At 36.1% G+C, this 57,531-nt stretch overlaps 3 protein-coding genes across 5 annotated transcripts; 1 reads left to right on the top strand and 2 right to left on the bottom strand.

Annotated features, from left to right (window-relative positions):
- Positions 1-15,153: 15,153 nt before the first annotated feature.
- On the bottom strand, positions 15,154-23,110 carry LOC122299505 (inorganic pyrophosphatase TTM1-like). Its single transcript, XM_043109856.1, has 12 exons — positions 22,799-23,110; positions 21,503-21,842; positions 20,749-20,863; positions 20,301-20,496; positions 20,068-20,181; positions 19,782-19,955; positions 18,702-18,896; positions 18,386-18,508; positions 18,207-18,319; positions 17,916-18,033; positions 17,284-17,556; positions 15,154-15,530 (listed from the first exon to the last, which is right to left on the bottom strand). The coding sequence occupies exons 2-12, from the start codon at positions 21,840-21,842 to the stop codon at positions 15,312-15,314; spliced, it is 1,980 nt and encodes a 659-aa protein (XP_042965790.1). The 5' UTR covers positions 22,799-23,110; the 3' UTR covers positions 15,154-15,311.
- Positions 23,111-30,796: 7,686 nt separating this feature from the next.
- Positions 30,797-41,956, bottom strand: LOC122298675. Of its 3 annotated transcripts, none has more exons than XM_043108536.1 (8): positions 41,800-41,956; positions 37,513-40,462; positions 36,803-37,336; positions 35,926-36,663; positions 34,576-35,331; positions 33,633-34,361; positions 32,634-33,504; positions 30,797-31,266 (listed from the first exon to the last, which is right to left on the bottom strand). In XM_043108536.1, exons 2-7 carry the CDS (start codon positions 40,303-40,305, stop codon positions 32,659-32,661), a joined length of 6,396 nt encoding a protein of 2,131 aa, XP_042964470.1. In that variant the 5' UTR covers positions 40,306-40,462; positions 41,800-41,956; the 3' UTR covers positions 30,797-31,266; positions 32,634-32,658. The 3 variants fall into 3 exon arrangements, with proteins under 3 accessions (XP_042964470.1, XP_042964468.1, XP_042964469.1); XM_043108534.1 differs by lacking the exon at positions 30,797-31,266 and adding an exon at positions 32,150-32,372; XM_043108535.1 differs by lacking the exon at positions 30,797-31,266 and adding an exon at positions 32,150-32,372 and having other exon boundaries at positions 37,513-40,496; positions 41,800-41,908.
- A 10,675-nt stretch (positions 41,957-52,631) lies between these two features.
- Positions 52,632-54,265, top strand: LOC122298922. The gene is made up of 3 exons (XM_043108766.1): positions 52,632-52,758; positions 53,225-53,748; positions 53,864-54,265. The coding sequence occupies exons 1-3, from the start codon at positions 52,632-52,634 to the stop codon at positions 54,263-54,265; spliced, it is 1,053 nt and encodes a 350-aa protein (XP_042964700.1).
- The last annotated feature ends 3,266 nt before the right edge of the window (positions 54,266-57,531 follow it).

Below are 57,531 nucleotides of genomic sequence, written 5' to 3'. Positions count from 1 at the left end.
TTATATTTGAACAAAATTTATTGGACATTCCTCTTGCTGGTGGCTCCTTCACTTGGTCAAACAACCAAGAACACCCCTCTTGGACAAGGATCAATAGATTTCTAATATCACCAAAATGGAAAGCACACTATCTGGATCTTATTTAAAAGTCCCTAGTTAGAAAAGACTCCCCAAGTTGTATTCTGATCACTTTCCTATCCTCCTTGATTGTGGAGGTTTTCATGGAGACCCAAAATATTTCAAGTTTGAGAATATGTGGTTGAAGTCAGAAGGATTTCTTGACAGTGTTTGATAATGGTGGTCTTCTTACTTATAATTTCATGGAAACCCAAGTTATATCATGGCTTGAAAATTGAAATCCTTGAGAAAAGATATGAAGATCTGGAATGAGCAAGTGTTTGGTGATGTGTAGGGCAAAAAAAAATACCCTCTTCGAGGAACTCAAGGGACTAAAGGACATGGAATGGGAGAGGGGGCTCTCTGAAGCAAAAAGGATTTGTAAAATTCAAGTGACTACGGACATTGAAAGGGTTTTTCTTATTGGAAGAAATATCTTGGAGATAAAACTCAAGAATATTATGGTTGAACGAAGGGGATAGATGCACTAAGTAGGGGTGGGCAACGGGGCCCCGCACCCCGCTACCCCGCCCCCGCACGACGGGGCGGGGTACACCGCCCCGCATGGGCCGGGGCGGGGGCCCCCGCCCCGCATCTAGTCCCCCTAGCGGGGGCGGGGGGCGGGGAGAGCCCAACCCCGCCCCGCCCTCACCTATATATATATATTATATATATATAAACATAAATATTTATATTTACAAAAACATAAATATATGTTTATATATATAAATATATATTTATATTTTACAAATTGTGTATATATAAATATATATATTATAATTTGTTAGACTTGTTCACAAATTATGCATTAGCAAATTTAAAAACTATATAGTTTAAAAACTACTACACTACAACTTACACAAAATATGCATTAGTAAATTTAAAAATGACATAATTTTTAAATTATAGTCATATTTACAAAATTTAAATTTACAATTTAGATCTAAACATATATTTTTTATCACTTTTAGATCTAAAAATAATTTTTTAAAATAATAAAATATAATTAATATTTGAAGTAAAAATAAAGCGGGGCGGATACCCAGCCCCGGGGATGTGGGGGCGGGTGGCGGGGAGGAAAACCCCACCCCCGCATGGTGCGGGGCGGGGTGCGGGGAGGGGCTACCCCGCACCGTATGGTGCGGGTAGCACCCCTAGCACTAAGTTCTTCTGCCAGGTGGCTAACTCACATAGGAGAAACAATGCTATAGAGATGTAAGTGATTGATGAGGTGGCTTTCTCCAACCAAACTGAGATCACAGATCACATAGTCATTTATTATGAGAATGTGCTCTTGAAATAATTTTGTTGGAGACTGAGATCAAATGGGTTTACTCTTGACATTCTCGATGGTAGGAAATGGAACAGCTTGAAAGGCCATTTGAGAAGTTAGAGGTTAAGCAAGTAGTAAAATGCTTGGTAGGTGACAAAGCTTCAGGTTTGGATGGTTTCTCTCATGGCTTTTTTTTAAACATGTTGGGAAGTGCTTAAAGACAACATGATCGGGTTTATCATGAATTTTATGAAAATTGAAGGTTTGAAAAAAGCATAAATGCAACTTTTAGCGCACTCATATTGAAAAGGCCTAATGTTGTAGAGGTAAAAGATTATCGTCCCATTAGCTTGGTGAGTGGGATGCACAAAATTCTCTCCAAAGTATTGGCAAGTCGATTGAGCAAGGTGTTGGAAAGGCTAATATTAAAGCCTTAAAATGCCTTTGTCAAAGGCAGGCAAATCCATAAGTTTTAAGTTACAAACTAAATATATTCCAAAATAACAACAAAATAAGTCATAAACTCAATACTTCTCAATACAAGTCTTAAGTTTTAAGTTACAAACTAAATAAGTTCTTAATCTAACCATTAAAATAAAATCACTCATCCTCATCAAAAAGACAATAAGGATCAGGATTCGACATATTAATCAAAATACTTTCATTAACTTCACCACCGTCATCAACATTAACACCAACATTATCATCGTCTTCCTCATTTAGTAAAGTTAATGGCTCCTCAATACATGTCCAATCCAAATCTTCTCGATAAAGAAGCTCAGATTCTTCACCTACCCATTCTTTCATCAAGTCAATGTTTTTAAAATTGATTGGATCTAAAGCATCTCATCCCTTTTTTATGCTCCTGTCAAAATAAAATCAAATATAAGTGAAAATGTTATATATTTTTCCCAAGTAAAAAACGTTAGTATTAAAAAAAATTCTCTCTTGTAGCTTCAAGTTATAACAAACAAATACTAAGTCATTCAAACGTTTATACATTAATCTATTTCTTTTTTTCGAATGAATAAAATCAAATGTGCTCCAATTTCTCTCACATCCAATTGCACTACAGCATTGACTTAGTACTCGAACAACAAACCTTTGAAGCATTGGAACCTCGTAACCAAATTGGGTCCACTATGCAACTATAACAATAATGCAATTATAAATTATTAATTAAATGTAAATAAAATAAAATAAGATAAAATTTAAAGTATAAAGTCACACTATTTAACAAATGATATTGATAAATGATAATACCTGGATTAATCTTATCACGCTGGTGGATTGCTAAAAAATGTCCAAACTCACCTACTACATTCTTATACAAGTCAAGTTCTGTAATGATCTTGTCTTAATCATCAAGATCAAGTTCCATCTTCATAACATAACTGTTGAAGCCTCTTATAAAATCATTTTTATTTTTAAAACTGGGGCTATAGTAAATTCTAGGGTTAAGAAGACAACCCGCCGCATATAATGGACTGTGAAGCTATTTATCCCATTTAAGATCAATGATCCTGGTGAATGGACTGAATACACTAACTTTGTTATTGCATCTTGCTTTTATGTTCTCTTTGGCTCTTTCCATTGCATCATATAAGTATCTCATTGCAAGCTTCTCGTCCCTGTCAACAAATCGTAAAACACGAACCAAAAGCTTACTAACTTTAACAATAAATTGACATTGAGCCCAAAACTCTTTATCTTTTAAAACAATCCTAGCCACCTCCTTCCTTATGTTGCTCTTAGAATGACTTGATACAATCCATTTATCAAACGTAAAGATTTGTCTGAGTTCTTTTTTAAACAAGAGCAAGCATTCGATACTTCAAAAATTTGTCGCAAACCTTCTAATTGCAGGACAACATAAATCATGACCTTTGGTGAAGTCTTGTCTCATCAATGCCCAAACCCAACCATGGTTATAGATGAACTTTATTATCTTTTTTACTTTTTTATAGTATCATTAATAAGGAAAAAATGATTTGAATAAGAAAAATTCTCCAATATCAAATCTATGCAATAAGTTGCACAAGGGGACCAGTAGAAAGAGTCATACTTCTGCTGTAACTTTTTTCCTGCAGTTTTATAATTTGCATCATTGTTCATTATGAACTGCACAAGATTCTCAGCTCTAATTTCTTGAACAACCTCATCAAAGATATTAAACAATATTTCAGTATCTTTTCTTAGGCCAGATAAATCAACAGACTTCAAGAACATTGTACCTTCAGATAATAAACTAGAAAGTTGATTATTGATTGTTGCTTCTAATTTGTCCAACCATCTGCCATTAGTGAACAACCGTTCTCATTTCAAACCTTCTTAATTTGTTACAAATAATCTTAAATCTCATTCATAGGCATCTTTAACAAATTTCCTCTCAACTCATATAAAGAATGGCCCTTGAATCCTAGCCCGATGGTAATCATGGCATCGGTATCTGGTTGATAAAACTTGGATTGAGCCGCATTGAAAGGAAGATTAGCATCATACCACCAGCGTGCTACAACTATCTTTGCTTGTACAGTCATCTCATTCAAACATATAGAACTCTTAATTGAAGGTTGGGCCCCAAGAGTTGTTCTTGGAGCAAAAAATCTACTCAATCCCCCCACTGACTTTTCAATTCCAGTTTCTTTCAACTTCCCCGTACCTTTTGAAGGCTGAGATTTTCCTTCCATACTATTACTATCATCAATATCATCAGATGTTAAATATATATCGCCTCCAATCTCTAAGCTTATTTTTCTTTTCTTTTTTTTTTCTTTTTTTTTTTCCAATCAAGCAACTCCTTCATTTGCCATTTTATATCTTCAGAGACACTTTTACATGCTTCTACATTGCCTGGAATTCCAGCTAGATAATACTTCAACCGAGTGATCTCGTCACCTCTAATTACTTTATTACAATATAAACATCCAATATTATTTCTTGCCCTTGGCACTACACGTGCATGGGCCCATGCTGGATCTTCTGATATTACAGGAGTAAGTGTTGTAGATGTAGCACCGGTTGATTGACAGCTAGACATTTTTATACTCCTATATAATAATTTATAATTCAACACTTATTGAAATTCAAGTGTTCAACACTTAATAGATGCACATAAACCTATATATTGGTGATGAGTAGAATCTCTTTTCTGGGTTTTCTATTGGGAGCTCTACTCCAATAAACTATTGGCAATTAAGAAAGTGACAAAAACATACTCCAATAAATTGATTAGTGATCTTGACATTATGTTTCTTAATTTCAAGTTGTTTTGATCCCTTTGTTAGGTTCAAAATAGGTGAAACCAATAGATGCATGCATGCAGAATTAATTGTAGAGTCATCCCCATTATATATACCAAAGTATCAAAAGACAAAAAGTGAAAAACATAAATATTCCAAAGAAAAAGTTTCCCACGTATTGGCTTCTTGCAGGATAGAGTTTTAGCAAAACATGATCATTAACTACTTCACAATATATATAATAAGATTTTCGATCCACTTTAAACAAACTACTTCACAATATATATGTACAGAAAATTTCTTGCTTCATCAAATTATAATTCATTTTGCTTGTCTTTTATGAGGCATTCTAGCTACTATATATATATAGATATATCTACATGCACTATGTGTGGAATGGAATCATCAATAATTTGCTTCTTTTCTTATATATCACGCTGTGGATAGTTTGCATTGGCTATCTTTAATTGTTTTAAAATTCTGTACACTATTTTTAGGCTTAGATTAGAATCCCGTAAAGCCTAGACAGGCAGGCTTTTAATTTGTTTCTTTGTTTTATTAGTATTTTGTACTTTGTATTGTGTTGTTTTTTCCTTATGATCATAGCATCCAGTATCTCATAATTATTTTTCTTTGCGTAATTTATTAGTGGGAGCTATATATAATAAAACAAATAGAAATTCATGAAAAAAATTTAAAAATTAATAGTAAATAATCTGGTGAATATAAAAGGAAATATTAAATTATTTGAACAATATTGCTAATAATATGATATATTAGAGAAAAATTCAAAAATTACCTTCAGAAGCCTGGTGGAGGGAGAGGTCTCGAGCTTGGACTTGATACTTGGATGATGGATTGCTTTGTAGTGCATACTGTGTAGGCCGAAAAGAAAAAGGAAGATGGAAAGTGAAAAAAGAATGCCTAGCAAGATCTAGAGTACCAAAGAGGAAGAAAAGAAAAAAAAGAAAAGAAAAAAGAAGATGAATTGATGAAAAGTGAAAACTGAGTGCATGGCGAGATCTAGACCAAAGAAGAAGAAAAGAAAAAAGAAGAAGATGAAATGATGAATTGATATTTGATGAAAAGTGAAAACACTGTAGACTCCAAAGTGCACGGCGAGATCAAGTCTTTCAAACCAAAGAAGAATAAAAGGAAAAAAAAATCCCTAAGGGCCTTAAGACTAAATGCCATAAATGCCCATGCACTTTTACTTAAATTACAAAAATGACATAAGCCATATATCTGTTCAGATTCCAAAATTGTATTTTTAGTACTAGGCAAAACATACATTTTGGCCAAAATTTGGAATATAAGCCGAAACAGGCCCGTACACCTGGTATTTGGGGCGGTACGAAACACATGTATTACCTGTACCAGACCAGTAACCGGTACGATACGGTATCAAAAACTTTGGTATAACTTCTATTTTGGGATACAAAATATTGCAGCTGCCCATGAAATATCTTAGCCTCCTGGTGGGTGCTAGGGTCAAGTCTAAATTTATTTGGAATGTTTTTCTAGAAAAAAATATAGATGAAATTAACTAGTTGGAAGATGATGTATTTATCCAAATGTAGTATGGTCACTCTAATCAAAAGCACTCTCTCCAATTTGCCAACTCACTTCATCTCATTATTTTCGCTCCCCGCCAATGTGGCTCATCACATGGAGAAACTCTAAAATGACTTCTTATGAGATGAGGTAAATGATAAGTTTAAATTTCTCTTGGTGAAATGGGCCACTGTATGTTCTCCCATCTAAAAAGGGGAATTGGGTATTCAAAACTTGACATCTTTCAACAAAGTCTTGCTTTGTAAATGGTTATGGACATACTACTATGAACAGGGGCCTTGTGGAAAATTGTCATTGAATTGAAACATGGACAACCATGGAGATGGTGTTCTAATGAGGTGAGTAGGTCTTATGGAGTGGGCTTGTGGAAGTATATAAGAAGAGGATGTGATACATATGTAAGAAATATCTGTTTTACTGTGGGTAATGGATCCAAGGTCAACTTTTGGTATGATGTATGGTGCGGCAATAGTGCACTCAAGGACGTTTATCCATAAGTTTATGTTCTAACACAAATGAAAGAAGCCTCGATTGCAGACCTACTAATAAACTCCAATGGAATGTTACATTCTTTAGAGAAGTACAAGATTGAGAACTTGATGTTTATTCGGCGTTCTTTAACATTATGTATTTCACCCGTTTGTCGGGGGAAGTGGAAGACAAAATTTGTTAGTGCCCCTCTGAGAAAGAGATATTCATCGTCCGCTCTTTCTGACCAAGCCATGTTCATGCACAACACAAATTCAATTCCATAGAAGAGCATTTGGAAGACCAAGGCACCTCTAAATACAACATTTTTTGTATGAGAGGTTTCTTTGGGGAAGATCCTCACTCTAGATAACTTGAGGAAACGTCGAATCATAGTTACGGATTGATATTACATGTGCAAAAAGAGCAGAGTCCATTGACCATCTACTATTTCATTGTGAGACTGCTATGACTTTGTGGAATGAAGTCTTCACTCAGTTGGGACTAGCTTCGAAAGGCATTCGGGGCAACTCTCAAATTGCATTCATATGGAAGATAGTCCTAATATGTCTATGGTGGTGTATTTAGTAAAAGAAGAATGAAAAAGGCTTTGAAGATCATAAGTGGACAATGGATAGGTTTGGAAACTTTTTTTTTTTTTTAATAGTTTATTCCATTGGTTGATTTTAAATTATTTTCATGAATTCCTTATATCACTAAACTAATATGCTTAGTTGTTGCTCTTGTATATGTCTCGTATACTTGGGCTCTTATTTACATTTTTAATCAATAAAACTTTTTTATCGATAATTTTTTTTTTGAATCATAATTGGGGCACATCTCACTTATAGAATACAGTATTGTTTTGAAGACTATGAGTAAAATGCTAAGACCCTAGCTCGCATGACTGAAGACAAAAACATATGCATGGTAGAGAGAAGAGAAGCAGTGACCAAGGTAGAACGAGATATAAGGGAACATCTTACTCTTAAGAAAAAAGTTCAAAAATAAAATTATGAAATTAGATCTTGCTAGCATGAATGCAATGCAACAAGATTATTTCCGAAGTTTTCAGAATGAAATTTATGAGATTTAAAAAAAGTCTACAGGTACATCTACATCTGAGAATCTATCCACACCTTTTGGAGGTGTGTAACTTTTCGTCCAGCCTATGCCAACGTCGTAATGAAAATTAATAGATGTTTAACTTACACTTTGCCTAATTCTAATGGCTACCCAGCCACATGTGATGGAAATACATGTGGTTGGGCAACAATTCTGTAACTAAATGTGGTTTAGGCACTTTTTTGGGCATTGTTTTTATTTTTAGTGATGGGCTGATTTTTGGTGATTTTGTTGATTTTGTGATGGCTGAAATGTTATTAACAAAATGTAACATTTTGCGATTGCCCATAGTTGAGTCTGATTTTGTACTAAAAATGTAAAACCAGATGTGCTGGTTTTGTGATTGCCCATTCTTTAGTCTCTATCCATTATCTTTGTTTTTAATTTTTTGTGATGGGCATTGTTTTAATTACCTAATGTGGATTGTAATACTATTGTGAATTGTGGAATTATAACACTGCTGCTGCATTCGAGTGAATCTGCTAAATAGGAAAGCTTGGACTTGTTTCTATTACAAGAAATAGGGGTGTAAAAGAACCGATGACACCAGTTGCCACTGATGGGAACCGACTGGCTGCATTAGAAACTGGTCGAAACCGGTTGGGGTGTAGTGGAAAATGGAAGAAACCATTGTTTAGTGGTTCGGTCTCGGTTTGAAGATGGACCAGACCGTTGAATCGGCTGATGATACAAATAAATTTTTTTTTTTAATATACTTTCTCCAAACAACACCGATCCACTTAAATTTAAGTGAAATGGTGTCGTTTTAACTTAAGTAGAATGGCGTCGTTTTCAACCTATAGTAAACAACACATAATTGAAACGACGCCATTTGGTATCATTCCAAATGTATGAAAAAAAATAATGTGAAACGAAGCCGTTTGATTTAAAACCAAACGACGTCGTTTTAAGATGGGTCGTCTTCTACCCCTATCTTCTTCTTTCCCGCATCAGTTTCTTTATCCTCTCTCTGTCCTCTACAGCACTCCTCTCTCTACTCTCTCAAGCAAAGCTCACCACTAGGGGAATTGAACAACGGCCAAGTATTGACAGAGAATCGATACGGCCGGTTTTCCTCCTTCCCATCAATCGGTTATGGTTGGTGGCTCCTTCCTCTTAAACAACGTCAGTCGACGTTGATTTTTCCTAAAAACAACACCAAAGGCGTCGGTTTTCACCTGTCAAGAGAGGTAGTGAAAGCAATTTTTTTTTTTTTTGTCAATATAAGTTCAACTTTTTTTAAAAAAAAAAATCAAGTGTTTTGTCAGTTAATTGTTTTTTTAGGGTATTTTGTGGAATTAGAACATTGCAGAGAATTGTGGAATTGGATTTGTTTCTTACATGGAGTTTTTTTGGGTCTACTAGAAGAAATTTAAGCACTTTTTCCTTTACAAATATCCCTTACTATACTAGTTCAAAATAACTGGATTTTATCAACCAAGGAAATGAAATTTAATGATTGAATGAATTGTAGAATGCAATAAAAATAAATTAAAAAAATTATATTAAATTAATAATATTTTTTTATTAGTTTAACTGATATTTTTGAGGGAAATAACTAAATTAAATTTTAAATTTTGCATGTCAATTGAGTTTTGTTTAGTTGTTAAACCAAACTAAAACTTAACTTATTTTAAATTAATTATTGATGAAATCCATTACGTTTTTAATTTTTGATAAAAACGTTAAACACATCTTAATCTTAAAAAATTAAACTCATTTCAATATGATCCATAAAATATTACTATGCGATATGAACCCGCGAGAATGAAATCTTTTGAACCCAAAATCAATTTGAAAACTTACCCAAGAAAACCAAAATCAAGCCAATGGAAAATCGAGATTCGTTGAAAAACTCGTTAAAAAAATCTAGATTATATGAAAATCTAGACCCATTGAAAAACTTGTCTAAAGAACCTAAATTATAAAGAAGAACTCCACAAAAGTTGTGATTTGTTTTTGATAAGTTCAAGAGTTCATTCAAGAACAAGAGGAAATAAACTCAACTTACAATAAATAAAATTCATCAAATTTCATAAATATCTTGAAATGAGGCTACAAAGAGTATTGAAACCAAACTCCAATTAAAACCATAATTCAAAATAAAGCCCATTTTTCCAAAAATAGACCTAGCCGAATTTCTTCCCAATGAAAACACTATGGCCAACGCCCCATCTTGGTGCATAAACATAAAACCTTAACTCCTTAAAAGTAACTTTCCAAATAAGCTATTGGCCAAAAATACAAGGCATTCCAAAACCATAGTTCATAAAAAATAAGACATATATGGGCCAAGCATCTTCAAGCCTAATTATTCTAAACTAATAAAATAAATTTTTTAAATAAATTAAACAAATTGAAAGCCTTCAATAACAATAGGCCGAAACAATAACTCTACATCATGTCTTCCATAGCTTTTATCACGTAGGCTATAACTGGATCGCCTTCTCTCAAGCCCATCTTGAGTGTTGGGCTCTTGCTAATTTTATCCTAAGTGAATTACACACATCCTTGCATAGCTTCCTTGACCTTCCTAACTCTTGATCTTATAATTATCTCATCTAGAACTTGCAAAAAATCTTTAAAATTATGTCCATCTTGGTGCCATCTCAAAATGATTCGATCTCGAATTTCTACCTACATTAAAGGGAAAAAGATCAGTAACATTAAAAATAGCAGACACGTGATATTTACCTGGAAGATCCACTTGATATGAATTATCATTAATTTACTCAAGAATTTAAAAAAGTCCATCCAAACTACTTCTATCATCAATAAATAAAGGTATTAAATCAAAATGAATAAGTGGATTAAAGCCATAATTAATTTCACAAGGTGAAAAATTAGTAATAGAATGAACATTTCAATTATATGTAACCTCAATGAATGGAAAATAATACTCCTACAAATGTTCAAGCAACACGTTTTAAGTTTTCTTTACACCAAAATGTTCCAACAAACCATATCCATATACAAGCCTCTCATACATAAGACTGGTAGACTCACAAAATCTATTCTCTCTAAACAAATACTAATATAGTCTATAGCACTTACCAAGCGATGCTTTCTCATGTACTCCATACATACTAACAAAGTCATCATCATTAGCATGTAAGTTATTATCATATTCAAATTTCAATAACTTTGCATTTAAAATAAAGATAATGACAGACCTTCTTGCTAATTCATTAACCACAAAATTTTCCTTAAATTTCACTTTCACTCTTTCTTTTTTTCCTCAACCATACTTTTCAGTTTTAGTTAGTCCTCGTGGACCTATTTTAGAGTTAATTGAGCAAACTTGTTTGCTTTTCCGTTCTTTTCAAAACTTTACCTATTTCTGAACTCGTTATGAATTACCCCCTATCATACTATCAAGGCCTCAAAAAAAAAAAAAAAAAAAAAAAAATTGGCCAGCATGCATAGGCATCATATCATAAAACACATCATCACTATACCTCACAATGGTAAAAGCCACCAAAACCTACTTATTGACCTTAATCCCCCACAATCATTCAACCACTGTAGCTTATAAGGTCTATGATGTTTCAGTAAAGATAAACTCAACTTCTTAACTAGGGTGGTACTAGATACATAGGTGCAACTTCTCATCAATAATCGGACTACAAACCTTATTGCTTACATAACATCTAGTATGAAATAGGTTATCTCTCTGTTGTTTCGTATCATCTATCTTAATTTGTGTATTGAGAGCATGCCTGGCAACAACAAGCTCACCTGTCACGGAGTATTCCACTCCATCATCGTCATTAGAATCAACCAATTCGGTTATCTCCTTACTATCACTCTCACTCTTAGTCATCACCTCTCCATTGTCACGCATAATCATCACCCGTATATTTGGACATTAAAATGCGATGTGCCCTAAACCCAAATACTTAAAACATTTAATATGTCTATTTCTTGAATGTTGGGATTTTACCTTGGGTTTGTTGCTAGTTCCCTCATCTTTTGCCTTAGGTGAATCAGTCTTTTCCTTTGCTACAACTTGATTATTTTTATCCCACTTTGGTTTCCAAGGAGTGCTAGAAACTATAGTATACTTTGATGTTCCATTTCTCTTTAACTACCTCCCCACCTTCATAGCCATGTGCACCATGTCCTCTAACTCTACATAGTGTTGCAACTCAACTATATTGGCTGTCTCCCTATTCAAATCACTAAAAAATCTACCCATCATGGCTTCTTGATCCTCCACTACATTAGCTCAAATCATAGCCACCTCCATCTCCTTATAGTAATCCTTTACAGTTCTAGACCTCTGTGTAAGATTTTGTAGTTTTTTATAGAGTTCTCTATAGTAGTGGTTATGTACAAGTCTCCGCCTCTCATAAGAGCTTTCAACTCTCCCCATACAGGCCTCTTAAGATTCTTCTTCCTATTGGTCACTAATTGATCTCACCAAATAATCGCATAATCAGTGAACTCAATTATTGCCAACTTCACCTTCTTTTCCTTAGAAAAATTATTACAGTCAAACATCAACTCTATTATTTTCTCCCACTCTAAATATGTTTCAAGATCATTTCTAATTTGGAAAGATGATATTTTCATTTTGATACTCTCAATGTCACTATTTACCCCATTTCGATCCTTGGGATTTCCCTTAACTCCTCTTCCACACCTAACTCTTCTATGTTTACCCATCCTAATTTCAGATATTAAGTCTTCCTTATCCTCATCATCTCCTTATTCTCATACTCATGTTCTATCCTAGGCTAACGTTTCCTCCTATCTCTTCCACCATGCAAATTTCTAATCACTTCATTTTGTTGATCCATTTTATCCATCACTTCCCCTAACACTAAATTCAACCATTCAAACTGGTGTTGCATGGCCTGCAACACAAAGAACGAATTATTTGCCATCCTCTTCGGTTATGAGTCACTCTTGTGAGACATCATAATTAATGCGCTGCACAAAAAGAATGTTAGTAGTAAAAACCTTACACTCTCTTTCGTGTTTACACTTAAATAACAGCACTCCACTCGTGTTTCATTCTTAATTGATTTTTTTCCCGATAAAGATTTTACACTCTCTTGCATTTTACCTCAAGAGTTTTCCTGCTCAAGTTCTTTAAAAATTAGTTAAACTAAATCAAGACATTACAACTTTATTTTATTCCAACTAGTAATAGATCCAAGAAACAAGAACAAGAAATATGAAGAAATAAAATTACACGAGATTCAAGGAATTTATACGAGGGAAAGAGTAATTAAAAAACAAGATACCAATTATAATGATGTATTCAGTTTATTTGATGATAAGGCTCAATCAATAAATTTTTTTCTTTTATTTTTTTTATTTTTTTCTTTTCCTTTATTTTATTTTATTTTCTTTTCTCACTAATTTAATCACAAACATCAATATTCAATTGTGAAAATCAAACAATTGAATTTAAACACACAAAAATTGACAAGGTAGCAGAAGATAATCAATGAAACGGTATTCCAAGCAATCGATAAATTTAGAGATGCAAGAAACCCTAAAATTTCGAAACCATAGGATCAAAAAACATAAAACCCAAAGACAAGCATTTTCGGTAACCAACACAAACTCTAATATAAGCAAGAAATTTCGGTAGGCCAAGATGATAAAACAAAAAAAAACCCTTACGAACAAGACAATTTTGGCATCCCCAAAATGATGTAATAAGGCCACCTTATTTTTTTTTTTTATCAATGATACCTTAGAATTAAATATGCAAGAACTAAAAAATAGAATCAAACCTGATTGAAAACCTGACTCTGATACCAAATGATATTGAACCTGCAGGAATGGAATTCCTTGAACCCACAATTAGTTTGAAAACTTACCCAAGAAAGCCAAAATTAAGCCAATGAAAAATCTAGACCCATTGAGGAACTTGTTTCAAGAACCTAGATTATATGAAAATCTGGGTCTGTTGAAGAACCTGTTTTAATAACCTAAATTATAAGGAAGAACACCACAAAAGTTGTGATTTGCTTTTGATAAGTTCAAAAGTTCATTCAACAACAAAATGAGATAAAATCAACTCACAATAAATAAAATTTATCAAATTTCATAAATTTCTTAAAATGAGGTTACAAAAATTATTTAAACTAAACTCCAATTAAAATCCTAAGCCAAAATGAAGCCCATTTTTTTAAGCCGGCGCCCTCCCTTGGTGCATAAACATAAAAAGTAACTTTCCAAATAAACCATTGGCAAAAAATCCAAGACTTCTCCAAAACCTTAGTTCATAAAAAATAAGATATATGTGGGCCCACGTATCCTCAAATTCAATTATTCTAAACTAATAAAATGAATATTTTAAATAAATTAAACAAATTGAAAACTTTCAATAACAATAGGACCAAACAATAACTCTAAATCATGTCTTCCATAGCTTGTATCACGTAAACCAAAATTGGATCGCATTCTCTCAAGCCCATCTTGAGCTTTAGACTCTTACTAGTTTCATCCCAAATAAATTGTAGCCATCCTTGCATAGCTTCATTGACCTTCATAACTCTTGATCTTATGATTGCTCCATTTGAAATTTATAGAAGATTTTTAAGACTAAATCCATCTTGTTGTCTATCAAGTCATTAGTATTGCATTGTACTCACAAAAAACTTGCATATTCATGTGATTTTTAATAATTTTTTTTATATTTTATTTATTTATTTTAATGAAAGTGGCGTACAAATGAGAAAGCCACGTAGTCGATCCAAGATGTATCCAAAAAGTATTGCTCGATCATAACCACTTAAGTGTTAGATATTAAAAAAAAAAAAAAAAACTATTTAAAATATTTTATATCATCAAAGGTGATAGAGAATAATAAAATTTAGAATAAAGTTATAGAGTGTGCAAGCTACACACTCTAAAAAAGTAAAATCCATCATTAAAAATATAAATTGTACACACGATGAAACCCTTTCTCTCACTCTTTAATATATAATCAGCTTATTGGATTCTATAGTTATTTTGATTGCGAGGGCTAGAAAGAAATTTTCTGTCCCAAAACGTCATTGCTGACAAATATATTTGGAGCAGAGGATCGAGTTCGGTTCTTCAATGACATCATTAATAAAAATTTCCTAATATGTTGTCTTCTATGGATACCGTTTTGGTAAAAGAAAATATTCATTTTATTCTAGCAGTATATAGCTATTTAAGAAATTAGTGCATTCAAATTAAATTAAAAAATTACTTTTAGTAAGAAAGAAATGCGTGTTATTTTTTAAAATATATTTGCAGTCCCTCACTTAGGACTCTGTGGAGTCTATTATTAAAAAAAAATATATTTGTTTCATGAGAGGAAACTGTGACGAACAACATAAACCCTACAAGTACCAAGGACGGTTTAAGAAAAAAGGTATCAAGGAAGATAATATTGACTACAACTCAAGATTTGCTACAACTCCGAAACTATGGAACTATCAATGATCAAATCACTCTCTCTCTCTCTCTCTACGCTAAAGTTTGATCGTGTAAATGTCAATGGATGCTGAAAAAGAAGATTACTTTTCAGATGCCAAACCTCTGAATAAAAGGACACCTAAACCACCAATTGCCAAAGTTAGAATAAGAGGGAAGCTGATGGAATCGGCATCAATCGCTCTGTTTGTATGATCTGTTCTTCCATGTTGTGATCTCTCTCCCCTGTACTCATGCAGAAAAGTGGTCAGATTGTCCAGTTGATGAATGATTTGCCGTTGTCCCCGGGTAATAAGAAGTATCTGTTCAGGAAATAGGTACCATAATCAAAAGCGTGCAATGGAATATTAAACATGAATTGTGGCATAGATACAAACACTTATGGACAATCATCTTGAATTTGTATTTGATCAGACATCCACTGCAACATGACAAGGAAGACCCTCTGTGATTTGGGGCATATATGATTTTAATGAAATGGATAGATCTGTGTCACTTTAGTTAACATTTAGCCAAAATCAAATTTACCCAATCTTAGTGCCCCATACTTTCAGTCATGTAAGGATGAAGAGAAGAACAAGAAAAGCCAACTCCCAAGATGCTAAAAGCCACGCTTTATCATGCATATTCCTCTGATACATCATGGTTGGTAGGGGTGTCAAATCGTGTTAATGGGTCATGTTCATTTCGTGTCAAGGCATGTATATTATACTTTATGGGTAAACCCAACTCCGACTTGTTAAATTTATTGTGCCAAAATATCAAACTCTAACACGATTCATTAACATAACGAGTCATGTCGTGTCAACTCGTTTATGCAAATGGATTGAATAGACCCGAAATTAACTGGTTTGACCTGATTAAATTTAGTACAATTTTATATAAATGTTAAAATCACAATATCTATAAAAATTATAAAACTAACTATAAGTCCAAAATTACAATCCAAACAATAAAAATATTGAAATTAAAATTCTAAAAATATTAAGGGCATAATTGTAACTTTAACTTTCTTAACGGGTTATAATGTGTCAAAACGGGTTGACCCGTTATCAACCTGTTAACAATCGTGTCTTAACAGGTCAACTCATTTTGACCCAAATCCGCTATTATCGTGTTGTGTTCGTGTTGGGTTAATAGGTCGTATCACATATTGCCATCCCTAATGGTTGGCAACAACAGTCGTTTCAAATGATGTTGTCTATTAATTTTCTGATGGAAGAGGACTAGAGGAACACGAGTTTCCATCCCGAATGTGGTGACTTAGTAAGGTCATTAGGCTGACACTGATATTCTTACACGTTTTGTTTGCACATAAATTACTAGAAGAAGAAAAAAGCTTTCATCCAAAAGTGTTCCTTCTATCATTATAAATGAATTGAATCTCATATTTATTTACAACCATTCTTTCACTTATTAGGGATACTTTACGTCGTTCCTACTGACTAGTGTTCCAAACAAGTATATATCAAGATCAGAAAGAATCGATAATAATTTGACCCAAAAGGCTGCTTCACCTACTATTTGTGAAAGGAGATTCAATGTAATCTCATAAATGTTATTCACACCCACATGAAAAAGGTATAGTTTAGCACTACACTGGCAGGGTAATGTTCTTTACTGCTCCACTTTGCAAAGTCTGTCCTAGATACACTCATCTCTCACATCTTATCATCCGAACCCCTCTTCCTAATCCTTTTACTTCATCTATTTTGTCTTTTTCTTGGGCGGGACAAATCATATCTTCAAAACCAGAACTTCCAACATTTTTTGGTTGAGAGAGCCACTAACTCACTTAAAAATAATTATTTTATTTACATAATAAAAGATGATCTTATATTAAGTTTTCTTTAATTTTTGATAAAATAATCTCTCTTTTTCTTTTTTTTTTTTCAGGACAGTTCTGTTTATAATTTCCCAATCTATTTTACCCTAGGTAGCTAAAAGACTAATTAACGAAACTTTACTAGTGCTATGTGACACAACAGTCATTTCTCTCTGTTTTTTTTAGCCCCTCACCAAGTAAAAAGATGGAGATGATATTCTTTAGGTTACCTCTTCCATTAGTGGGGAATCCCTAGCCAATTGGGAAGAAGATGAAGAGTTGGGCATTAACGACCCAGTCAATGAACCATTCCCCAAGCCAGTTGCAAAAAGAGAAGTGGGTCCATTGCCATTGGATGCTTCAGCCTGCAGAGCCAAGCTTTGTTGACTAGCTGAAACTCTCCTGATAGAGATCTTTGAATTCAATTCTTCAATACGAGATGTAAACTCATCCATTCTCTCATTCAGTGTAGAAATTTGTTCCGAGAGTTGAGTGAGAATTCCCTGAATGAAACCAAAAATAAATTGATGAGCGAAACTAATGCCATGTAAACTGATGCATGAAGGCAATACAGAGAACAGAACCAGGAAAGGGCAATAAAGGAAACAGAAACCAATCTGATGGCAAAGATATATATATTTTCAACAATGGTATTGGTTGATGGTGATACCATGTCTTGCAACTCCTCTCTACTAGGAAAAAAGACATGCGGGAAAATTTGATATAATCTTGCCCCTCCTTCTATTATAGTTTCTAGCTCATAGAGCTCATAGACAACAGAATGGTAAGCTCCCACAAAGTTGTCAAAGAAAATACCAATATAATAGCATCAAATAACTCTTAAAATCGGACATATACTCACTTGATTTGCAAGTGCTGCAGGTGATTCTGGGGTTCTCCCATCAAACCTTCTGTTGTTAACAGAAAGCTTTGTCAGCTTGGGCAGGTTCTTGTCCCGTTGATTTATGTATGACTGTGATCTGCCGAAAATGTAACAGTATTTTGAGAGCAGACTTTCATAAACTTTAAATAGTTTCGGGCTTTTTTTAAGCCAAAAACTGATAATATATAAATAGAACGAAGGAAGAACATGTGAGCTTCTTCCCATCTCAGATTGCTGAAACATAAAATTGTTGCTAGAACTAGAGAGTACCGATTGAGATACTTCATTCTCCTATCTGCAGAGGCTCGTGAAAGGGCTTCTTTAGGGCTTGAAGCAAAATCATCATCTATGCTAAGCTTTGTCTTCAAATCAGCTGGCAATGCCTGCAAACTCATCAGATCAGGACCATGAACACGTCAGATATTTGCAAGCTCAGTTGGAAGTCATACCATGACATCATTAACAAGCTTCTCCAGCTGAATTTGTTCTATGTAAGTTCGAGGAACATATGAACCATCCAAACCCAACTGCTCTGCGATATACTTAACATGTAAACGATCTCTTCCCTGCACCTTAACACCAGAAAAAAGGAAAAATAAAGACTAACGCTAGCTTTGGAAATTCAACTAAGAAACCTTTGAAGCAGAAAACTTGTGCATAATCACTAGGTACAAAACAAAAGAACCCAATGCTAACAAAGAAGGGAATTGGCGTAATAGGCTTCAAATCAACTCGAACAAAGGAATGAAGTAATTGGTAGAATACCTGAACATATTTCCGATTAAGTTGTTCTAGCCAATCAATTTTCACGCTCACCCTGTCATTGGAGAAGATATGGCTACTCCGTTTCAGGATGGTCGCAATTGTATACCCCAAGGCCATGAGCCCTCCAAGAAGGCGAACACTAACCTCAAAAGTGATTCTAGGTGATATTATAAATGGACTATCTGTAACCCATTCCTGGAAACAAGAAGCAGGATTTGTCAGAAATCTAAAGTTTCTGGCACTTTTCAGTCTTCATAGGTCCCTTTGTAAAATTTAAATCATCAAGGGAGAACATTTCAGAAAACTCCATCAGCCACTAAAGAACATAATCCCTTTACAATATTGTTTGTTCATGTTCCGTGGCATTAAAGGGAACCACAAAGTCAACATAATTTCATATTAAGTATTCACAATCACAAAATATCAAAAAATCCAAAAATTCCTTAAAGTTACAATCTCGCTATAGAACACCAATTTACAAAATCTTGTTTTCAGGAAGAGTGAAAAAAGAGTATCAAGATATAGTCACTAAAAGCTAATTAATTGTATTAAATTCATATGAAACAAGTACATGCACCGGGGGAAGAGGGAGCCTTTAGGTATAATGTAACGTATATTATGCTACATACAAGCTTCCATGTTTGTAATATCTATGATTACACTCTTCATGAGCAAAAGTGTGACGTGATGTGTTACCTCTAGAAATCTGGTACAGAGGCTTTAACAATGCACTCAAGCAAGAGGTGAAGGGGAGAAGATACAGCCAATGCAGCAAAGAAGTTTAATAAAAAGATGAATCAGGTGATAGCATCCAATATCGTATGATAAAATAAAACCTAAAATCAAGACGGTACAAGTAGATTCTTTTTTCTTTTTCTTGATTGGAGGTGGAAGAAAATATGAATCAACCCCTGGATGTCTGATATCCTTTCATAATTTAGTATTATAAGAAGTGCAATATTTTATCCATTTTACAACAGTTGACTAATTGCAGTAGGGACAGAACAGGAAAAGTGTAACAGTATGAAAATAAATAAATAATGCCTGCAATAAAGAAGCTTGATTTTACAGTATCCCTACCTCGAACATGAGATTGTACTTGCCATCTCTGTTCCTCATCCTCAGATATGATTGACATGCTTCAGGATCTTCACCTGGCGGTAGTAGATATATGTCATATGTTTCCTCTGTAGTTTCCTTATGTTCTTCAGTAAGAATGGCCTTGATTTGATCTACCGTCACAGCACTTGTTGACTAAAAAAATTCAAAGCACTCAGTGCAAGAGTCAGATGAAACAAACAAAATCATGATTCACTTAAAAACAAATTAACAATAAAAACTCCAGGTTGGTTAATAAAAGGTTCACCTTTAGTATATAAGTGGGGTTCTGAAATCCAGTGAAAGGATTAAACTTATTGATGATTCTTATATGTGCTGTTTGGAGATCAGGCTCAATAAAAGCTTTGTACATGGGATATACCTGTGTAAAAGAAAAAGAATGATGAGAATAATTATAGATGAGTTAAAAGTGCAATACTTAGTTCCAAACTCTGTCAAAGTCTGTAAGCAAAATATCTAATGCAGAATCAGTGAAAATACCGTTTCGGAGATTTGATGAATTATATCTTCAGGCTCTTGGCCAGCACGTTGAATATCTCGTAAAACCCGTTTGACAAGGTCAAAATGAACTCCACCAGTGACAGAGACACGAAGATCTAGCAAAGGTCGTAGTTTTTCACTTAAGGCGTAGATGCCTTCAATTATCACAATGCAGGAGCTAGGGACTTCAACTGTCCTACAAGAAGAATCAGTGTGACCAAGCAATGAGAAATGAGCCATGCATGTTGATTGAGCAGGTTTAAATTATACATTTATGAAAGCACTAGGTATTTTAAGTAAGACTCTAAAGAAAAACCTTGATAGTGAAAACATTTTTAGTTTGTATTTCTTTCTGTCTTATTTCCCCGTGTGTAGGCAGAATAAGTGGAGATGTCACTTAACCTGGACAATAGTCCAATGGAAAAGAGAGATTTAAGCGAGACACAACCTGTAACCTATGCGAGAGCTAGTCTTGAAATCATATATCGGCACCTGAGTAGGTTTCCCTGCTTTTAAATCACGTATGTTCTCAAGCAATGTGTCATAATCTGTCAAGCGTGGGTCTGTCACAAAACATGACAATAATTAGAGAGATGAATCCATTTTTTTTTCCTGACATAACAAGAGAATAGAATAAAATCCATTTATAAAAAATTTCAAAGACGAACACGATAGCCACAGTACTTGGTGAATGAGAATGTTGTATCTATGATTATGCTCAATATCTAAGCCACTCAAGAAAGTGGGATTGACTAAGTGAGGTGGAGAGAAGGGAGGAATGATAAAGATGGATTTAAGATCAATAATGCAAGTTATGTTCAGGATTATCTGCTTAGGCAGATACTAATCTTAATAGCCCAAAGTATGCTTAGAGATATCCCAAAAATTCAATTTTATGTAATGTGTACTAGTATTCTTTGCCAATGTTATTGACTAAGAAGTCCTAACAGCCAAATCTGCCAGTCATTAAGGAGATCCCCAACCATATGTAGAAACAGTAAAGCGTATCGTTGGTTCTCACTCGCTCACTCGTCTTCTCAAAGGGAATCCGATAGAATGAAAAATGCAGTTGCTTGAGAAACTAAAGAAAAATTGATGCCTGTAAGGATTTTCAAGACCATACTCGAAATCCACAGAAGTAAAAATGCTGATCACTCCACTATAAAAGGTCAAGTAATAAATCTGAAGAGATTCAACTTTACCATCATAGTTCCCATCAATAATTCGACTAGAGTCATTATAGTTGTCCATTGTAATGACAGCAATGCTGGGCATAAAGTTGAGCACCTTCTCAGTGAACACAGTCTTCCCAGCTCCAGAAGGACCTGCAACTCCTACTAATATTAAGCCTTCATTCTTTTGAGCCAGCAACTGGCATGCGCGAATTACAATGAAGAAACCTTTCTCAAACGACAGTGGATCTTCAATTGGGACAATTTCATGGCGATCAGAGTCCTTTCTCTTAACCAGCTGGACCTGATCCCGCAAAAGACCAGAACGTCGCCGAGGTGATTCAGCACCAGAAGAAGGGTCTTGAGCCATCTAAAATCCAAAATATATTTTCGAAGAGAGAATATTAAGTACATATAACAAAACAGTCAAAAGTAAAATGTGTTTAAACATACAAAATCAAATCGCTAGTGAGATGGCATAACTCAAAACTATAATGAAATATTATACAAGGCTAAGATGTAAAAGTTCAAAATTGAACATCGAGATGCATACTTATCAGAGTGCATGAGTATGTAGGGAGCATGAAGCTTCCACATGCACCATAGACTAGTATGCATACTATTGGGATTTTCATCCTGTTTCCTGTATCAGTGAGTCAGAGTTCTTCTAGACCTAGTCGGCTGGGATTAGAAAATGCAACCTTCACCACTAGATTGCAGGTTCAAGGAAACACATACATTAAAAAACGCAAGAACATTATAAAGAAAGAGATGGAACTTGTGAATTGGAAAGATACATATCTTTAATCATCTTGAATTAATCAAGATGAAATTGAATCCTGCGATGGATGTTTTCACCAGGTGTCAAAGCAATTAAAGAAGTAAACAAAACACTATCATACCTCGTTCGAAAGACGTTTAAGACAACACTAAAACTCACATTCTGGTCCATAAAACTATCAATATCCAACAAAGTTCTCTCCTCTTTTCAAAAAAAAAAAAAACAAAGTTCTCAATATGCACATTCCTAAAACCTACCCATCCACAAACACACAAAAACGAAAACAGAGAAGAATAACTAAGTGACATCCAGTGAGATTTTTATCCCATAAGAGACGAAGTAAGCGAGAAGAGAAAATTCACATAACAGTCGGAAAATTCTTCAACCAACATATTCTTTCGAATCAATCAAACTGTATGCCAAAGTAGCCAATTGAACAGAAATACAGTTGAAAATAGACTTGCCCAGAACAAGAATACAAAGAAAATCATTGTAGTCGAACTTGACTAAAACAAAGAAAAATGATTTCTTTAATGCATCAAAACCTTTTCAAACTGAAAAGAGAAACTCTCTGTCCTCAGTGCTCTTGAAGCTTCTTGAAACGAAAACGGATCGTCGGTGAAAATGATTTCTTTAAAGCAAACAAAGCTCTATAAACTGAAAAAAGAAACCCTCTGTCCTCTGTTCTTTTGGAGCTTCTTGAAATCGAAATGAGTAGCTGGGGCTGGATATTTTCCGGGGGATCTTGGGATTATTGTAGTTATGGTGATTATTTTTGCAAGGACAGGAAGGAAGGGTGGGGGAGCGAGGAAGCCACGTGGTGGGATGTCATAGATCGAAACAGAAGAGTACGAAGAGACTGCAGTCGTTGAAGTAAGGAACGTAGGAGCACCGTCTCGGTATGGCAGTTAACAAGCGGCACATATTTTTCATAGCAAAGACTTGATGTTTTTTTTTTTTTACATTTTTTTAATTATATTTAAAAATAAAAATATTTATAAAAAATATTATTTTGATAAGTTATTTTATAAATATTATTCATTTAAAATATAATTATATAAAAGACTTTAAAAAAATTGTGCATGGTCGTATATCATTATCCTATTTTTTTATGAAGTGACGTTGAATTTCAACAAGTATTTCTTAATATTATGTGAATATTTATTTATAAAAAGTTTTGGGAATATTCTATAAGAAAATGTTATTTTAATTTTATAATCATCATCTTTTTATAATCCCTACTTAATATTTAATGATTGTGTTATTATTTACTTATTTATTAATTATTTCATATTATTTTAAAAGATGATTAAATAATAATAGTTTAATGGAGGATGAATAAAATGTTTTAGATATATAATGTGCCAATAATTGTATCAATTTTAAATATTTTTTTAATATTTAAAAGGAAAAAATGTTGCCATCCATTAAAAACGTTAATTCCTAACATGGTCAACATATATTATGTTCCATATAAAATAAACAAACATAATTTAGATAATAAATACACGTACAATTTTACATAAACAAACTAATAGAATTATAATAAGAGATAAATGACAAATAAAGAAAAAATCCTACAATCAATTAAGGAAAAAAAAAAACAATAAAATGAAGAAAAAATATATTTAGAAGGCTAACTTTTTACACACTGTGCATATCGCTGATGCGGAAGCTTTACACGTCAATTATGTTAAAAAATAATTGGTATTTTAGTTTTTTAAAATTATAATATATCCTACTATAAATAGTATGCTAACACTGGCTTACATGTATCAAAACTTGATCATAAAGTAAAATATCAAAATGGAAATATTGGTGTTGAAAGAGTCTAAAGTTAAATGCAAAAATAATTACTTGATTAAGTAAGTCTAATTGAAGCAATTTGTACGGAATATGCGGTAAGACTTTACTCGATTCCCCCATGGCCCATTGTGGCCACCTAAGGTAGCGATTTAAGTCACCAAAGATCAAGTGGCTAACAGCAGCTACCCCATGGGCAGCTCGATCTGAGCTGCCTAGTTGGGCGGCTACAGTCAGCCACATAAGGGTAGCTACTGTTGGCCACCTGAGGGCGGCCACTTGAAGATGACTTTAACTAGCATTCAAAGATGAGCTAAACCTTCAGAATGTCCACCAGAATGATTAACATTCATTTAATAATGATCTAAGAAGTCTAGATATATTTTTAGAACATAAGATCACTTCCATATCTTAATGGAAGTGGCTTGTCAAGTTATGTGATATCCCCTTTTTACGTATATTTTTATTGAATGATTATTTCAATTATTATAAATAATAGTTCTATTGTTTTAAATTTAATGTGTTATTTGTTGGGTTATTTTATGATTTTAAGTTGTGTAATTTATTTTAACATGCTTTCCTGTTATTAATTATTGTTTTGCATTTAAATCACTCTTTAGCTTAAGTTATTTTATTACTGTTGAGCTTTAATTATTTTATTTTATTAATATTGAGTTGTAGTGTTTTTATTTGGTTTCTATTTATTTTATTGTGCTTTTTTATTTTAAAGTAGTTTATTGTTGAATTTTATTATTTTATTTTATTTTATAAAGTCATTGCGTTTGAATTATTTTATTTAACTTGTTATTTTTTAAAATAGTTTTTGTTGAATCAGTTTCTAGACCCTAGATGTGAGGACTGAATCTCACTTTTTTCATTCCCTTTTTCTTTTTCCTTTTTTCCTTTTTCCCTTCTTTTTCTTTTCTTTTTTTCTTCTTTCCTTTTTCTTCATTCTTTTCTTTATTTTTCCTTTATTTTTCCTTTATTTTTCCCTACTTCTCTCCAGCGTGACCCAGCCCCCTCCCCCTCCCTCTACGTCTGTTTATCGTCCCTCCCAGACTGCCGCCATCAACCCGCCGTGCAGTGCATCACCCCCACCGGTTGACTCCCCTCTAGCCAGTGATCACTTTCCTCCATTTTCAGGCCAACACGTGCAGCCGTTAGCCGCCATGCATGGCTGGAAGCCACGACCTCTCTTCCTTCTAGCTCCACTGTGCGCCACCCATTGTCGTCGCCGTTGCTTCCATTCTCTTCCCCACCCATCGGCGACCTCACCCCTCCATTTTCAGCCCTCCAAACGCCGCCATTAACCGCCACAAGCACAACCCAAGCCGCACGGTTTTGTGCTTCCTGCGCTGCCGTGCCTCCACCGTTGGCCACTACTTTTTCACCACATCATCACCGGCCTCCCAGCTACCTAACCCACCCAACCCCAGCTCTGATCCGTCACCGGTGAAGCTCAACCAACCCACTTTTCATTTTGGGCTTTTTGGCCTTCAACCGCTATTCGTGCAGCCACCCACGGCTAATCACCACTTCCATTAACTTCATCAACACTCCTAAACCCTACCCTAGCCTTCCATAGTCTTCGTTTGTCCCCGTTCAAATTTGGGTATTTAGTTACCCACGACCACAGTGCATTTTGCACTGTTATGTTGCTTTTCCTCAGCCTTTTGCAGGTCGTTGATCCTTCAAAAAATATTTTATAGCACTGTAAGTATTTTTCAAACTTCCTTTTAGATTTAAATATATTTTTGTTTTAACAATAAATTATGATTCGTTAGTTATGCCGGACTGAGTCTGAGGAGTCGGGAGTCGGATGGATTAGATGACAGAGTTATTTGTATGTTGGTTGATGTTGAGAATTGTTGGATATATTTATGTCTTGTCATTTGCATTGCATAGTGCATGCATGTACATGTGTTGAAAAAGAAAAACTGAGATTTCGTGTAATTGCATGCATGTTCATGTGTTGGAACTTGAAAACTGGGTTTTTAAGTGAGAAATGATTTTTGGGTATATTTGAATGATTGGATTGACTGGTTTGAGTCAGAGGTACTGTAGAGATGGTGGAAAGCATGGACGGTAGTAGAGTCCCACCTGTGATTCCCGCCTACGGTGCACGCGGCGTAGGGATGGTGGTGAGCAGGGATGGTGGTAGAGTCCCGCCTGCTATTCTCGCCTACAGATTGACTTGTAGGGATAGTTGTATGCATGGACGGTGATAGAGTCCCGCCTGTAATTCTAGCCTACTGTGCAGGCGTAGAGATGGTAGTGAGTAGGGATGGTGGTAGAGTCCTGCCTACAGTGCTATGATGGTTTGGTTAATGGGTCATTTTCTGGAAAAATTGCGGGATTGGATTTTTGGGCCATTATTTGAGATAATGGCGATGAAATATTTTAAAGGAAATGTTTTGGGCCAAAATGGGATTTTGGCGTGCGAGGAAAAATGAGGATTTTCGGGACATATGCGTATGGCATCATGTTCATGCATTTGATTATTGCATGAATAGATTTTTATCTTGAGATTTGTTTGGTTTGTTACTTACTTGCGGTACCGTCTTTGGTAGTGTAGATTTTGATGCAGAGGATGAGGAGGCTGAGTCCGAGAAGGCGGCTTCGCCAGAGAAGTGATCGGGTACACTCGTGGATTGTGATTTATTTTCCTATTTTTGATTGGTATTATATTTTTACTGGTTATTTGTAATATTATTAGTACACTTGTTTTTAAGTGAGTTTGTATTTAAACAAAATTTTGGTATTTAATTGAAAGACTTTTTATTATCTCTACGTTATTTTTATGTACACGTGTTGCATGTACACACATTTGGCACTTGGCGATGGGATACATGACCCGTGTTGTTATTATCTTGACGCCTTGATTTCCACGTATCCGTACATAGGAGTTGGGGGTGTCACAAGTTCATTGAGCTATGACTTTACAACTGAAATATAAGACTGAAATGGAAAGAAAGTTTAGCCATTTCACAGCCTTGCACCTAGTTGAAGGAGTTTAATTTCTTGTGAGCATAAACAAGCAGGGACTTTTTTAAAACCTACAAGATTGGCCTCATGCCAAAAAAAAACTTAGAATATATATATATTGTGGACATGTTTCACTATCACTCACGTATAATCACTTACAACTAAAGAGTAGAATGGCTTAGGGGTTCACAGGAACGCCTCTGAGGCCTAAGTTAGATATCACAATGTGGCAATCCCCTTAATACCAATGAATCAGTTAGTTTTTCATGTACTTGAGTTCTCTATATATATAAAGCTCTTGAGAAATCTGTTATTATGTGATAGCAGACTTATCTGTTATTGAAAATTCAAAACCTGGGATGAGGGGTTCATTTGATATTCAATTCAAATGATAACCGCTCTCATCCCACGAACTCTCAAGTAATTGTCTCGTTGGTATTGGGAGCAGATTGGGACCCTGGAGGAGGGCCAAATTCTTAGAGGGCCACAGGCCAAGAGCCCAACTGGTGTTCCGAATTCGCTGACCAACCCTTATCAACCTCCTAAAGTATTGAGCCCTCTCCATTTGTGTTCTGCCATTAGAGTGTTGGTTCATCTTCGTGCTTTTTTGTATTCCAACCGTCGCTCATATTTAAGATTTATGGACTCCCTTTTTCTCATTTCACCTTCGACTTCTCTTCCTTTCTTTTCTTGAGTGTCTTGTTGTTCTTGGGTTCTTGTTTTCTTTTCAACCATTTTATCGATGTCGTACCTCCTTTTCAACTCTCGCTTCGCTTCAATGGATTCTTCCAAAGGCAAAACCTCAGCCTCTTCTTGTGGGGTTGGTTCTTCACAACCTCACGACTCTCCCATCATCACTGAAAAATTCCCCATAAATCCTAATAGAGAAGGGGAGAATGCTCCGCCATCAATATTTATGGGCCATTGATGGTCTTCGAATGTTTCTCTTCGCGAATGTAAGGAACAACTTCAACATCCTTGACTCAATAACTCTGAGGGCACATTCTCAGAATCAGAGGGCCATCGATGCAAGATGTATAGCCGTTTCTGTCGCTCTTTATCTTGCAATGTTTACAATGGGGCTCTATTTTCCCTTTGTTTGGCCAGTCCATGACGTATTGGACGTCTTGGGACTTACTCCGGCCCAATTGGTGCCCAATGCTTGGAGGATTTTGATGGCATGTTGTGTTTATTGACGGCTGGTATTGGAGCATACGGGTGATGAATATCTCAATCTCACAACTCGCGAATTCTTATCACTTTATGGATTTAGGCATTTGGAGGGGAACCTTTGTAGTTTTAGGTCCCATAACAAAATAGTTGAATTAGAGCGCAAATATTCTCATGCTAAGGACTGGCAAAATAAATTTTTCTTTGTTTCTGGTATCGGTTGGGAATTTCCTGTGGATGAAGTTCTAAATCGGGAGTTCCCTCCTAGGGCTTGTTGGTCTACCGTTCCTGTTGAGGCTGAATTTGAGATTTTTCTTTCCCCTCGTGAAGAGGCTCGCATACAGTTGGTACAGACGACAATTACCCTAAATCGTGTTTTTTGGATATCATTTTGACCTCTAGTAATATTGAAATATTTATAATGGTGCCTAATCGGGTGCATATCCTCGGTTGTGAATTTTTGGGTGCCCTTTCACCGATGCAAATTGAAAAGGAAATCATGAACCACTGTTGGTGGGGAAAAGAAGAAGAATAAGGCTTGTATTGCTTCACACTTAGATGAGTCCAGTTTGGCAAGGTGCGATTCCTCGCCAGCCCTCTCAGGCAAGCAGTCATGTGAAATCAATTGTTTCTCCTGTTCCACCAACCATTTCTCTCAACGAAGTCATGGCTATGGCTGATGAGGACCTCGAGGTTGTGATAATTGTCGAGGCTGCAGTTGAAGAAGCTACTGCTAGAGTCGTTGTTGAGGGGATTACTAGCAAGACCACTCAATCCCCTATTGTACCAACTAGTGTTGTGCATCTGGAAGGTGACAATGCTCATTTTGATGAAGGCGATGACATTGTCTTGTTAAATCCTAATCTACTTGCTGGGCCTTCACCTGCGCTCGAGAGCTTTCCTTCTTTTGATGTCTCTAGAGTTAAACATGTCGAAGAAACATCAGTTGTGCCTGGTTTGCCTCTTGCTTCGATTGTTTCTGGTGAGATCACTCCCAACTTACCCTTCATTTTTCTTGCCATATCCCTTGCAAGTAGGAGTAGGGTATCAATCCCCTCTTCATCCTTTAGCATCTCTCCCATTAGGGGTGGCGAGCCGTCCTTAACCTTTCCTAAGGAAAACCCTTTGATTGATCAGGTATCACCTTCTCGAGGTGATGATTCAGAGGTGCTCTCGGGTCCCCAAACAAAGGTACCCATGAGCGTTCCTCCCCTAGTTTCTCCAAGGTCAGCTGAAGATGTTCCCACCCAAGGGGGTTTTGCTAATGTTTCCTTCAGAATTCCTGATCCATGAGGTTCTTCTAGTTCTCACCCATCTAGCTCTTCATCCCCACATGCTTGCCGTGAGGAGGCCTTTCACTCCATTGTTCAACATCTTCAAAGTATCCTCTCACCGATAATTATTTTTATTGTTTGCTTTCTTGTAGAGAGTTGATCGCCTGGCCGTTGACTTGGTTGAAGACCGTTTGCAATTATAGGAGGAGAACTAGTCCATGTTGTCCTTCTTGTCAAGCCCACAACGCTGTCTTCACTGCTCGTGCCTAGAAATATCGAATGGCCATTGAGTTGGTTTAGGTTGAGGCTCGTTCCCGTGCATTTGAGGATGATCTGGCTTCCCTTCGTGCCTAAGTTGACTCGCACTAAGGGGAGTTGGCGTTCCTACCTAGTTACCCTTGAAGATAGGGGTTGAGAGGCTAACATGAAGCTAAGCGTGGCAGAGGGCGAGAAAGTCAATGTTGAGAAAGAATTGGCCGAGGTGAAAAAAGGACTCAAGGACAATGATCGCCATTTCTTGCAACTGAATGACATTCTTGAGAGTTGCAAAAAGTAGCTTGCAAATTCGGAAACCAAGGTGACGAAGTTGAACATTGTGTTGGGGAATTCTCAACACAAACTTACTCGCGTTCTCCCCAAATTGGCGGCAGCCCCCAAAGTTTGATTGCGAACTTGGATCCTTGGCTTCAAGCTCAAGAGTAAGCAGCTATGTGAGCTTCTTCTCAGCGACCCTGAGGTGGACTTGCGTACCCTGGACTAGAAGTCTATTAAGGCCAGCCCTATTGCTTATCATGTTTTTGACTTATTCAGTCGGAATATCAAGCCAGATGCTTTTCCTCCTCCTCGCCCAACCTGAAGACTATATATATATACATATTTTTTTTTTTTTTGTGACCAACAAGTGAACAATTTGCTGTATAGTTTATGATATACTTGATCATTTTTAAAGTTAGGTTAGTGGGAGAGTTCCTCAACCACATTACCTTGGCAAGAAAAGTGTGGCGGGAGAGTCCCTCAACCACGCAACTATTGGCAAGAGGTGTAACAGGAGATCACCTCGATCGTTTAACCTTAAAGTTAGGTTAGTAGGAGAGTTCTTCAACCACATTACCTTGGCAAGAAGAGTGTGGTGGGAGAGTCCTTCGACCGTTCAACTCTTGGCGAGATATGTAACGGGAGATCATCTCGACCGTTTAACCTTAAAGTTAGGTTAGTGGAAGAGTTCCTCGACCACATCACTTGGGTAGTTCCTCGACCGCATCACTTACATGGGGTGTGTGAGCTTTATAAAGTAAAATAAAATTGAGCAACGAGAGGAAAGCAGATGCAGATGTTTATTTTTGAATAAGCAAAACAATAGGTTGTAAAAGTGTACATATCTCTAATTCAAATGTAGTATTTTCTTATGTGCTCCGCATTTTAGGGATGATGTAACTCACACCCCGTGGTGTCTTTGAAGTGGTAAGCTCCCGGTGGGTGACTTGCAACTACCACATATGGCCCTTCCCATCGCGGTCCTAATTTCCCTTCTTCTGCTGTAGTTACTCCAGTTTCTTTCAAGACCAAATTGCTCACTTTGAAGGACCTGGGTCTTACTCTTTTGTTGAAGTATTGTTTCGCCTTCTTTTTAGAAGCTGCTGTTCTGGCTTCTGCATCTGCCCTTGCTTCCTCTAGCAGATCTAAGTTTTCTTCCAACCTTGCCTCTTTTGCACTTAGGTCGAAACTCTTCCTCTTGTGGCTTTGTGGCCCGTTGAGTTGACCCACCAAAAAGAGTTGCGGTGCTGTTATTTTAAAAATATCAAACGACAAATTCTTGGCAAAAATCACGAAATTTCTATGCAAGCTATATAAGCATTCACAATATATAGTTTTCGAGAACGAATGTATCGTATCACTTAAAAGTTGTTTTAGGTCACCTTCCTAAAGTTTCTTGCAATTGATTTGGAGACTTTCCATTGCATAAATTAAAAAAAAAAAAAAGAGTTGTAAAAATTGAGAACCGTGTAAATAAATGAAAATGCACAATAGACTCTAAAAATATATTTTCTCAACTTTTTAAAATCATATTCTATAGATAAATTATTTTTAGCAACTATATTTATCAAACTATATCTCAATCGGGTATATATTTTGTATCTCAATAATATGGAATATATCTTGTTGATAAACGTCCTCATAATGCTAAATAAGATTTCTCACATATTCACTCTAAACCTATGAAGGATGGAAAATGATTTCTAGAAATGCAAATTATGTACAATTTTTTTTGAAAAAAAATAAAAAAAGTAAGACACATCTAATCAATTTTAGATATAGTCATACGGTATGGAAACCTCATGTGGGGCTCTTTATAAAAAATGAATTTTTTTTTATGTAAGTCACATATGTATTTTTTTTTCAAATAACTTATAAGAGACTTATATATCTTAGAATTGTTTCTAGCATTATTGTTCAAATGACTAACTAGGCTTAATAAGATCTAATTTGCCTCAAATTGCTTGTAGGCTCAAGTAGTGGCAGCAACCCCAAAATCACATTTCCAAACTATTTTTTCTTTTCATTAGTTGAAGGCCACTTTGACTCAAGCTCACCTAAACTCAAAAACCCATCAAACAAGTTATCAAATGTAAAAAAACAAGTGCACGTACACATGAGGGGCGGAGGTTGAGCTTCCCAAGTATATGGAAAGCTTTCATTCTAATGAAATACAAGGCCTGGTTACCTCCAATTTGAGATATAAAAATAGGGGAATAAATAATATGTCCATCTTCGAAATAGAGGCAAAATAATTGCACAAGTGAATATTACAAAATAAACTGATACAAAGTTTGAACATTTGAAAGAATTTCACACAGAACTCCAAATGTTATATTCAGCACGAACCTTTCTGCAATAAAATTTTTTTTAAAAAAAAAAAGAAAGTCAACAATTATATATATTTCTTAATCTTCAAGAATAATTAATCATTTAAATAATATCTATTGAAATCCTCCAAGCAATTATTAATTTCGTTGATTTCCTCAAAAGTGGGGGAAATATATAAATTTACTAAAAGTGTCCAAATTCATAATATTACAATATTTGATTATGAATTAGAAATCAAATTAGTGGTGCTGAAAATATGAAATGTGTTAAATAAGATACTTGCCTTTTTTCAAATAGACTGTTGGCTATCAAATTAGTTTGTCCTCCCAAAGCCAATGTATGGTGGTATTCAGGTCCTGCATCCAATGGTTATGTGATTTCTCTTCTCTTGTTGCTTGTACACTTTCTAGCCTTGGCGTGCTTAGGACTCCATGACAAAAAGTTTTCATCCCAGGGCATCCTCCCACAATTACTTCCTTCAAATATGGGAACATAATAGAATAACTTCCTGAGCAAAAGCTTGTGAAGCTTGGTAAGCAATCAAATTTTAAGCAAGTCAATTTGCTAAATGTAATCACCACTTTGGCTTCATCATCCCCCCTCGCCACAATTTCTGTTATCTCTTCGCATGAACTTACGCTCATTTTTCTGAGCTGCACCAGGCTTTTGGCTGTTGGGTATGTTATTAAATTGATCAATCCTTTACAATTCAATATCTCAAGCTCCTTCAAATTTTGGAAACATACCGAGGATGACACTAAACTTTTCAATTTGTGACATTCTGACACTGCTAGAACTTCCAGCTCTTTACAAAAAACTAGAGATTCCTGGACGTCTTCTTTCCACAAATATTGTGTTAGCATATGTGCTTTAGACACTCTAAGTTCTTTTAGTTGTGGGAGTATCCTAGCATGCTTTCCTCGGCCAATAATTTCTTCATATGGGAATATTTCTTGCCAATAATTACAGCTCACAAAAAGTTTCTCCAGGTTTTGTAATCTTTTTAGTAAATTAGATGGAGAAATAGCTGATGTATCATGGTTGCATTTCACCGCTAGAACTTTTAACTTGCAGAAGGACTCTACCAAAAATTGGTCACACCATGTGGTGTGATGAATGTCCGATTTCAAAACCTCCAATTTTGGGAATGTATCCTGTAAAAGAATCGAAGTTAGCATTCAATTTGCTCGAAAAATTATACATTACGAACCTCTTTTTCTTGATAGAGGGAAAGAACAATATGACTGGTGCTATTTAAATATTTAATTGATTGGCCTCTTACCTCTTCAACCAAGAAAAGAGGATGTTGAATGGAACTCTCGAGTAGGCATTGTTGACTTGTTTCTTGAAAGCACGAGGATTTGGAAGCAAATATACTAACTTGGTCACATCTCCACACATTCAATTCTTTCAACACTGGCCATTCTAAATTATGCACCTCGGGGAAAATCCACTTGAGTTTTGGCAATGCCCCAAGTGCCAGAGAAGTTAGTTTAGGGAACACAAGTTTCCCTTCTGCTTCTTTCTTCTCAGCAATGGCCTCAACCCCACAGTCAATTACTTCAAGAGACTCCAATTTTGTGAGAGTTCTGGCCATGGAAGCAGGAAAGAGACATTCCATGCTCTCACACCCGTTGGCACGTACATCATGTAAATTTTGAAAGCTTAAAATATCACAGGGATCCTTATTCGATATGTTCTTCAACTTTGGCAGATCACTCAAATATAAGTGCTTCAATTGCGTGACTATTACATCACTTGTTTCATGAAAACTTGGCCCTTGTAGGTCAAACACTTGTTCTAGAGAACTGCAACCAACTACATTCACCAACTCCAAACTCTGGAAGACTTTAAACATCTTAAACAGAAAGATGCTATTAAGATTTGCACAAGCTTCAACTCTCATCATCTGAAGTCTACAAAAAGAATCTGCTGCAAATTGGGTATTCCATATAACTTTCATGTCATCCATGTGGGAGATTATCAGTATTTCCAAACTAGGGAATGTGACCTGTTGGAGTAGAATTCATCCAATAGGAGTCAAAATAGTGACAAATCTAAGCATGCATCATAACTTCACATAAATCAATATATATAACATGCCAAGTTAAAATGGCCAAAGATTTCGAAATTTATAACCATATCTTGTGTTTTTCATCATTCTAGTTACATCTTTTACTCAAAATGTGAATATCTTAAAAGAGCAATAATTGAGAGGCTATTACCTGATCTTGATCAACCAGGAAAAGGGGTTGGTCACTTGAGATCTTACTTTGTCGACTTTCTTCAAGTCCCTCTTGTAAGCTCTTATAGTCTGAAGCAAATATCTCAACTTTTTGACATCCATCCACCCGCATATTTTTCAATGATGGCCATTTTGAAGTATGTACTCCTGGATAAAACCACTTGAGTTTTGTCAACCCTCCAAGATTTAGTGTAGTCATACGAGGGAACACAAACCTTGGTGTTGCTTCTTCTCCTCCTCTTGCAACAATTTCCTCAATCCCACAATTAACTATCTGAAGATCCTCCAATTGCCTGAGACTTGTAGTCACCGAGGCTGCTGGAAAGAAACTTTTCAAGCTTTCACATCCCTCGGCATAAATTTGATGTAGATTTTGAAAGCTGCAAATATTTGGGTAGTCCTTATTCCATACATTTTTTAGTCTTGGGAGACGCACCAAATACATTTTGCTCAAATAAGTGGTTGTCACAACATGCACTTCGACATTACTATTCTGCTCTTGCACTGCTACTTCAAATACTTCCTCCAGTGAAGCACAGTCACTAATGTGTACATCCGTTAGGTTTTTGAATCTTTTAGGCATATCAGAGTTGAATACGTGCAAAACATTTTCACAAAACTCAACCACAAGTTCTTTAATATTGCAAAAGGAATCCGCTGCGACTTGGTCGTGCCATATGGTTATCAAGTTATCCATATGTGAAATTACTAAATTCTCCAAGCTTGGGAATGCTACCTGTGAATTCATTCCAATTAATGTGTTAACATATTATATATTTCCATCCACAAATGCCAAACAAAAACTGAAGGGTCATGCGCCACAACCCTCTACAAATGCTACACCACATTTTGACAAACCAAAGCAACAACACGCAAGCAATACCCACCATACTTCTGTCTCTCATATTAGATCTAGACAAGTAAAAGATGATAACAGTGGATTACAAGCTTATGCTACTTCAATAAAATAAATAGTATTAAAATTTTGTTGATTGGAAAAAAGAGTACCGTCTTCTCATTAGATCTAGGGGATGTCATGATTACAAATTTGGCTTATAAATTTCTTCCATTGTTATGTGTGATGTTGCATGTTTATGACAAAATATGACATTTTAATTAATTATCAAGTTCGATGCAAGTAAATTTTGCTCAATTTTGTTGCGCTTTAATCTGTTCAATATTTATGAGTATACTTTTCTTGCTATATGTAATGGCAATATATTTCCATTCACAAATTCAATAACTTTATCTAGTACAACTAGTTATGTTTAGAAACAATGTTAGTTCTAAGACTTCTACCTTAATATAGATTAATTAAGCCTTTTTTTACCTCATGAACCAAGAAAAGGGGTTGCTGAGTGGACATCTCATGCTGGCTCTCTCGAAGTGTTTCTTGAAAGCTCGAAAGTCCATAAGCAAATATGTCAACTTTTTGGCATCCTTCCACCTGCAGCTCTTTTAGTATTGGACATTCTAAAGTATGTACTCCTGGGTAAAACCACTTGAGTCTTGGTAGCCCCTTAAGAGTTAGGAGAGTTATTTGAGGGAACACAAACCTTTCTATTGCATCTTCTCTCCCTTCACCTTCAACAATTTCCTCCACCCCACAATCTATAATGGCAAGACGCTCTAATTGCATGAGACTTCTAGCAACAGAGGCTGGAAAGAAACTTCTCAAATTCTCACATCCACCAGCTTGTATTTGTTTTAGATTTTTAAAGCTGAAAACTGCTTTGGGGTCTTTACTCCATACATGCTTCATTTGTGGAAGACGAGCCAACCACAAGCCTTTCAGAGGTATGGTTGTTACTGCTTGATTTTCATTAACATTTAGCTCTTGCAGTTCAAATACTTCTTGTAGTGAGCGACAACCAGTTACGATAATTTCCTCTACACTCTGGAATCTTGTCAGCATATCAGATTGAAAAATGCTCACAAGATTTTCACAACGTTCAACTTTTATTTTTTGTAGATTGCAAAAGGAGTTTTCTGCAAATTGGTTCTGCCATATGTGTTTTAGGTAACCCATGCGAAGGATTGCCAACCTCTTCAAACAAGGGAATGCAACCTGCAACGTTAATCCCATATATCAATAATATAATACACCTGACCATAATATCTCACATAATGGAGGATCTAATAAGTAGCCAGGATCTAAAATGATATCTATCCAAAAAAGAAAAAAAAAAAGAGGAGCCAGATATTACCTCTACATTGAAGAGAGGTTGCATAGTAGTTGCAGGCCTCTCCTCTCCATTGGTTTGAATGATCTCCTGGCATGTTGTTGCTCCTGAACTAGCAGGATTGAATATAAATGTCACTAATTTAGGGCAATGGTCTATCCACAGGTTCTCCAAGGATGGAAATTGGATGTCATACCCTACACAGAATCTTTTGAGGTTTGGAAGATTTGTTAGCCTCAGGCATTCTAGCCGAGGGAACACCTCCTTCGTAATTTCTCCAGTTGCTGCTATTTCTTCTGTGACTAATACGTCTTCCATAGCCTTACATTCTGATATATGAAGATGTTGCAAATGCACCATAAATCTAGCTGTAGAGAATGACAGTAGATATTTCATATTACAAGAGCCCTGCACCTCCAAGTTTGACAAATTCTGAAACCTCGACATTGCTTCCATGGTTGTTAATCTACAAGACAACCTTGCCCGATGTTGGTTGTGTTGTTTCTCTTCCAAGTCTACAGAGGATAGTTCCAACTTTTCCAAGTTGGGAAACACAACCTGCAACAACATTTAATTTTTATATCCATCAAATCCTTTTTTTTTTTTTTGGGTTCTTCCATTTGAGCCTTGAGAAAATGACCAAATTAAAAAGGAGTGCGGCTCATAGCATTATTCTTTGACTCATGCTCATGTGCGTGTGGAATTATTACTTGGAAAAATAAACATTCGCATACCTGTTCGTGTAGAATTGGCATGTCAAAATCAAGTGTGCCCTCCGAAACACTTTCTCCAACATCAGTTGCGAATGAATTTTTTGTTCTCAAGAAGCTCATAAGCTTTGGAAGATGTTCTAGTGCCAAGCGACGCAGTTGAGGGAAAAAGATTAAATCCGTGTCTTCTATTTCTCCTTCTTCTTCTATGACTATTGCACCCATGATGCTGCATTCTCTTATCTGCAATTCTTGGAGTTGTGAAAGGCCCCTTGCTACGGATGATGGGAAGACAAATCTTAGTTTTTCACAATGTTCTACTTTTACAACTCTCAAGTTACGAAAGGATGCTGAATGAAGTTGGCCATGACAAATATATTCCAAACCAGTCATATTTTTAAGAAGAAATGTCTCCAAGGTAGGAAAGGAAATGGTCGTGATATGCATCAGAGAGCTAATGATATATTTGATCTCATCATTATTTTGTATATGAAGATGCTTTAGTTGTTGAAAACCTTCTCGATCTAATTCATGTAGAACACTCTTAACACCCTTTAACTCATCTAAATAAAGACATTCTGTTCTATTCAACAACATTTTAATTCCAATCTCTGATTGAAAGCTTGTCTTCAGCTTGAGTTTTAATGTTCTTGAGCATTCATGCTCATCAGACCAGTCCCAGACATCTCCTACCAATATGTTGTATCTTTCTAATTTTCCAAACCGCATATCTTTCGGTAGCATGCAGGCATCTCGGATATGTATCTCCAATGAAGTCAAACGTAACATATACTTTAGCTCAGCAAGGTTAGCATTGTTTGATCTTTTAGTGATGAGTTCTTCAGTCTCCCATTGAACAAAGCTATTTTCCATATACAATTCTTCTAGTTCCACCAAGCTCGATAGGACATTAGGTGGAATCACTTCAAGTTTGGAACAATCGGTCAGATCTAACAACCGTAAACAACTCAACAACCCTATTTCTCTTGGCAATGTTGAAATGTCGGAATAGATAAGACTAAGAACTACTAAATTCTTAAGTTCTCCAATCCCAGATATGTCTCCCAACTCACATTGATCAAGACACAATGTTTGTAGGTTTCTTAGAAGAAGAAGTGATGAAGGAAGTGATGAAAATTTCATTGCTGTCAAATCCAAAACTTTGAGCTTTTTCATCCCTTGAAAGAAAGTGCTTGGCATTTGTAAAGAATGATCTGATCTGCCATTGACATAAAGGAATCTTAATTCAGGACATTCCAATTCATTTGGAAGTTGATGAATATCTCCACCATTAATAGAAAATGCCTTGCATCTTTTTAGTGCATCCATATCTGGCCATTCTTTAAGCCCTCCATCATCTCTAATGAAAATCATATCACAATCCTTTGAAGCAATTAACGTAGCAACATCAAGAACAAGGTCGTGCATATGGTAATGCTTAGATGTGCGAGGACAATCTTGCAATAGACACGAGTCTTTCAAGTTACGAAATAGTCTATGCAATCTATTTCTCGCATCTTCCAATGTGTTAATTCCATGAAATAGACCCAAACCATAACAATATTTCAACAAGTCCTTACGGTCAATGCATAAACCCATTTCAGCACAATGCAAAAATAAATATTGAATCTCCTGACTTTCAAGATGCCTATAACTCAACTCTATACAAGAGTATATAGTTGACTGCATTCTTGTGAGATGTTCTGGAGCAGGACACCGTAATTGCTGTAAGGCATCCTTCCATTCATGTAAACTCTTATTTCTTAATGCCTTAGAAATTGTTACAAGTGCAATAGGCAAACCTCCACACTCTTTAGCTACCTCAGTTGCTATGAATCGTAAATTGGGGTCTTTAATAGAATCACCTGCCATCTTCTCAAATAATTCACATGCTTCTTCTTTGGGTAACACTTCAATTCCAAAATCTTTTTGGGTACCCATTTCACAAGATAATAAATCTTGTTGTCTAGATACCAGCACTACTTTGCATCCCTTACAAGGATCAATTCCTATTGCTTCCAAATCAAGTTTCTCCCATACATCATCTAGGATAACAAGTATCTTTTTTTCTTTTGTTAACCTCTGCCGTAGATGAATTGCTCTTCCGCATATTGTCTCCGCATCAAGCTTGAGATCTAGCATTTCGGCAATTTCTCCTTGAATTCGTCTCAGGTCTTGGCTCTGCGTCACATCTGCCAGAGCCACCTCATCGAATAGCTTATCTTCCTTGACTTGCCTGGCAACTTCTCTCATCAATGTAGTCTTTCCCACACCAGGCATTCCCCATAAACCAATCAAGTTGATATTAGCATCTCCAAGTGCCTCCTTAAGTCCCTTCACAGTTGGCATTCTTGACACAAATTGCATGCAATCCATGTATCTCATAGTTACTATCCCTTGTGGAGCAGGACGGTATGAAATTCTGTCAAATTTTCCATTTTCCAAGGCTTCGCCAATGGCTTTCACTAGATTTTTAGCCTTCCGACTTAGCTGATGTCTTAGCTTGAAGCTCAAGCACACCCCTTTAGAGCACCTCTTCTTTGCTTCTTCTTGGCCTTCATGAACTTTCTTTGCCAACTCTGTAATGTCATCTACCTCCGTCAACCATTTTTTAACGTCATCTACAATTTCTTCACCGTTTCTAACAGCAGCGTCAATGGAATGTTGCACGCTATCTCTAACACGCCGCAACTTCTCTTCCCGATTCTTCATCTTCGCAACGTTGCTACTGTAGCAAAATGAATAACCTAGCCACTGTCCAACTGGTGCTACCGTGTACTCAGCCATTTTTGCTACAATTTGTACAAAAATCTCCATTCTTATTTTTTTTCTCTTTTGTAATTCTTTTCTTGCTGTTGACCCTTTCTTTTAGTAAACAATTCCCACAGACAAAAGATACTAGAACACGATATTGAACTAGACTTTCACAAGTACTCCATCAATTCTTCGTCATCCACTTCAATCCAGAGTAGCTCTGTAGATTCAAAGTGTGTAATTTAGAAATCAAGCTGATGGAAAAATTATAAACATTAGAATTCGAAATATATAATGAAGTATGCTCCAATAATAAAAAAAAAACAATCCATTAATAATACAACTCTGAAACTCATACGAGAAAATAATTTGAAAGCTAAGGATTAAGGAGGAGGCCAATGAAAACAAGGTCATGGCCGTATTATTATTATTATTATTTGTCGTAGTTACTTTCGTTAATTGTTTCAGCTCAATATTATTCCCACAAAGTCCTTGTTGAAAAATTACACATTTTGTCCTATATGCAATTTAGAGGAAGAAACTCCCACTCATTTGTTTCTAAAGGGCCCTTTCTCTAGAATTCTATGGAGACAATCTCCTTGGCCCCTAGACAGTTCCGGTTTTGCAGCTCTACGGATTATTACATGGATAAAGTGCTTATTAACTCCTTCAAATTCCCTCAACATCCCTTTAATTGAAGAGCCCCAGTTTCAAAATTTTCCTATTACTGCAATGAACAGTATATGGTTTATGAGAATTAAAATTGTGCATGATTCCATCAATCCAAACTTGAGAAAATTTGTTGATGGTGTTTTTAAAGAATTTTAATGAACATTGTAATGCTTGGGGGCAATAAGCAGCTGAATAACCCTTTGAATTGGAAAGCTACACAAAAGGGCCATTATTTGCTAACTTTTTGATGTAGCTGTGAGAAGCACATGAAGTACTACTACAAGAGGTTGGATCTCTGGTTTTTGTTATAACCAACTTCATTGTAAGTCAAAATTCAAATCAAGGTGAGGCCACTGCAATTGAGTCTGCCTATGGGGCCGGGGAATGGTACTGCATGCATGGGTGAAGCCTGATATCAGGATTTCAATTCCAGGAAGAAGTAGTTGGCCGGTGAAAGTATTTCACTAATTAACGAGCTATGAGGCATGCAACAAAGACTCCCCTGAACGTCAGTAGAAGTTCATCTCTCAAAACACGATTTGATTTGTACCCACAAATCCATGCAACTTATATATATGTTCACCGATGGGACGGCCTGTACTGAGGCAACGGTCTAACTTAGTACTCTTTTGTGGTTTTTGCGATCACCTTAACACTTTCGATCAAGGTATCACCATATATATATAGAAAACAAAAAACAAACTAGAGTTCCATAGTAATGATCTAGAAAAAACTCTATAGCCCAATCCAAGAAAAGCATATTGTTTTTTTTCATTTTATTTAAAGGACTCGGCCGATATATTAAATCTGGTTATCACTACAATAAATTTGAGAACCAAAGCATGCGAGTTATAGAGATGGCAAAAATTAGAAGCACGGACGTACCTCTCTTTTGATGCTCCGAAATATCAAGACTGCAAAACAATGATGCTCAATGGCTATAGCAGCTAGCGTGCAGAATGAATCAGGGACTGAAACGAGCAGATCATCACGACCAAAAACTAAAGAGTCAAGGAGAAAAAAACACCATCTACCAGTCTTTGTTTTGGTTTTGAACTTTTGGTTGCAATTAACAACCACCAATCAAACCAAAAAGTCGTTGCCTACGATCTCATTTTCAAAGAGTACCAATGACAGTTGCGATATATATATATATATATATATATTCAAATAGTGTTAGATATTATAAAAGTATATTTATATATTAACAATCCTTAAATTTATTTTATAATAAAATATAATTTACAATTTATCATTTTGTAAATTTATTTTTTATTTAAAAAATTTAAATTAATGTAAAAGTAAAAATTTAATTATTTATATTATATTCTTAACAATTTCTCAAATCTGTCTAGAAAAGGTGTAATCAGAGAGTTCGTTCTAGTCTCTATCACTCATAGCCCGCGTTGGCATTTCTAAGAAACTTGAAGGTAATAATATCGTCGTTTCTCCATGTTAGGGCCATATTCATACGCGGTGAAGGCGGTAGCAGCGAACTTTCCCCAGCTTCTTTTTTACTCTCACCGGCATGCACGATAGATACACAACTTTTTAAAAAGGCTCAACTTTAGATTTTACATCATAAAAATAAAAAATAGAAAAAAAAAAATCCAAATAACAAAATAATTTTGGAAGACAATCCTTTTACTAATTAAAGTTTTTTTTTTAAAAAAAAAAAAAACTTCATTATTACATATTTGAGCATTTGATAGTTTATAATTAATGTTCAAGCAAAGCAAAATATATATAACTATTATCCTTTTTTTTTTAAAAGAAACAATCATCATTAATTCATCAGAGAAATTTACATCCATCACCGAATAGATGTAAAGATATCCCACATCAACCATTACATTATAAACCAAGTAGTGCATTTAGAATTCCGGCCACCAATATATTATTTTCTTTTGTGACTAGTCTGATCTTGACTATTGCTGATACTCTCTATAGAAACGTCTAAGAGACAGCACTCTACTTAAATAGAGACTCAATCTCACTCTTTATAGAAAGAGAGAACTCAACCTCTAGAGACAAATGTATAACAGACGAACTAATTTTTATTTTATTTTTACTAAACAATAAGGAAAGTAGGAAAATAGATACGAAAATGGATGGATTACAGTTTGGAACAACTTCAAGAGACTTCGGAATCTGTGATGACGCGTGAAGGCAACACGCTTGTCTCTTTTCAGCCACAAAAGTTAGATCTGAAAGATTTAATGGTGGCAATATTAGTGATCCAACGCGTGTGGAGAGAAATGGGTGATACGTGAGGACCACACTTAGTTGTGAGAGGCACGTGCGGTGATTTTAGCAAAACCGCCACTATCATCTTAATGATTTGCGACTTGGGAGTCTTTAGGTGCTGCTCGTGTTTCTCGAGAGTTACCGAAAAATTGAAAATCTTTTTTTTTTCTCTCTCTCTTTTGCCTTGAAAGAAACAAAATAAACTAAGAAAAGAGGACTTCCTTCATCGACAAAGTGGATAAATGGAGAAATGAAGAAAAGAGAGAGAGAAAGAGGAGTCTCATTCTCCGGCGAAAATGAGAGAGAGAGAGAGAGAGAGAGAGAGAGAGAGAGAGAGAGATTGCCTTTTAAGTATTATCCAATTTGATCCAATTTGGAATAGGGCACAGTTAGCCCCCAAATAATTTGAGTAATAACCCCCTAAACTACAAAATGTTAAAATATTCTAATTCTATACCTCCATAAATCCACGATGCAAAAACTCAAAAAAGTGGAAAACTAAATGAAAAATTATTTAAAAAAATTAAAAAAGCTGGGAAAAAAACACGTGAACGTTAAAAGATAAATTATTTATAAAAAATGAAAATGAACAATTTATTTTTAAAATATAAACTTTAAAAATAATAAAAAATAAACGATTACAAAAGTTTGCTTCTTACAAGTTTTTATTTCCTTAATAAGTTTTTATGTGTTAGAAGTATTTTATAATTTATTTCCTATAAATGATTTTTAATACGATTAATTTTTATCAATATAACATGAGTACATCGTCTTTTTTTTTTTTAAAAGAATTTTAGGGAAGAATTTTTTATTTTATTTTATTTTATTTTTAAATCTTGTTTGCTTTCTCGTAGGGATTTGATTGCCTGGCTACCAACTTCGTTAAAGACCGTTTGCAATTAGAGGAGGAGAACTAGTCCATGCTATCCTTCATTGGTCAAGCCCACAGCGCTGTCTACACTCCTCGTGCTGAGAAAGATCGAATAGCAAGCGAATTGGTTCAAATCGAGGCTCGTTCTTGTGCATTTAAGGGCGATCTGGCTTCCCTTTGCACCCAAGTTGACTTGCTCCGAGGGGAGTTGGCGAGCTCTCCCACGGAAACTAATCGTTATCGCCAAGAAGCGGAGGCGGTCAGGAGGGATCGAGATGAGCTCGCTTAAGCCAGGCAGAAGTAGCCGTGAAGGAGTGAGATGACTTGGCCGTTTGTCTTAATCAAGCGAAGGCAGAAATTGAAAAACTTAAAAAGACCAAGTTTGACTATGCTTCCTACCTAATTTCCCTTGAAGATGGGCACCGAGAGGCTAACATGAAGCTGAGTGTGGTGGAGAGTGAGAAAGTCAACGTTGAGAAGGAACTGGTTGATATGAAAATATCACTCATGGACAACCATCGCTGTTTCTTGCAACTGAATGAAGTTATTGAGAGTTGTAAAAAGCAGCTAGCAAATTCGGAAACCAAGGTGACAAATTTGAACATTGCGTTGGGGAATTCTCAACACAAACTTGCTCATGTTCTCCCCCAATTGGCGGCAACTCCCAAAGTTCAATTGTGAGCTTGGGGCATTGGTTTCAAGCTCGGGATTAAGCATGTAATACCTGGGTTCAGTGCCAATTTTTTTTTTTTTAATTTATATTTGCGAAAAAAACATATGAGGTTTCAAATATGTTTTTTCTAAGGATAGTCTATGGGTTTTAAATTTATGTTTTAATGGATTATGATTTTTTTCTTTGAGTTTGGTATTTAGTTTAAAAATCTTTTTATGGATCGAGATAATATTTTTTTAAACAACTTAGATTATTATTTTTTTAAAGGAGTGAGTTGAGGTCCAAAACTTGAATAAACAACCCAATTATTATCTGTTATAAACTATCAGATGTGAGACCAAATACTTCAAACAACCCTACCTGATCACACTAAAACCCAACCCGTGAGAGTTGGTACACCCCCCACCAAGCACGACTAACACTCACATGCACGTACACCTCTCTTCTCCTAAGCTCTAGGGTTTTTTTTTTTTTTTTCAATCCCCTATATATATATATATATATATATATTAACACGTTAACCTCACAGCTCATGCACAGCCCCTCACGCAGTAGTGATCTCAAAAACTACCGTGTGTTAGCCCACACAAAGCTGTGGCCACCCACATGCACGGCAGCACCACCACAAGTTGCTAGCCCGACTTCTGTTGACCCATACTCCTCAATCATCCAACACCAAAGCACTGCCTCACACATCACCAAGCACCCTGTTTTAAAGACCGAAAATAGAGCACATTTGTGTGCTCTCAGCCCGTTGCAAGATGGAAGGCTAGTGGCAGTTGCATGACATGCTTCTCCCACATGGTGGCTTCACTCTGGTATTTGTTTTTGGGTAAGTTGTAGTCTCCATTACTCCTTTCCCTCTTTCTAAAATCCTCAAAACTATATAAAGACTTCTGACTAACTCATAAACTGAGTGTTTGCAAAGGGTTGAGCTTTTTACGTTATTCAACTTATTTTGTGAAGAGGGCAGATTCTAGAGATGTTAGTTATATATACGAGTCTATAAGCCGCGCAATGCACGGACAGTTATTTATGCTGAATTTTACAATTAAATAGTTGAACAACTATTAATAAAATATATATCGATAAATAAAATAGAACATGCATATATAAAAGAGTTCACTTTACCAATATATATTTTATAGTCAATTTACAATATTAAAAATTTAATATATATATATATACATGGTTGTTCAATTTAAAAAAATATAAAATAGATACAATTAATATGAGACACGATTGTTTAATTAATATTTTTTTTTGAATTAATACTAAGTAATATTATTAAAACCTTTGAATATTATCTGGAACAAAATTATAGACTAATACATTTATCCGACTACGAATATGCACAATTAAAAAAAATATTAAACATAACCAAATTAAAAATAATACAATTAAAATCTGAGTTATTCTCTTCAGAAATTTTGTATTTAAAACAAAGCTAGAAGAGCTTAAAAAATTAATAAATAAAAGAACAATAGGCCAACATAAAGTCAGCGGTATTTTAGTAAGTAAAGGCCAAATTCTATACACTTTAGAAAAATTGAACATGGAGTCACGTTTGAATGGGTTGAGAAGGATGCAAATGTTTGAACTAGTCCTCTCCATAAGGTAGAGGTTTCCTGCTTTGTTGCTTGACAAAGCTTCTGTCTCTTGATCGAAAGTTCACAGAGTTGGTTTATTGTTTTATTGTTATATGTCTACAATGGCCGACGAGTTAACTACAAAATGGAACTCTCTGAAACTGACGGAAGATGAGCAACAGGAATTGATTCTACCAGAGGAAGCTGTTCAGTCCACAATACACAGAGGCAGCCACTGTATCTTTGCTCTCAACCTGAAAGAAAGAAGTGTTAATCGAGAAGCTTTCAAGTCCACCATGGCAAAGGTGTGGAATCTGGAAGGATGGATCACGTTTAAAGAGATAGGTTTCAACAAATTCCTTATAGAATTCCAACTCCTTTCAGACAAAAGAAAGGTGATCCAGGGAAGACCATGGTCTTTCGACCGCCATCTTACATGCATCAAGAATTTCGAACGTGACTTATCCCCTAACGAGATTCATTTCATGACAGAACCCTTCTGGGTGCAATTCCATAACATATCTTTTGCCGGCATGAACATAGAACAAGGTGAAAAAATAGGCTCAGTTATCGGGAAGGTACACAAAGTGGAAACAGATGACCAAGGTTGCGAGTGGGGAAGTCATCTCAGAATCAGGATGGATGTATCCATCAATAAACCCCTCCCTAGAAGGAAGATGATCAACGTGAGGGGCAAACAATGCTGGATTTACTTTAAGTATGAACGCCTCCCTAATTTCTGCTTCAAATGTGGCCTTTTGAAACACATGGATGGGAAATGCTCAAGCTTTAACCCATTCCAAGCAATCCTAGGACTAGTATGGTCAGTGGATGCGAGCATCACATGCTCCCTTCCAGTTCTCCTCAGTGAAGAGGTATGGTGGCTCATCGGAACAGACATCACAAGACACATCATCTCCGGTGCAACAAGAGGCAGCAAGGGCCCAGAAGGAAAACTCGGGATGGTCCAACATGGCTATTGAGGAAGAAGCTAAAAGTTAGAACACTACAGTTGAAAGTCAGAAGCAAGACAGAGGCCATACCCCAACATGTCAGAACAACCAAACACGGAATAAGTTAGATGATAAGGCCTGCTGTGACGCCCCCAAATTCCGTTTGGGATCGGACGGACATTTGAACCGTCGAGACATGCAACACAAGGTTACCTGCCCCCGTTCATGACATATAAGATGCAATATTCTTAACATGCATATAACATTATGCAATATTCGCAGCGGATAATTTTTTTTTTTAGCAATACTATGCACCAAACTGAAAATATCTCAAATACTTAAAACATACTTCATATATAAAGATCCATTGAATAACTAAGATCACAGCACTAGTCCAAAATAGTTATGATCCAAAAGTACTGGAGATGCAACTCCATCGTACAAGTAGTAATTTAACTACTATATTAACATTAACGACGCACCGTCGTTCAGTCGACTGTGTCTAGTTGGTCAGCTCCTGATCCTCCTTCAGGTCCTGTAACAAGATCTACCATTCGGGGGGAATGGTAGTTGGGACTACCACAGTGAGATTTGATTACAAATCTCAGCAAGTTAACAAAAAACTTCCACACAGGCTAATGATGCATGGATGACAGTAAAAGCATAAATGCATAATCAAATTCATAAGTAATTAAAGCATAACTTAGCGCACAACATAGCATAATTGACATAACTTAAATTGAAACATGAACTGAACTTGACTTGACATGAACTTGATCTGAAACTTGACTTAGCATGAACTTGCTCTGAAACTTGAATTAACATGAAAAATACATACTCCACAGTTGTTGTGGCCCCATATATTCTACGTGTAAATACATACTCCACAGTTGTTGTGGCCCCATGTATTCTATGCAAACTTGACTTAACATGAAAAATACATACTCCACAGTTGTTGTGGCCCCATGTATTCTATGTGTAAATACATACTCCACAGTTGTTATGGCCTCATGTATTCTACACATCACAATGCAGTTAAATACATACTCCACAGTTGTTGTGGCCCCATGTATTCTACACAAACTGAATGTACTCAAGATGAAACGTGACTGGAATACGAAAGGACTGAAGCCTTGACGTAACATAACGTGATTTGAACATAACTTGAAATACATGACCAACTTGAGATAGAAACATTTCGTAACATGGCATAACATATAATAGACAACATATTTAACATGACATATATGATAACATACATACATACACTGTAATTCCTTTACTTAGCATACATACACAGTAGACTGCTAGTAAGTTAAAAGCTAACTTACCTCGATCTCCGCGTTTCTTATAAAACCTTAAGCGCGATTACGAGGAACTGTAATTAGTGATTCTAAAAGTTAGCATTAAATCACTAATAAATTAAAATATGAAAAATATTAACTTAAAGAGTAAAATTTCCATTTTACTCTCTGCATGTAGGAAAATGACCGTTTTACCCATAACTTAAGGATTTTGCATACTAACTCCAGATGTCACCAAAATTTACATACCTTATGTAAATTTTATACTCAATTCAAATATCAATTTAGAAAAATTTAAAACTAATCACAACTATTCAAACTCCATAGGGCCGAAATTCTCATATGCTATTTCCATTGATTTTTGTTTTCTAACTTGTTTTGATCAACCGTTTGATCTATGACTTATAAATATGTGATCTTCAAACCAAACCATCACATGGTTTAAAAAGATGTCCTAAAACATATAGAAGCTTCTAATTCAAGATCACATGGTTAGAAATTAACCAAAACATAAATTTAGCCAAGAACATCCACACTTTGGCTTATCTGAATATCTCTTTGCATAAAATTTCATATCTTTGAAACTAACATCAAATATCTTCAAAATAATAATATAACATGTATATAATATGCTTAGGATCCTCCAATAAAATTATCAAAGTCATTAGAATAGGTTTAGACCACCAAAGAGTTAAACTTTATCAAAACAGAAACTGTTTTTCTTCTTCCAGTTTCTAAGTTTCTAAATCTAAGAAAATCTTTCATCAAAACCTTTAATCATGCAAAAATCCTCAACCAATAGTCATATATACATGTTAACAATACTCCATAAAAATTTCAGACCAATATCTATCCATTAGCTTGGTCAAAAGCTCCAAACTATAACATATTCTCCAGTTTATCTCCCAGAATGATCTTTCTATAGTTTATATAATATTTGACTGACCAAATGATCTTCAAATGGGACAAATAAGATATCCATGTAAACTAGACTAAAAAAGGAACAACTTATATGAAGGAGACTTTATGATAAAACACTTAAAAAAGCTTCGAAATGGGCGTGCAAAAGAACTCCTAAAAGCTGTCTGAGAGAAAGTATTTGATATTCTTTTAAAGGAACGTGTAAATGAAGATAAGTTCGTGGGTGATGGCTGGAGATACTTATGGACGAGATAAGGAAGATGATAAGGCTGGAGTTGAGAGTTGAGTGTAGTTTTCTCCTACCCAAAATATCTATAAAAGATTATCTCATAATATTCTATCCAATAATATCTACAAAAATCAGCTTAAGATATTTTCCAAATGTGGAGTAGACTTGGAAGAGTAAGGTGGCTAAAATCTTTCCATGTGTCCAAATAAAACTTTCTAACTATCTCCAATAATAAAAAACACACTCCTGATACCACAGTGAGTAATAACATTAACTATACGATTAATAGATTCATGAAAACTTATAGGGTCTTCACGAGATTCTTAAAGTCAATAGAAATTTCACCGTTAAATTTCTAACGGGCTGTTACACCTGCTGTCCAACCAATTCACATGAGGGACCCCCACAACATGAAACTACTGAAATTCAAAGGAAAAGGTTCCCGCCTTACTCCTCAGGCCCACTGACACAGGTATGCACTACTGGCCAAGCCTCACCTTTCTACTTACAAGATAGTGATATGTGTGTTGATCTTAGTTCACCAATAGACCCCATTCCTGCTTTCAAGTCAAACAACTCAGACTCTCCACATCAGAACAGTGAACCACGAGATAAATCCAATGGTACTAAAGCAGGCAACAAGTGGAAAAGGAAAGCTAGGGTACAAGCTCCCACTCTAGTTGACATAACCAATTCTCAGCATGTGCATACCCATTCCACTAAGCTCAAAAGACTAGCATCTGGTATTGAAACTAGGTCCAGTAACAGAAACCTTAAGAAGCAAAAAACCACGATAGATCCTGCAATGAGTCCAACACAAGAACCAGAGGTGGTGGCTGTTCAACAGCCCCACCTAGCCAAATGAATTGCATAAGCTGGAATTGCCGGGGGCTTGGGAACCCCCGGACAATTCATGAGCTTCTCCAACAAGTAAAGACAAAGTCCCCACACTTGATTTTTCTAATAGAAACCAAGTGCTCAAGTGAGAAGATGGAAACAACCCGTGTGAAACTGGGTTTTGACAACTGTTTTACAGTGAAGAGTATAGGAAAAAGTGGTGGATTAGCCCTCTTATGGAATTCAAATATAGAGGTGAAAGTGGATACCTATACTAATTGGCACATTTCAATTTATGTTAAACTTCCAAACACTGATAAATCATGCCTTCTAACGGGTTTCTATGGGCACCTTAATACTGCAAAGAGAAATGAAACATGGCAAATCCTAAAAGCTCTAAAACCAGCACCACAAGTTCCATGGATATGTTTTGGAGATTTTAATGAGATAACCAACATAAATGAAAAATATGGTGCAGCCATAAGACCCTACAAACAAATCATGGATTTCAGGCAAACCTTAGAACATTGTGATTTAAGTGACCTGGGTTTTCAGGGGGACATATATACTTGGGCAAACAATAGAGAAGGCAGTCTATTCACCAAGGAAAGACTTGACAGAGTGCTTGGCAATTCATCCTGGATTGATATGTTCGAAGACCATTTTGTTCATCACCTAGCAACTTACTCATCAGACCACAAGCCATTATTCATAACCATGCATAACAAGGTCAGCAGGCTAAGGAAAAAAAGAATTTTTAGATACGAAGCCAAATGGAGTAAAAAAGAAGGATGTGAGGCACTAATCAAGAGATCATGGAAATTCTCAAAGAAACTCCCGATTCTATCGATAATACCCTGCAAAGCTTAAGGAATTGTAAGACAGCCCTGTAACAATAGAGCAAAGATCTGCATAAGATAGACCAGGAACTTCTACAGTCTAAGGTAAACATGCTCAATCACCTCAAAGAACAGAATGAAGGCCAACATTATGCTGAAATTAGAGAACTTCAGAAGGCAGTGGACCAGTTACTAGATGAGGAAAATACAAAATAGAAGCAAAGAGCCAAACAAAATTGGCTCAGGGAAGAAGACAGAAATACCTCATTCTTTCATAAATGTGCCAACCAGAGGAAGAAGCACAATTCTATCATCAAGATCCTAAATGAGACAGATCAGGCGATTACTAGCAAGGAAGGAATTAGCTGCGAGATCCAACACTATTTCCAAAACATGTTTACCTCATCCAACCCCAACAGAATATCAGAATGCCTGAAAACATTACCATGCAAACTCACAGCTGAAATGACAGGAATTCTTGGACAGGCCTTTACAGAAATGGAGGTTAGGGAGGCCATGTTTAGTATGAATCCACTGGGATCCCCTGGACCAGATGGATTTCCAGCAGCCTTTTTCCAAGACCATTGGTCGACAGTGGGGCCAAGAATCACACAAGCAACTCTCTCTACCCTGAATGGAAGCAAATGGACTAATGGGGTTAATGAAATGTGTAGAAACAGTCTCATATTCAATTCTCATCAATGGGGAAGCACAAGACAAATTTTTCCCAAAAAGAGGCCTAAGACAAGGGGAACCTTTATCCCCCTACCTATTCATAATGTGTGCTAAAGCTTTGAGTTGCATGCTGAATCAAGCTGAGAAATCCAAGATCATTACAGGCCTGCCAATCAGAAAAAAAAGCTCTCCATTAACCATTTATTTTTTGTAGACAACAGTATCCTTTTTTGCAAAGCCAACTCCATAGAATGGAGCAATTTATATCACTTGCTGGAAACTTATGAAGCTGCATCTGGCTAAAGGTTTAACAAGGAGAAAACCTCCATATTTTTCAGCTCAAATACCAGAGAGGACACCAAAGATATCATCATCAGCATTGCAGGGATAAGGAGCACAAATGCATATGAAAAGTATCTTGGACTCCCAGCCTTAATTGGAAGGTCCAAGAACCACTCTTTCAAGGGTATAATCGATAAAGTGTAGGCAAAAATTTCCAACTGGAAGAATAAATTCCTCTCCCAAGCTAGCAAAGAGGTACTAATTAAAGCCATCATTTAGGCCATTCCAGCTTATAGCATGGGTATTTTCAAGCTTCCCAAACAGTTAGTTCAAGAACTCAACAAACTGGTAAGGAACTTCTGGTGGGGGCAGCAGAACCAGGATTCAAAAATCCACTGGGTGGGCTGGAACCAGATGAAGAAAGGCAAGTGCAAGGGGGGTCTTGGCCTTAGAGACTTCTCAAATTTCAATCTAGCCCTTTTAGCCAAGCTGGGATGGAAGCTAGTCTCTAATCCTAACTCTCTAGCGGCCCAAGTGCTCAAGGAAAAATACTACCCCAATAATAAATTCCTCACGACAAAAATGGGACAGAACACCTCTTTTATGTGTCAAAGCTTTTTGGCAGCTATGCCTTTATTATTGGAAGGGATGCTACGAAGAATTGGAGATGGAGAAACAACCGAGATATGGAAAGACAAATGGCTCCCTAAACCAACCACTTACAAGCCTTAGGACTCAATTAGATTCATTCATGAGAATACCAAAGTATCATTTCTCATAGATGAATACACATCTCAATGGAAGAGGGACTTGGTTACCTCCATGTTTACCAAGGAAGAGGCTGAGTTAATTATGAAAATCCCTATAAGTCCACTTTCCAAACCCGACAGGCTCTTTTGGAGATGCACCTCATCAGGCCAGTTCACTGTCAAGTCAGCCTACCATCTCTTATGAATTGGAAGACCAAGCTAGGGGACAATCCTCAAACCTCAGAACACATCAAGCTCCATGGACTAGATTATGGAACTTAAATCTCCCCAATGCCACTAAAACATTCCTTTGGAGAGCTTGTCTAAATGCCCTTCCCACTCGAGATAATCTAAAGAAAAGAAAGGTGACAGAAGACTCAGCTTGCCCCATCTGTCTACACCCAACAGAGACCATTGAACACACACTGTGGGATTGCCCTTCAGCAAGGGATGTTTGGGCACTGAGTAATAGGAAATTTCAAAAGGCTAGCACACCTTCTCCTTCATTTGCAGAGAAATTAGAAAGTTTAGAGGTCACAAAGGAGACAAAAGAGTTACTCCTTTTTGCCATTACAACATGGAATCTTTGGAAAAGAAGAAATGAAGCAGTCTTCCAAGGTCACCTCACTCACCCCTCCTCTGTAGTCAATCAATCTCAACAATTGGTAGAAGACCTGCAACAACTTCCTATGACAACAAAACAATTCACAATGGGAGGCTCCTCCTCAACACAAAATCAAAGTTAATTAGGATGCTTCTGTGGACAAAGTCTCATGCAAGGTGGGGGTGGGAGTTATTCTACGTGATTGGAAGAGCAAAGTGCTAGCCACCTTTCGGATGAAACAAGACTTGTTCCCTGACCCTCATATGGCAGAAGCATTTGCAGCCCTCCAAGCAGTCAACTTTTGCAAATCACTTGGTTATCAAGACATAATTCTGGAAGGAGACTCCTTATTGGTGGTAGAAGGCCTAAAATCAAAGTCAGATGATCTCAACTATACAGGCCTGATCACAGCAGACACCAAAGACATTCTCAACACCTTTAACTCATGGTCAACAAGGCACATTGTTAGATCAATCAATGTAGTTGCTCATGCCTTAAGTAAGGATGCTTTTAGCATCAGTGGTCGTACCACTACTTTTGTAAACATTTCATCATGTATTCAAACTATGGTTTCATAGATATTAATACAAGCCTACTTTCAAAAAAAAAAAGAAAGAACAAGAAAAATTGAACATGAAAACAATTGAGGAAAAATGGTAGGCTTACAGATGATATAAACACCGTACGACCAAGGAGAAAATCCTCAAGCTCACTGAGAGAGGAGGTTGCGTGCGGAGGAGCCAGGGGCTACGCGGTAGTTGTGGGTGGTTAGTGAGAGAGAGAGAGAGAGAGAGAGAGAGAGAGAGAGAGAGAGAGAGAGAGAGAGAGAGAGAGAGAACACCCACAGAGACATGATGGTGTCATGGGAAGAGAAAACTCACCTTCAGGTAGAGAGGTGGCTGGATGTGACTGGGGGCAGTGCTAAGTGGCGTCGGAGTCGTGGTCTAACTGTGGCAAGGCATGGCTCACGCTTTTGGAGAGCATGTGCTCTGTTTTTAGTGTCTAAAACAGGGTAATAATGTTTTGGACGTGGGCATGGCTGTGCCACTGTTCAAAGCCGTGAGAGAGAGAACACACCGACAGAGAGATGACGGTGTCATGGGAAGAGAAAACTCACCGTCAGGTAGAGAGTTGGCTGGCCGTGACTGGGGGCGGCAACCAAAAACCACTCCAAGTTGAAGGCTGTATTTTTCACCCACCGAAATAGAGCATTTTCTTTCCTAAACCAACCACTCCACGCCACCATCTACCATCACGTTGCCACCACATGCACAAAAAGTGCCGCCACCAATCTGCCGCCCTCGCTCTGTAAGCCATGCCGATACCTTCCATGCACTGCCTCTATGTTTGTGAAAGCTTTATTTTTAATGCAAGTGCACATATATAAGCGGTGGCATATTGCACCATTTCGGTGGAGTCCAAGAAACAAGTCAATGAAGAGAGTTGGATACGATTGATGTTTGGAAGTAGTGACTTTACACTTACACAGATTGACGTTTGGAGTCAGCTTTGATCCCTTTTTTTTTATAATCCCAACTTTTCTGGTCTGAAAATGTTCATTACACCGACGTTTGGGAGTAGTGACTTTACACCGAATGCCACAGAAGAGAGTTGGAATTGCAGTATTGCACCGCTTGACGTTTTCCTTCCACCTTGCATGAACGGTCATGAAATAACCAATTTGTAGATGAACCGACGCAATAAAACCGAATGAACCAAGGAATGCGATTCTTGAATTTCTAGAAAGCAGTTGGACACGTGTAGTTTGAGATTGCAAAAGCTATGGCCCATGTATTTTACATAACCGAAAAACTCGCCTTTAATGACACATCGCTTTTTATATATAGTAATAGATATATATATATTTTTTCATGTATTTTTTAAGTTCAAGTTTGGGCTATACCCCATGGCAAAGTGTACGTCGGCTTGGGCTAAACTAATTTTAATGGGTAGCTTTGATCTCTTCGATGAGTTGGTTTATTTATTTATTTGATTTGATTTTATTTTTAATTTTTCCAGTTCATGTGTTTTGGACTGTGGCCGTAAATCATTTTGGGCACGAGTATTTTAGTTACACTTTTTTTTTTTTTTTCTTAACATTTATATGGTTTGAGCTTAATATTTTTATGTGGAAATTGATGATCTTAGAAAGTGGTGGTATTTTTTAGGTTAAGAGAATTGTAGTTTTCTTTGAGGAGTTAAAATAGACAATTTGAGTATTTTAGGTGCGATTATAAGTTACGTGTTCAAATTGAAGATTCACTTAGATTTTATGAATTTTTGGCTAATGATTGATTTTTGTTCGGTATTGTTGTGGCGAAACTTTAAAAAGTTAAGAAGTTTAAGTAAATGATATTCCTATGTTATACTTTACATAAAATGAAAATGAACTGAGGTTGATTTATGAAATGTGCATTATATATTTTGAAAAGAACTGTGAAAACAACCTTAGTTATTTGTTCGATATTACTCATGAATTATGATAAAAGATAAAACATTTTTGTCATGACTGGTATAGATATGAGCTTGTGTTTAGCATTTTGTTTATGTACTATGCAAAAAGATCGAATATAAAAATTTGTGCATGATTATATAAAAATGTTCTAGATATGTTTTGATTCTGAAGATGATATGATTTTGATCAGTACTCTATTTTAATAAGATATGACTTTTGAAAAACTTTTGGCGTTACTTTCTAATTTTGAGTTTGATTTTGTTTCCATTTTATTCAGTAATGGCCCAACTACGGGTAATAATAGTGGATACAGCCCAACCATTGGTTATAATAGTGGATACGGCCCCACTACGGGTTATAATAGTGGATACAGCACTGCCCTGGGTTATAGTAGTGGTTTCTATTTGAGTGCACATCTTGGTGACAGAGTGATTTATGTTCTGCTTAGTTATCCGCAAATGCACAATCCTACCACGAGGGTTATACATGACCTCTGTTCTAATATGATGATAATGATGATCGTTTATGCCATGCCAAATGATATTTTTGAATGACTATTTTTGAATCTTCGCTCTGATATTTTAATAACATGTTCTGATTATGCATTCTGAAAGTAAAAGTATTTTTGTTCTGCATTCTGAACTCTGTAAATGCTCATGTTTATACACTAGTATATGTTTTTTGCTTACTGAGTTGTTGATAACTCACTCCTAATCTCCACAATATTTTTCAGATGATTTTGAAATAAGTCAGCTAAGGATCAGAATTATGGAGCATGGGTGAGATGATTATTTAAGTACAGTGGATTACTCATAGAAAATATCTGAGGATTGGTGGATTTTATTAAGAGATTTTGTAGTATTATGATGATTTTAAATTTTGGAGTCTATAAATATTTTGATGAAATGTAAGTTTTAAATTTCAAGAAGTAACTCTCCAACCCCTGCGGGACTGGGGCGTTACAAAGCAACTACGTGAGCTTCTTCTCAGTGACCTTGAGGTGGACTTGCGTACCTTAGGCTGGAAGTCTTTTAAGGCCAGCCCTACTACTTGTAATGTTTTCGACTCCTTTGGTCGGGATGTCATGCCGGATACTTTTTCTCCTCCTTATCCAACCTAAAGACTTGATATATATATAAATATATTGTAACCAACAAGTGAACAATTTTCCTAGTAGTTTGCGATATACTTGATCCGTATTGTGAATGTAGTTTGCAATGTACTTGATTGCTTTCGAAGTATTGTGAATGTGCTTTCCTCTTGAAGTATGAAGCAATCTATTTGTCCCCACAACTTCTTTTAAGCAATCCATTTTTTCCTGAGGTTGGTATCATATTGCAAGCTTGCTCCACTTATTTCTTTCTTTTGGTTGTGATGGTGAGAAGAGTG

The sequence above is a fragment of the Carya illinoinensis genome, chromosome 16, assembly GCF_018687715.1.
Source record: "Carya illinoinensis cultivar Pawnee chromosome 16, C.illinoinensisPawnee_v1, whole genome shotgun sequence".
Lineage (NCBI taxonomy): Eukaryota > Viridiplantae > Streptophyta > Magnoliopsida > Fagales > Juglandaceae > Carya > Carya illinoinensis.
This window is presented reverse-complemented; position numbering and strand designations above follow the sequence as displayed.

What these genes read in the sequence shown, in the direction of transcription:
- LOC122299505 (XM_043109856.1), bottom strand. Translation starts at nt 21,842, where the DNA reads ATGGCTCAAGACCCTTCTTCTGGTGCTGAATCACCTCGGCGACGTTCT. An exon ending in AGCTTGTTAATGATGTCATG is followed by an intron (nt 18,320 to 18,385) that starts GTATGACTTCCA and finishes ATGAGTTTGCAG; the next exon opens with GCATTGCCAGCTGATTTGAA. An exon ending in AGAATGAAGTATCTCAATCG is followed by an intron (nt 18,034 to 18,206) that starts GTACTCTCTAGT and finishes CATTTTCGGCAG; the next exon opens with ATCACAGTCATACATAAATC.
- LOC122298675 (XM_043108536.1), bottom strand. Translation starts at nt 40,305, where the DNA reads ATGGAGATTTTTGTACAAATTGTAGCAAAAATGGCTGAGTACACGGTA. An exon ending in AACCTCTCTTCAATGTAGAG is followed by an intron (nt 36,664 to 36,802) that starts GTAATATCTGGC and finishes TTAACGTTGCAG; the next exon opens with GTTGCATTCCCTTGTTTGAA. An exon ending in CCCTTTTCTTGGTTCATGAG is followed by an intron (nt 35,332 to 35,925) that starts GTAAAAAAAGGC and finishes ATGAATTCACAG; the next exon opens with GTAGCATTCCCAAGCTTGGA.
- LOC122298922 (XM_043108766.1), top strand. Translation starts at nt 52,632, where the DNA reads ATGGGTATTTTCAAGCTTCCCAAACAGTTAGTTCAAGAACTCAACAAA. An exon ending in CTGGAACCAGATGAAGAAAG is followed by an intron (nt 52,759 to 53,224) that starts GCAAGTGCAAGG and finishes CAAACCCGACAG; the next exon opens with GCTCTTTTGGAGATGCACCT. An exon ending in TCAATCAATCTCAACAATTG is followed by an intron (nt 53,749 to 53,863) that starts GTAGAAGACCTG and finishes GTCTCATGCAAG; the next exon opens with GTGGGGGTGGGAGTTATTCT.